Source organism: Alosa sapidissima, chromosome 15 (assembly GCF_018492685.1).
Source record: "Alosa sapidissima isolate fAloSap1 chromosome 15, fAloSap1.pri, whole genome shotgun sequence".
Classification (NCBI taxonomy): domain Eukaryota; kingdom Metazoa; phylum Chordata; class Actinopteri; order Clupeiformes; family Clupeidae; genus Alosa; species Alosa sapidissima.
In genome coordinates, this window is record NC_055971.1 from 17,126,312 (window position 1) to 17,198,400 (window position 72,089).

Here is a 72,089-nt window from a genome sequence, read left to right on the forward strand (position 1 = left end):
ATTTCCATTATCTTGATGCTCTCAGTCAACCACACTTGTGAAAAGAGGCAGAAGAAAATGATTTGCTCGCTTTTCTTCAAAGTTAGTGGTTTCTACTCACCACCCACTGAATAGGCCTTTAGGCAATGTAGCGGTGTTACATGTGAGCATGGAAAATTGTGAGATGTGCTTATATCACAGCAATTATACTTATTATCTTTACCAATCACAGTCTTATTTCCCTCAGGGGAAAAAAACACAGCCACACCTACTTTTTCCGTTTTGGAGCCACCATTTTACTGCTTTTGACATCTGTCTGAATGTCTCTTGTTTTTTTAGCCTCAAATCATTCTTCTTTGCAAAGGGCAAATGTGGTTTCATGCTGTCACAACTCCCTGATCAAATGCTCTGAATATTAACCAATTTGGCTACTGGCAATGCTGCTCACCCTACAAAATCTTCAAGACAGGTGTTTGCTTTCTTATTTCTCTCTGTCAGCCATCATCCATGTGAAAAGCAGTGAGGTTGGTTTGGAAAAGTCTGGACAGCTATTACAGCAAAGCACAGCTCGTTCAAAACAATTAGAGAAGTAATGGTTAATAGAATCTTAGAGGAGGATAAGTCTTGTCTAATGTGAAATGATAGGTGTTCGACTAATTTAGATCATTTTGTTGACAACCATGAAGCTTTACATTAAAGGCTGGAAGACTTTAAAGTTGAGCTCCTGTTTTGTTGTTATATTTACTGTTACTGATATTGGTTATAACCAGTGTTGGGAACGTTACTTTAAAAAAGTAATTAGTTATAGTTACTCACTACTTGTTCCAAAAAGTAACTGAGTTAAAATTACTCTATGATAAGAGTAACTCGTTATCAGGGAAAGCAACTATTTGCGTTACTGTTACAAAAAAAAAAGTTGCTATATGTCAAAGATTTTGGATTTTTTGAGCAGTTTTGAGCAGCCAGTTATAGAACAGACAGGTGTTTGTAGGCTACATAACTTTCAATATTTATTAGATAGATAGATAGTAGGGGTGTGAATCTCTCATGTAAAAGACGATACGATTCACATCTAGATACATGGGCACGATTCGATACAAGAAAAGATACATGTTCATAAAAAACGATTCAGTACGATTCGATGCGATTTGATGCAATTCAATGCAGTTCAAGAATGGAAAGCATTCTGAAAGATTTATCATTTGCTCAAGGTGGTGCACATTAATGTTATCAATTATCATGGTCATGGTTGTCAATTAGGCAAAACAAAATTGACTATCTTTATCAATTGAATATGATTATCTAAACTAAGGTTTGTATCATATACTATATTGAAATGAAAAAAATAATAGTCTACATTTCATTCAAACACAGCAGCCAAATACAATATAAAAATACATTTTTATAGACATTATAGATTGTATAGTTATATCTGATTGTTTTCAAGAAGCTGTAGCCTATTGTTAAGGTAAGACAATACCGAAATAAAATAAAACAGTGCTTAAGACACTGTTGGCATTTTCTCATAGCCTACAAGAATAAAATAGGCCTACAATGAACTCTCTGGGCTTATTTTGTTCCAACGGTAGACCTAATATGCAGAAACCAGAAACTCAGTGCCACAAGTCTGAGTGAATATGAACAAAATAATAATAATTTGTGCATCATTTTAGCAGGAGGGCGAAATTATTCTTTAACATTAAGGAAATCCCTTCACCAAACGTAAGGCTACTCAGGCTATTGTTTTCGCACTGGATTTTGAAAAACAAAAGAGTAAAAACGACCCAGTGCGAGTTGTCACGTGCTTAAGTTGCAGTAGATGTATGGGTAATGAGGTCCTTTGACAACTTTGGGCAATGAATGTAACCCAAAACAAGCTGCATTACCCACAAATCCGTGCCACGTGTAGTTTCAAAACCGGAAGTGGGAATGAACGCGCTGCTTGCAACGTACATGAGAGTCTGAGCGAGGAGAAAAGGTTGTGAACCGATTCGTAACAAGTAAATCGATATAACGACCGGTTTATTTCAGTTGTATTCCGATACGGGGCTTCACGTATCGATGTAGCTGTATCTTACACGTTAAAAACGGATACCGATACGTATCGGTTCATCTTTACACCCCTAATAGATAGATAGATAGATAGATAGATACTTTATTGATCCCCAAGGGGAAATTCAAGATATTGCACATCGACAGACCTATGGTTGACTTCAGCCTGTGTCATAGGTTTTTGTTGTGAGGCAGAAAGATCTAGCTTTTGCTGCTTGGAGGACTTTGCTCCGACTCCTTCTTTGCTAGTGGATGGCGAGCTATCATCTGGTGGAGGTATCGGTGTTTTTGGCCACTAGCTTTAGATGCGTGTGTGAGATGCTTCATTAAATATTAGAGTTAGAAAAGTAATTAGTTAGATTACCCCGTTAGTGAAAAAATAACGTTGTTATCTATTCCAAACACTGGTTATAACATAGTAATTACACGGCATGCTGAAGAGGTAAAAATCATTATGTGGTACAAAACATCACAGGCCATGTTTTTCATCTGATGAATGAATTTCATGATTAAAAGGTAGAATTACGGTGATTTTTCACATATATCCCTTTGTCGAGGTCACAAGTAGCTTGATGGTGTTTTCACAAGGGTTGGTCACTTGTGACTTCAAGGCAGCACTGCCTTGCCTAACCGCTGCCTTGAAGTCGACAGTGGGGGCCCAAAAGACCATATACACAGTTCTGTCAGTATGAAAAAATCTAAAAAAACAATCGGTTCTACTTAGCTCGAGTTGCTGCATGCCCCCAGAGAATGCAGCTGCCTGGCAGCTCTAGTCGTTATTCTCCTTTGAGTATGACAAACTATACCATTGGCGATAATTTGGCTCCAACCAACTATACCACAAATGATTAGAGCTATAGGTTCTGCATATTGGATATTTATTATCTTACAAGATAAGGAATTACCTCTGAATTAGTAACTCATTTAATGATTAATTTTCCTCAACAACTGTAACTGATTACTTGAGATTTTTTTTTTCTAATTAAATTTAATGACATAACTCCATGATATGTAACTAGTTACTTTCCAACCCTGTAGTACAATTACTACAATACTACTGATTGTTTTAACCAAAGTGGTATTTGGCCCTATTATTGTGGTTAAAACGTATGGTCACTAGTCAAAAGCTTATTTAAATTTAGTAGGATGTCCAATCCACATTGGGAATGTTTTCGCCGGGCGGATGGCACAAGAAGGTGTTCTTACTTTTGGGGTAGCCGTGGCCTACTGGTTAGTGCTTCGGACTTGTAATTGGAGGGTTGCCGGTTCGAACCCTGACCAGTAGGCACGGCTGAAGTGCCCTTAAGCAAGGCACCTAACGCCTCACTGCTCCCAGAGCGCCGCTGTTGTTGCAGGCAGCTCACTGCGCCGGGATTAGTGTGTGCTTCACCTCACTGTGTGTTCACTGTGTGCTGAGTGTGTTTCACTAATTCACGGATTGGGATAAATGCAGAGACCAAATTTCCCTCACGGGATCAAAAGAGTATACTTATATATACTTATACTGTAGGTTTCTTAATCAGTCATGGGTGTGTTTTGGGCATAGCATCATTTAAACCAATAAGAATGACATCTGCATTTGAAGGAATCTGCTTGCACGCGAGACCGTATGGAACAGTTATTCCACTAAACCATGCTTTACTAAAACCTAGCACACATTTGCACTCGTCTATTATTTGAACTCATTGGCAAAGTGAAACTAACTTCACCGTGGTGTCAGTCAACGACAAAACAGTTATACACAGTTAATTACCTTCACTATTGACTGACAATGGGTTACTATCAAAAACATAGCCTGGAAAAAGCAACACTTACCCCAATAATGTTCGAATGACTGAATAAAAAACATTTATCCTGCAGAGGAGTTGCTACTTACAGTACTTATCTTGTGAAAGTGCATCTTCATCTGTGCTTCATATTTGCCTCTCGCCTCTCACCTAATCACTTTTATCAGGACCAGACAGAACCTGAGCTACGAGTATAATACAATTTAACTGCCAGAACAGCATGAGTATAATTAAGCGGAGACAGCATGTTGGGCAAGGTCGCTGGCTAGGGTCCCGAAGAGCTCCACCAGATCGTACCAGACTGGCTGCGCTGACACCATTGGGCAAGATCTCTGACCACCCCAACAAAGCCAATGATGTTGGGAGCCCTGGCCAGGACCCTGCGACACTGAATTAGTATGATAGGGCTCGCTGGGATTTCCTGAAGTCGGAAAGTTCAGTGGGAGAATGAGGACAGTCAAGTTTGTGTCAAGTAATGACGTAATTACCTGGCTTGTAGCACTTATAGCGTTCCAGTTAGTCTTTGTGGGAAAGAACATGGACGCCACCCGGGCAGCAGGTGTCTCGGTAGTGCTGAGCGCTTGCCTAGAACACGAGAGCAAGCTTCCCAGATAGCAAGAGGCTGGCGGACCACTCCATTGGAGGCATAGCTGGTGGTCAGCTGGCGGGTTCCAGACAAGTTGCCCAATATCTTGCTACTATTGGTCTAAAATCTTTTTAATTTGTTCAGTTATACTCCATATATCATTGTATTAACTTTTCTTAATATTCATGACAAGTTCAATTTAAAGAGATGGTGGTCCAACGGCGGACCACAAGTGGTACGCCACCGGCGGCATACCACCAGCGGTCCACTATCTGCCAATCTGATTTTGCTATCTGGGTTGTGGCTCATCTAAACAAGCTACGGGATGATTTACGCTTGCATTCATATTCCAACTTCATCACACTTACAATTTAACAAGTGCTGTGTGTTTTTCTCGAGCCATGAGGGGGCAGTAACAGGCTAGTCATTGTTATTGTTGGCTACATTAGCCTCTTTAGCAAACCAGCTCGAAAACACAATTTACATTGTATTGCACGCACAGCAAGACCGGGCAATGCATAAATTGGTGACCGGATTAAAGCATCAACGTAATCCAGTGTATAAGAGCATTTAAAATCGACATTAAAGGGACACGAGACGAGCGTTTTTCTCTATGAAGCTCCCCCTAGCGTCTGTATGCGTCGATACATGTGCGAGCCCTTGCTCAGTCTGAAGCTCTTTTCCTTTTCTTTGCATCTTCCATCAAGGGTTTTTCGCTGCTTCTTCGTCGGCTCTGCCATTATACACAAGTTTGCAACAATCGCTAGCATTTCGTTAGCCTGCCTCTGTGCTGGGGATGCAGGATGTAAACTGATCCTGCTTCTCGCAATGTCTGAGACTTTCTGAGACTGAAGGTCGGCAGGTCGGATACACCGAACTTGCAAGCGAGATATTCTTCCTACAGGCAGTAGGGGTGGGCGAGAGAGTCCTCATTCGCCCTGTAATGAGTCATTTAACCATATACCAACTTATGAAGATGATTAATTAACACGGAAACGTTGCCTGGTGTCCCTTTAGATCGATGTAGTACACTTACAAAGAAAATACATCTCAACTTCATCAATTACGGGCGCAGCCATCTTTGTTTGTCAATTCGTTCGCCTCGGTGTACTCTCAGGAGCCCAGAAGTGGACAGTCGCAATTCTGACCAAAAGGGGGGTGTCTCTAGCCTGGCGAGCCAGACCCACATTAAAATGTAGGGTCTGGGCACTCACCGTTCGCAGTGCTCAGTCCAAGGGGCGGGATAATCAGTTGTCTTTCAAATTCCCTCTGCACGCAATAGGACAGCGGCAGCGCTATGAGTCCCATGCGTTTCCCACCAGCGGAGCTAGTTGGCTAGTTCAAACGTTTGCCAACATAATAAAAGCTTAACTCGTGTCACACTGTTCGCCAGCAGCAACATCCATCTTATTTGTTTTCAAGTAGCAGGGAATTCAAGCCAAACCGTTGCAACTCTGCCATCAATCATTATGTTAAGCCCACCTAACGACTCTATACATGATTTCAATGGCCTGATTAAGTTTCGATTTCTGGAGCTCACAAGCGAGAGTTGCTAGACTAGCCCTGGCAGCAAATGTAATTAGATGTCTAGATTTCTAGGCTAGGGTGTCTCGTGAAATAGCTGGGAGATTTACACTTTTGAACTTGGGCGGGGGATTTCCAATACAAATGGATAGACCCATTAGTTAGAATGCAGCTGGGTTATGTAGCAGGAAATAGCCTACAAGCTAAGCTAGAAACCCATCACTGCATAGGCTACAGTACGTTGACACACTGATTGTAGCAATACAAGTAGGCTAGTCGCCTACTATAACATTAGTCACCATTTAGCCATAATTAACCTTTATAGCCTAGGCAACTGCAGCAGTTTGTAGCCTAGTACCAACTATACATAGCCTTTAGCCACTGTCAAATCCATGCTATCCCAGCCCTCTGTTCCAGCTCCAGTCCCTGCAGCTACTCCAGTCCGGCTTCCTGCCCAACCAGCATACACTGTATGCAGATCCAATCCGTTCATCCTCCCCAGAATTTTAGTTTGCCTTCATTAGTTTCCCGCCTTGTTCAGTGCCCACCTGTTTCCAATCCTAATTAAGTTCCTATTTAAACCCTGGACTCTCAGTGTGTGTTGTCGATTATTATTTGTGGATTCAGCGTGAAGCTCTGTGAAAAGAAGTTACCTTTTGTCGTGTTTGCCCACTGTGGCCTTTTGTTTTGTTAAGTAAAGTAACGCCTTGAGCGTCTGCATCCTAATAACCTCGTTTCAAGTCCTTGTTTGTGATGGCCACCTGCAATGGGGGGAAGGCTAGTTAACATGTTTGTCGGCATAGCCTACTGGGTCTTTGTTCCTTTGAATGAACACATTTTTAAAAAAGAAATTAGCTGATCTAGCCGTAGTCTACTCTATTTACCTTCAATATGTCAATTTAATGTCAAGGTGAATGAACACATTAGCTGTTTTGTCTAAAAGTGCACATAATCATGAAGTTGCAGCTATATATTTGCCGCTACAATTGCAGTGTTGTGTTGACCGTTTGCACAAACGAGGAGCTGAGAACATGCATTCCATGATTCACCACTGAACTATGTTGTACCGGAAATGCGACTGAACAAACGAACGATTCAGAACGAATCATCTTGGCGAACTGAACGACGTGAACTGTGTCATGAGAACGAACGATAAAATCCACCTCTAGTATCTGGTTAATGGGAAGTGGAGGCATGCCAAAATATCTTCACGTTCATGAACTTCTGTTTGCAACGACATTTACCAATTTGCAAATGATGGCGAATAACTACTCATTGTGAGATGTATTTCGTAATATCTTAATCCTAGCTATTCTAATTATGTTTCCCATTGTAATCATGTAATATATGTAATGTTTTGCATGGATGTGCGCTGGTGCATTCCTGAATGAGAGAAGGGTGCGTTGTGCACCTGCCCATATCACTGTTATGATATCATCACTGATAACATATTTATAAACAACTCGCCATATGTATTTTAGGTAGTGTAGGATAGCGATTTTTAGACAAGACCCCTCCTTAGGTCGTTAATTGCCACACCCCTTGGCGCGTTGCTCAAAAAAAGACACGTGCAAGATAAGAATAAATGTTGCGCTGGGATAATAATCTCTGGCTTTCCGGCAGGCGCCGGTTTGCGAAAATAGGGCCCGTTGTATTGTTGGTTCAATCTGAGCCAGTCTCCTTATGAATGTGCCTCTGGATGCAAAGGGTCCACTCCACAGAGTATCACATGTTAGCCAAAATTGCTATCTCTTGTGCAGGGAGCATAACCATTGGCGGCATTAAAGTGTAATTCCAGCAAAAATTGACCCAAGGATGTTTTTTCTGCATTACAACACGTCAAATAAGCCGTGGAGACAGTCATTCTCGTTAATCAACCACTACAGAGATTGGCCTGGTATATGCTATAGCCCCAAATCACAAACAGTGGATTAGCTAAGGGCAGTGGCTAAACGCTTCCCAAATAGCATTTTTTTAAACCAGTAATATTGTTCAAAACAGCACCAAACCTCGTCAGTAGCTTGCACCAACAATGAAGCACCAACAACCTAGTTAGCGAACCCAGAGTTTATTACAGAAGACTATTAGGCCGGTTTTACACAATATTTCTCAGATTTCGGGCCTATTTGGGTTACTGAAATTTAAAAAAATAAAATTCAAACTTTTACTAATTGGTATGCAACAAGTTATCAGTCATTTTGATAGGAGTAACCTTGTGAGCTTGGTTGAGACCACAATATAAGGGAATTTATGTTTTTTTGTCATTTTTCAGGTAAATGTCATTACCATCACATTATCTAATATGTACATTTTAAAGATGAAATGGTCAATCAATGATCAATTATGGTTTCACATGAAGTCTATTTTATCTTGAATTTATTAGAATTGTTGAATTTTACTTACAACATGAATTATAGTCGTTTAAGTATCTTTTTTTTTTTTTTTTTCACTCGACCCTGGTTTGGAATTTCATTTATTTGAAATAAATGCCATATATCATATCTGTTTTCATCCAGTGGCAATTTAGACTGTCCAACATTGTCAAAAATATCTAATTAATGTAATTTATTGTAATTTATACATATTCTATTGGCAAAAATATGCATGGTGATGGTGATGACATTGCAGTTCTGGTAATGACATTTGTTGCGGTGATGACAAATCACTGATCGTAATCTATTGCAATTAAATGTTTATAATTTAGAAACCTTTTAGAAAGTTGAACTGACTTTGTGAAAAAAAAAAACGTATTTCTTTTAAAAATAGTACTTTAAATGTATCTGCAAAAATGTCATCACCAACACAGTCATTACCACTACATTTCAAGCTATAATGTGCTGGTAATGACTGTGTTGGTGATGACATTTATACCGAAAAACTACCCTAAGAAGTAAAAATGATCACCATGCAAGTGTAGCTATCTTTCTACATGTAATGTACATCATTTAAACTATTAAAGTCATTTTAAAATGTCAGGAATATTCAAAAATACAGAAATACAATGCGTATGGTAATGACACATAATAAGTGTACATGCCCAAAACGAGGGATAAAGAGTAGATTTTCTTATGTTTCTGGACATCAAGGCATCAATCTTTCTGCTTGACACCCATGTATTCCACTGTGATATTAGGTGACCATGGTTACCAAATATTTTTTTTGATGAAAAAACAGTAGCAAAGTGCCTTTATGTAGAGTGTGCTGGTAATGACGGCTAAACCATGGGACAGGTAAACATTAAGCAAAATAAAACAGGAAATGCATATATATGCATAATGTGTGCATGCAGTTCATTAGTTCAGGTAACATTTATTTCATATGCATGATTTTTTTAATTAATTTTTGATAAATAATGTTTGAGATATGGCACAATATGTGAAAACTCCGGTTGCGGACAACACCAAAACACTGATATTGTACCATAAAACACCAATAAAATGTGTCTAAATCATGAGTAGGAGCAACCATTAAAAAAGTCTAGGCTTGTTTTTCTTTATACTAATTAGTGATGGTAAACATTATTAGATTTAATGTGTTTTTAATAGAATTACACCCTGTGGACAGAAATAGGCCCCAATTCTGGGAAATACCCGACAACGCTCCCGGGTGAAACCAACAAAATATTTTATCAGATGTGCCTTTCGTTTAGACTGCGACAGCGTTTTGGGGGCTTAAAAACGCAAAAAAAATGAACCCACCCTCCAGAGTGGAAATCTTAAAGACGCTCCACCGTCGCGTTCCCGTCTAAAGGGTTGAAAACGCAAAAGTGTGCTCTGAGCTGCTCATGATGGCTATCCTTGCATACGCGGTGACGTCATATCCATGTGCAGTACAGCCAAACAACAACAAACGTCAGATTATTTCCATCAGTCGGACATTCAAGTTGCCTTAGCTGCTTATGATAGCTATTCAGGAGTCCTTTCAGTAGCATAATGAGTGTCTCTACATGAAAACCGAAGCATAGAGAACCTTGTAAGTGTACAGGCAGTTTATTAAAAAGAAACACATTACCCTTCACGTCTGGTTCACATTAGAGTGTGGCTACCCGACCCGAGCCCGACGGATCCCGACGGGTCCGGTCGGGTTCGGACAAATATTTAGAAATTGTAGTCGGGTTCGGGTTCGGACACATGGGGGCGATATGCATTGGAAGCTTTACATTTAAATTCCTCATTATGTTGGGTAACCAACAGGTCTGCTTTACATGATGCAAACGTTTGTTTTTTGAGAATAAAGTAAAATGTAAAAAAGACCTACTGTAATAGCTTTCTTCCTGTGTGCAAGATTTGTTTATCATGACAACGCATTTCAGGCATGCCGCCTGAAATGCACACGTTGTCACGTCTCACGACTACATAAACAAAGGTTATGCACATCGCACATATGCACATAAGCACAGTCTTGGGTGACGTTAAAAAAAAGTTGTTAGCCTATCAGGAGATTTTAAGATTATTTGCGTTGCATACTGTGGTAAAGACATAGGCTACCCGTAGGCTATAAGGTCGTCTCGTTCAACTGGATGAGGATTTCCTCGAGTTGCCCCAATTAACGTCGATGCTGCATATGGATCAGTGACAGAGGCACTGTAGTTTCAACGACTGTTGCAGTTCATTTTTAAGACTTTTCGTCAATGGTAAGACAAAAATTCTATTTAGGCTATGCTTGCTTGGGCCTCTTGTGTTAATGTGCGCTGTGTGTGACCTGCGTGCGTGCACGCTCATCTGATTCTGTAGACAATTTGTTGTGTGTTCCGTTTAATGGGCTAAAAAGACAGGCTATCCACAAACGTGAACATTTAATCACTAGCATGGGAATAACTGAGGCATCATCTGCGTCGGGCTCGGGTCGGGTTCGGACATAAAAATGAAAATGCCTGTCGGGTTCGGGTCGGGTTCGGACGCAACTCTGTCGGACGCGGGCCGGGTTCGGACAGAAATTTGCGGCCCGATCCGCACTCTAGTTCACATACAGGCAGGCGCCTTGGGAAAACAGAACTCTGGGATGTGAAGCACTACTACGGAGAGAAGTAGAAGGAAGTTTCAACGCGTGCGCTCTTGGTGTTGTTGTATGGCAGTGTTTCACAGTACCACCTAGCCACCTGGCATGCATACTATTTCACACACTTTTGCGTCACCGTGTGCATGCAGATTTCCACCCAAAGACGCTCGTCTAAACGCGAAATAAAAAGTGGGAACGCAACGCCACTTCTGCGGATTGTGTTCAGATCGTTGTCGTGTAAAGCTAGCCTTAAGAACACTTACCAACTGTCCCCCTACCAGCACCGCACTCACGCTATCCGGAGAAATTCTTTGGTCACCTCTATTAACGGTTTATGGCTCCATTGACTTCCATTCATTGAACACATGTAAACAATGGGGGAGCCATAATTAACCTGCCCTAGTGGCTACAAAAAGGGTAGATTGATGTCACCTGGCAGAGGGCCTTTTTGTGAATGATTGCTTTGCTGGCTGGCCTCTCGGGCCTGCCTTCCTCCCGAGCTTAATGTCAGGACAGGCGCAGCTGTTTTGTTTTGTTGTGTGTCCTGTTTTTGTGCTAGTGTCAATTTTATGTCTGTCCTTGTTTGTGTTTTTTTGTAACTGTGCAGTGTTGCCATGTTGGTGCAGCCCACTTATTGGTTGGACTAGGCCCAACATTTTGGTAGTGAGGTTAAATCACCATTTGTTGTGATGTAGTGTTTCCCTGTGTGTACCGGTTTAAATATCACTCCTCCAGTGTCTCAAGTCTGTCCCTGTTTCTCCAATAAATTATTGTATGTGACACTAACAGTCTTTCTCTGTCTTTCGAGTATAACAAACCTCAAGAAAACGCTTTGTTATGTCAAGATGAGAAGATAATTATCTAAATATCTTAAGAAAACAAACTTTGTTATCTTGAGAGAGCAAGATAATTATTTAATCATCTCAAGATAACAGGCTTCAACTCTAGGAATCTACAGCCTTCCATAACATACTGTCATCTATTGCGTACTGTTCTACTGTGCAGTGTCTAACTATCTGATAACAAATCTGTCTTTCTGCCAAACAATCTCAAAGGCTTTGCGTTCTGCTACTGCTAGTCATGACTCCTATTAGCAAGTCTCCTGCCAGGAGCAAATAAGAAGCTCCTGATCGTTGCTCCATAACTGTCTGGACAATATTATTCACTATAGTCACTATATTATTGGATTCAGCTGTTTATGATTAAAATGTCTACACAGCAAAGTGTCATTAACTTCTCTGGAGAGGTAGGCTATTGGCTGACCTCGGAGAGCCCATGCAGTGCACATCAAGAAAGAGGTAGCAGCTTGGTTGTAGATGCCTGTAAAAGTACCAGATGTATAGGTTGATTGTGTCTTGTCTCATCTACTGTACATCCTTATGGATTGAACCCAGGGTTAATGGGGAAGTCAAAAGGCTGTTAAGTGTTCATCAACAGCTGTAGCAGTTGTTGTCAACCCTCTTTATGCAATAGTATTAGTATACTCGTGTAGTATTAGTACCGGTAGTAGTAGATTCTAGCTAATGGGAGTAAGGTACAGTAGGTTGTTCCAAATGAAAGAAGAAAACAATTTTCTAAAAGCCATGGCCAATGCTATTGGCAATGGCAGGCTCTTTTATATGGAGCGTCAATCATCAACAGACCTTTTTTCAAACACAGAAGGGAGTCAGTGCTACAAAAGGCGTTAAGGCCTATACTGTGAAATTTCCTTTTGGGAAAACAAAAAGCATGCTTCATGTGCACTAAAATGTCTGTTGGGCTTTCCATTTTGTAGACAAATGCCTGAATGTGCTTTCCACTTTGCAGACGAAATAAACTGTGTTCTGTCAACATAACAGATATCCTTGGACAACATATTTCCTTTGTTGACATGGAAAACCAAATGAAAGAACTTTGGCCCAACCCAGAAAGCTGTCTGTCCACAGATGCAAAGTCTGCTTGAACTTTGATGTCATTGTTTTGTTAAAGATTGTTTTGTTTTAAATTATGTCCATAGACATCTAAGCAAAAGCTGCTTGAACCCTCTTAAGACTTTTGAACTGACACTGAAGCTGGTGAGTTTTAATAGCCTTTGCTGTTATGTAGTTTGCAATGTGCTGACAGAATGCATCAGACCAAAGATCTTTCACATTTATACCCTCAGGAATATAACCCATGGCATGAACTTAATTAATTCTTTGCTCAACACGGAGTTCTAGAAGAATCCTTCACTTTTGTGAGCAGAATGTGTGTGCATTCTGATATCTCAAGTGATGGACATGCATCTGTAGTATTTGCAGTGTTTTGTAGAGTTTGTCAGTGATGTATCTTCATTTGTAGTTTGATAAATTTATATTTTCCGCATCAAATAAAACTGGATTGCTGATTTGATTGCATTTTCACAGGCCATGTGTAAACCAGACTCTTAATCTGAATGAACATTTTCCTTGGCCAGGCTAAAACTGTAGTAAATTGTGTCTCTTGGAAAGCGCCCAGGCAAGAAGTGGTATTTCTGATTGTTAATTTCATTCCACCATTTGTAAATAAAGTCTAAAACAAGAATAATATTCAGCTATACAGATTGTATGACATGGTTGGGTGACTTGGAATTAACATGATCCAGACCGTGAATGAAAACATTTATGCTATCCTCACAGTTTATACAGTGGGGGAATCACTGGGGGAGTCCTTTGAAGCGTGTGTTATGACAAGTGATCCAAAAGCACCCTTGCCACAGAGCCTTCTGCTTTGAACACAGGCCCATCAGTGTGAATTGCATAACCCAAAGAAAAGAAAGAGTGTGAGCAGCTACTGACGGAGCTCAAACAAGGGACATCTCCAGGAAAATGTTTTATTGGGCACTTTGTGAACATTGGAACAAAACTGTTAACAAATGTTGTGTGGCTGTGTACATCAAGATAACAGCAACAACAACAACAACATAATGGAAACGTTGAAATGCAATCTTCACAGGGACCATTTGTATAGACACCTCAGCTGTAGAAAAGGATGCAGAAAGCCCAACTATTGGGGAAAATAAGATAATGGGGCAAAACTTGGCAAAAGTCAAGGATTTCCAACAAAACAAAATGTACCCAATAATTATCTTAAGCATTTTTTCCCAACGAAATAGCACCATAAACCATGCAGAGGTATATCCTAGCCGGACTTCTACTGATAGTCTTTGACAATAGTGATCCGTCTATTCTTTAACTTGGTGATCAGAACAGTCTTTCCCCATTTGCAAAACCTCAGTGGACCAGTTTACAATATTTACATACCACTTGGACAACTTGATGGAACCAAACCACTTTTGAACCACTTTCAGCATTCACATTAAATTGAACACAATTAATCCGATTTTTAGGTCAATTAAACAAGTTCGATCTGCAAGCCCTTTTGCCTGCGGGGATGCAGATATTCACTTCAGCTAGCTGAAGTCATTTTTTTTTCCCAGGATTTGCTTGGCCAGATTGTCCTTGCACTCCTTACACTGACGCCTGGGGCTCAGCCAGTCTGGTTCTTCTTCTGGTTCCACCTGAAGACAGAGAACATGCAATAAGTACAATCAGTGATTGTTTCAATATAGACTTTTAATATACTGTTCTATATATATATGTATTGATATGTATTATATAAATATATTGATACAACTTTACAGTGAAATGTAAATTAAATGGAAGTTGGTGAACTTGATTACAGTATAGCTTTTTTATATAGCTTGATTACAGTATTATCAGCATAGCTTGCTTATTTATCATATTTTGATTTACTTATATATATTACTTACTCTGAACTCTTCTGCTAGGAACACGCCTCACGCCTGATCCCGCTGCAATAAACATATGGACAAAGTAAAGTTACCAATGCATGAATCACAACAATCCAGAGAAACACACACAGAGATTCAGAGGCGAGTCGGACCTTGAATCATCTTGCTGAGTCTGTCTGATTCTGCTTCGGTCAGCTGGGAATTACCCTCAAGGTTTGAGATGCTGGAGAAGTCGAAACCTGCACACAAAAAGGAACAGGAAGAACGCAAATGAATGGATGAAATAATTACCTGTTTTGTGTCTAATGGTTACCTGCCATTTTAAATACAGTACATCATGTCACTTAGATATTTGTGGATGGAGCTAGTAGATAGGTGATTATGGCCATTATCACACAGAGATCACACATACCAACTAAAATCATTTTATGTTACTTACTTCCTGCATCTACATCAGAACCTGCCAAAGACAAATGCACTACATTAGTAAATGTTCCACTTTTGTGTGTTTATCATTTTGTTTGCATGAAACAGATATTTGCTGTTTCATGAACTGAATGGACCAATGAATATTTTGTATATGTTAGCTGTTATACTGATATGTATATTTAGCTGTAGTTTTGTCAAGTACCTGAGACAACAACCCTTGTCATGGTTGGTTCACCCTCAATAACACGTGTGACCTTTGTGATGGAGGGCTGTCCTTCAATGACTCTGGTAACTTTGGTGAATTTGGGCTCCCCTTCGATGACTCTTGTAACTTTGGTGAATGTGGGTTCACCCTCAATCACCCTGGTGATTTTGGTGACCTCAGGCTCTGAAGTCGTTTTTTTTTTTTTTTTTAAATGAGGAGAGCATTTCAGAATACATTACACTTCCATCACAAGACACAATATATTTTCTTTATTTTTTTTGTCTAATATCTTCATGTACATTACAATGCATTTAAGCAAAAATGGTATTCTGTGTAACATTACCTCTTTCGATAACACGAGTAATGGTCCTCTCTGCAGAAAAAAAAAGCATGGACCATTAACATCAAATTCCCTTCAGGTTTTGTTTTCCTGTTATGTAATGATAGTAATTATTCATAAACGTACTCATAAACGTCAGTGGAATCTCCTGGTATCTGTATCCAGGCACATACTGCATTGGAACAGAGAAAGATAGGGAAAGGGAGAGTAGTTTAATGACTTTCCGTACAAAATGATTACGTTGCCATTTCCGACCCCAGTTCATGCCTGGCCTTGTTTAATCATTAGGTTGCATCAGAGCCTCCAGCCCAGTGCTTGCTTCTCCTTCGTGTGAGATGGTTGTGTAGGCATGCCTAGATATCATACCCTGATCTCAATGTACTTAATGATCCTCCTCAGTAGCGTTAACAGGTCCTGGCTTCCAACTGGCGTCTCTTCAGAGGGAGAGCACAAAAGACAGTGTTAGAGACCTCTGTAGTCTGTCTGTACATAAGATTAACAGCATCTGGATTTGAAATCTTGCAATGTTTTTGAAGTTGGTGATAGAAGTTTTGAGTGAAATCATCTGGCAGAGTGCAACGGTGACAGACATGGTGGCAAAATACAACTGTCGGTACGAAAAAAAAAATGAGAACAATCGGTTCTACTTAGCTCGAGTTGCTGCAGCCAACAGCTAGAGCAACCAGGCAGCTACAGTGTAGGGCATGTTCATGAACCCCATGTTCATGCCCCCAGAGTATAACACTGTAGTTGACAAGCTATTGACTGCAGCAACTCTAGCTAGGTAGAACTGATTGTTTTCATTTTATTTTGTTCATACCGGCAATACTCGGTGACCTCGAGAAACAAAGATCTATGTGAAACATCACCGGAAATTCTCCTTTAAAGACAGGAATATTTGCAGAGAATGGATGAAAGGACATAAATACCTCCAGGGTACAGAAGGCTCTTAACAAAGTGAACGACTCCATTGGTGGCCATAATGTCAGACTCCGGAACCTTGACGGTGTTCACCTGCATACTGTTGTTCACCTGGATGAAAAGGTGTCAACACAAAGACAACATCAGAGGATCTGACATTTATACCTCTCGTGGGAGTATCAACAACAATTTGGCAGCCTGTAGTACCTACGCCACAGAAAATCTTAAACAGGAACCGAATGTGTTTGCTGATTTGACAAATTTTCCTTAATCCCATTTAAGACATTGCTTGGGTGATAAATGCACAGAAGGACAACCAGAGGAAATTGTTGTACTTCCTCCAGCCATTCACTTGTCTATCTCATCACCAGAGAAACAACAGATTCATTCTGTCCTCTTGTTCTGAAATTAATTAAACAGCTGGCCGCCTCGGCTGTGGAAATAACATAAGCCAGCTTTTACTGCAACCTGGTGTGCCCTGTCACGGTTCTGCACTGCTTGTCTGCACCAGATGAAAATTAAAAACAGCTGCGGCACACATCTTTACATGCTCTCTACAGTTCTCCTGTGAGAAGGAACAGATATGTACGTGGGAGGGGGAAGTCCTCGCCTCGAATGCATGGCGTAATTTTTGTTTTTAATCTCTTTTCCAGGATGGACTGTCAGACATCCCCTGCAGGCGAGCTGGAGCATTGTAAATGCAACACATGGCAGAGACCACAGTGTTGCACAAAGGAAATCCTCAGTGTTGGGTTCATGCAGGACATACAGCAGAAACACACAGACTTTTTAGTAAAAGGTAGAGTAAGATTAATACAATGGAATATTAGAATCATGTTGAAGAAAAAAGATTTTGATAATACTGTAAAGTCATAATATTACAAGATAGAAGTTGAAATATTATGAGAATGAAGTCATAACATTATGAGTTAAAAGTAAAAATGTTATGAGATAAAAGTTGAAATGTAACTAGAATAAAGTCATAAAATAAAGAGGAAAAGTCCAAATGTTACGAGATTAAAGTCTAAATATAACCAATGGTGATGAGGAGGCTACTACAAGAACGCGCCTGCTGTAGTACTTTCGATGTTGATGTCATGCTCGCTGGTGTCCTACTTCTTCTGGATCTAGGATCTTAATGATCAAGGGAATTGTTTCTTGTGAAGCTCCAAACCACCTTTGGATTGCACGGTGATGCAACCAGTGATAGCTCTGCAGTGAACCACTTCTTGCCAATTCCTCCTCCACAAAAGTGGCAATTTATTCCCAGTCCATGTGGTTCTTTCGTCTGAACAGCTTCTTGCAAAATCCTTTTAAAGTCCTTATGCTTACGATAACATGGTGCTGATGTGCCAAAAGATGAGGTATTTCAAATTTTATCGCATCATTTTATGACTTTTTTTTCTTGTAACATTACAACTTTTAGCTTGTAACATTTTAAATTGTATCTCATAACATTATTATGACCTTATCATCATAACATTTTGACTTTTATCTAATACTATTATTATTTTCGTAACATTTCATCTTTGTTCTTGTAATATAATGACTCTTTTCTCAAAACCTCTGAATTTCTTATCTTCAGCGTGGCCTTAATACTCAGTTGAAGTTTATACTGTCTGCAGGGCATTATATATTATTGCCGTTTGTATGAAGGAACTGTTTGACTTCAAACTGATATAGAAATAGTACCCTGTACTTTTTTCTCTGTACGTACAAGCATAACCTTCAGGTTATTTCCCTGCAGTGTCTTAAAGAGGTTGGTGACACCAGTCTCCAGTCCACCACCGATGAAGACGCCATTGCTGATGTGGTAGAGCAGGATTGTACGCAGGGCATTAGTGTCCCCTAACCAAGAGAGAGAATGACTTAAGTTATCTTCTTCAAAGGTCAATATCAGGTAATAAAGACCTGTTTTTAATAGTCCAACACTAACATGGTTATATTTCTGTAAACACGAATATAATGGAACAAAAGAATAATAGAGGTGTTGACATACTTGTCAGCATGTCAATGTCACGTTGGCTCAGGCCAGCAAAGGCTTCGTCAGTCGGGGCAAACAAGGTGAAGTCTCCCTCCTGCTTCAGCAAATCAGTCAAGCCTGCAACCTCCATCAGGTTCAGGAATATCCTGCCAACATAAACACCGTTCTCTTATTACCATGACAACATTTACTACAAATCAAGTTTTGTTCTCTTCGGTTACACTTTATTTTAGCAAACATATGTTAGTCATTAATACCTAACTAATATGTGTATGTATTAGAGCTCATTAAGGTATGTATTGAGCATCATTGCACATGTATTAGGTCTTTATTCAACAATTTCCTATTCTTACTCAATAGGTAATTTTTTCTTGGTAAATTCTGAATAAGCAACTCATTGGTCTAAATCTAAGGTTATGAATATGTACTATGGATCAAAATAGAAAATGTATAGTCTTCTATATTATGTTATTATTCTGTCACTATAAGTCACATAATCAGACGGCGAATTTATAAGCGAGTTTATAAACTTTTATTAAGAATAAATTACCTACTGATTAAGAATAAGAAATTGTTCAATAAAGACCTAATAAATGTGCAACGGTGCTTAATACAGACCTTCTTGAGCACTAATACATGTACATACACATATTAGTTATGTATTAATGGCTAACATGTATTCGCTAAAATAAAGTGTGACCCAAGAGGCTTATTTAAGACCTTTGTGGCCTTATTCCCGTACTTGAAGTTTCCGTTGTCGTAGAGGATCTTGTACATGGATGACTCTGCAGGCTTGAGGAAGGCAGCCATAAGGTGAAGGGCCCCGTTGCTTCCCTCCTTACTGCCTCTCACCAGACAGGAATTCTCAATGCAGACAGCCTGCCAGACACACACCATAAAGTACACAAGAAGATATATGTGCACGTCACATCCATCAATCACAACCTGTCCGCTCACACACCCCATCTATTAGCTGTTATTGAGTGTTTGAAATGAGCTTTGTGTTTTTTTAAGCAATAAGTGGGATGAAGTTGAAAGCTGGCCTAAGGGCTTTTTTTGCTCATTGTCCATTGTAACTTTGAAAGCTTACAGTTCTGTAGATGAACACCCTGAGGAACTTTCCGGAGATGGTCTCCAAAAGCTGGCCGTTGTACAGCTGGCTGAGCACAATCTTCTCCTTCAGAACGTGGTTCTCTAGGATGATCTTCAGCAGGCGCTGGTCCATGCCCATAATCTCGTCTGAGGGTTAAAAAGCAAACTTTGTCAGCCATTGATGCAAGCTGAACAGCTATTTGAGAGCAGACAGGCAGACAAAGGTCAGACATGTTGTTAACTCCTATGTTGACCTAGGCAGTATATACTGAGCTGTAGCTTGAAGCAACTTCTCCTCAGGCCATAAATCAGTGAATTATTTTTTCATGAATCACAACAGCATGACTTCTGGCTTGTTGGGTGGTCATTGTGCGATCTCTGGGGGATATCCCAGAAGGATTCATTTGCACCGTAAAGATTTGGCTTGTGGGGGTTGAACCAACACCGTAAAAGATCCCCACTGGGGACCTCTTTCACACTTCCAGGACCCGAGGACCTGTCCATGTGTCATCACTGGACAGGAAACACCTGATGCCTTTGACAAGCTCAACAGCGTTGTGCGTGGAATATTTGCACACCTGCTGTTGGAGGAAGCAGGAGGAGAGAACGCCTTGCTTGGGACAGGACTGATGAGTGACTCACCGGTAAAGGCTTTATTCATGGGAGCCAGCAGAGTGTACTCGGCCTGAGGTCTCATGGATGCGGCCAGACCCAACTCAAACAGCATGTCGCCAAATGTCGACTGGGAGGCGCCCACCAGCTCCACCACCTGTTTAGCTTAAAGGATTAAGGACATGTCCTATTAGTTTAACCCTTAAAGGAGTACCGTCACACCGGTGTGACGGGAATGTTGGGAAATTAACGTTCTAAAGAATATCTGGGTTCATTGAATTCAACATAGAATTTTAGAACCTTCAATTGTTGCGGAATTTAGAACGTTCAAAAACCTACACCTTTAAGGGTTAAGGACGTCCTATTAGTTTAAAAGCCCTTTAAGCATGTACATTTCTAAATTTTAAACAATGCCTACACAGCTATAAATTCAAATACATTTGCCATCTGCTTAACACAACATATTTTACAAAGCATTTTGAATTTGCCAAATCAATCTAAATTGAGTCAACACTAACCTGAGTCTGGCATGAGGACCTGATCAATAAGATGAACAACACCATTGCTGGTCACAATGTCCTTCTTCAGGACCATCTTGACGCCGTTCACGGTCACGCTGTCGCCGTCGCAGCCGATCTCGATGTTGGTGCCCTCAAGGGTCTCGTAGGAGGCCCCTGACATGATGGCCTCGGAGCATTGCAGTGTGTTCAGCAGGTGGAAGTTGAGCAGGGCTGCCGGGGGCAACCAAAGAGGGGAAACGATGATTACACCTGAAATGAATCCTTCTGGCTGACTTCACTTCCAGCTCATTGCACTTTGTGACATTCGTGGTGGAGAAGGAAGCTGTCATTTAATTCAGATTCAAGAGCAACACAGCGTGAATGTGATACTATAAAGGACCGCTGCATGTATATGTGTACATGACACGTACTTGTTTAGACCGTAGGAATTTCATGAAGATTACATGATGGATAGTCCATTAACAGGAACTCATGCTACTCCTAAACACATTTACAGATAACGGGGTGAGCTGCTGAGGACGATAACGTGTGCATGGAATTTTACAATGTTGCAACAGTGTGTTTATGAACCTAATAACCCTCATATCCCTCGGATCCCAACGGGCCCTTCCTGAGCAATCCTTGTGGCAGATTCGAGTCATTTCTCTTCAAATGAAGTGGTCTGATCTGGCAGTAAAAGGCAAATGTGGGCCTCATAAAATGGCTGAGGCTTGAATTTGTGCCAGTTCTCACTGGTTTGTAAATGAGGCAGCTGCTTCATGCCCTCGCTCCCTGCCAAGGTGTGTTGGGTGTAATTTAGGTGCGAGGATGCTCAATTTACAAGATCTGTTGATTTCTATCAAAAGCACCCTGAAGCGTGGCCTTTTTCTGCCCTTACAAAGACATGTCTCAAGCACTCCATTTGAGGAGAGATTTGCCTCAGTGTAACCTGAATCTTCATTATACTTGTGATACTGAGACTTTGTGAAATTATGGGCAAACGCTGTTAGTCCAAATGCAAATTCAGGAGATCTTCTGTGAAATAATCGCTGAAATCTAAGCCTCCTTTTCATTATCTCTACCCTGTGGTTGGTGGAATGTTTTCCAACTGTCTGAGAGCTTGAAACCCATCTTGAAGCTTACAGTGTCTTCTCTCATCTTTTTCAAATCAAAATCCTTAAAAGAATATACATTTACAAACTGTGTTTTTGGTTGACTCTGAATGTATTTATAAAATACCTTGGGTGGCAGACACACTGAAACCGGCGTTTTCCGGAGCCTTCATGTTTCTGAGCTCCTCAAAGCTCCTAGGACTTACTGTGTCGCCTGTCACCAATATAACCTCTGAATTCGGTTCCTATACTCGGTTCCTATTCTTGACTTATTGTCCCCATATGTGCGCTTTGGCTTTCTTATTTGTTGAAGGCATTCCACAGAGGCCCTGAGGCCCTATTTCCGCGGGCCACTGCGTTTACCTTGGAGAGCAGTCTGGTCTCCCATGATCCTCTCCAGAATGTCGCTGTTGATTTTGTCGAAGGCTTCGTTTGTCGGGGCGAACATGGTGTAGTGTCCGGGCTCGCCCAGTTTGTCCAGCAGACCAGAGGCAGAGGCGGCAGTCTAGGTGTCAGACAGAGATGTGAATGTCAGGCAGCATGGACACTATCAAACAGTAGAACCAGCCTAACCTACACTTATACAACTACAATACCACAATGGCTATTACTTGTTCTGCGAGAAATACGAGGATTTTTAATGTGTGCAGGAAATGGCAACTAGTAGTTGAATGTTAGTAAGTGTTATACACTACATCTGTGTTGTGTCATAAAGATCCACTGGAGCTCCCCAAGACTTCTGAGGATATCATCTCGGCAGAATGCATAGATGTGTATGGATGGGACAGGATATCAGCTAATAGTTTTTTTGAGCCATGGTTGTCAATTCGCTTCCCTCACCATCAGGGAGCTGAGGTCATCCTCTGTCTCGATCACGTCCTGGATGGTCCTTCCCACAGCTGTGATGACACGGTCAATGACGTGCACCACGCCGTTTGTGGCCACCTGGTTGCCATGGATGATCCTGGCGCAGTTCACTGTGACAATCTGATATCGAGAGCAGAGAAAATGGTTGCCTTTTTGCACCACAACATTTCAATACACTTAGTTTCAGACCATTTGGATATCAGTGGTGCAGCTCTGGCATAGCCCTTACCCCATTGGGGTAGTGGTTAATCTGCAGGTTGAGGTCGTTGTACATGGAGGGGACTATCATGCCGTTCTTCAGATCCTTAGTCAGCAGACGTTTGTTGATCATGTGATAGTGCAGGGCATTGTACAACTCGATGTTAACATTGCTAACCAGTGAATTTCTTATTTCCTGTGAGAGAGAAGACAGACAGAAAGATATCATCAAAATAATCTCCTTGTTATGGTTGAATATATAAATACAAATTTGACAAGAGACATGTTTTTACTGGCTCCAGAAGATCCCAAGCCTCGTTGCTGGGGGCGAAGAATGTGTAGGATCCAGTTCCCTCAATCTCTTCCCTTAGTTGGGAACGGTCCGAGTAGTCTTGGGTGGTAATAGCCTTCACCAATCCAAGAGTGCCGTACACGTTATCAATTGGCATCACTGAGGAGGAAACATATTTCTCATTGATTTGCATTACTTACAATCATTTGGAACATGTAACACATGATTCTCACTTTATATGTTTTGACATTTTACAGTTTACTGAGTGATACATAGATGTAACATACATAGTTGTACATGTATGTAAGAAACAGTTTTGTGTAAGTACTCACAATTACACATAATTAAACTTAACCATAAACCTAATCATAACCCTGTTTTAGCAGTACACGGAACATAAGGACATGTAACATAAATGAAGAGTGGTGTCCACAACTCACCGACAGCATAACATGCATACATTTAGTCAGAACTGATACTTAATAAGACGTCTTCAATAAGTCTAATTATTAGACATAGAATGCAGCATAAAATCACACCTGCAGGACATCCACGCATGCCATCCAGCTTCATGTAGCCCGGGCAGCACTCATACAGCACGGTCCTGCAGGAAACAAAACAAACACAGTCATCAGTCAGAACAGTTTATGTTCAATGTCAATATAATCCCATGTTTGATATGGTTATGGTGGCCACTGCTGCTCTTTGATGGCCACCTCAACTCAGCTGCGGCCAGTCATGCGGTCTCAAGCAAAAAAGACCTCAGACTATACAAGATTCAGACTACACCAGATTAGCCAGTTGCTTTAGTTTGTAGATGGTTGCCTCTGCCATCCCATGAATCAGCAAAGTGGACATTATTGACTCCCTTGCGGTTCTGACCAGATAATTTTCCCATATGGCTTTCATCATTTGTCTGCTTACATAAACAGCGCTTGTGGGCCAAAGGTTTTACACCCGAAAACCGCAAGATTTATGTTACCACTGCAAAATTATTACATAAAGCAAAACAGGGCTTCATCTTTAAAGCTCAATCATTACACCACAAGGCTTTATTTTTGGAGCCTTGAGTAAAACATAATAGTAGCCGTTTGAAGAGACTGATATGTTTTTTCCCAAAGCAGTTCTATAAATAGCTTATAAATGAATTCAACTATTAATTCAGAAATAGGAAAATCTTTAGGAAAACCAATGCTTTAAAACAAAAAATATATAATGAATTATTAGGGGAAATATGAATTAAACTGTAATTAGCATTACAAGTACTTTTGCCAAACAAAAGGCTAATAGCTAAATCATATTCAGGTTGACTCCTTTTTATGTCAGGATCCAGGCTGTTGGCAGGTATAACTGAAAACACCAGACATTAATTGTGATTTCCTCTGTGGCCATTAATCAACTTCACACAATAAACTGGTGATAAGTGCCTTTTCATAAGCATTGGAGTGTAAGCATTACCACATGGCCAACAGCCTGTAAAAACAGGTTTACAGGTTCTGAGCCACTGTTTCAACTCCGACAAGGCTGCCTATTGTTAATATGGTCAGAATATATACAAGTGAAAGGAGTTTAAAAAAAAAATTCTTTCAGCATTGTTCAACACCACAGGGAGAATTTTAAGGGTCTGGAAAAATCCACTGGTGTTGTGCCAGGATATTCTGTTTTAGCCTATGGCTGATCTTATGTGAATAATTCAGTGCAGACAGAATAAACCATTAATGATGCATTTGCATATGTCAGGTTTATTACTGTAAATAAGGGTTGAGTTTGCTTTTAGTGAAGTGGAGACTTAAAGATTTAGGACCATTGCTTCTCATAACACTAAGCAGATGATGTGATATTGTTCTGAACAGTTTCCTCTCTAAACATGGTAGCGACTGAGCAGGGGAACAGCAGCTACCACAAGTATGACTCATGTGTCTGGATGGAGAGATTGTATGTGTGTGTGTGTGTGTGTGTGTGTGTGTGTTGGGGAGGGGTGGGGTTGGGTAAGGGGGGTTGGCGGTGGTTGAGGGTCAGGGTAAGGGGTGTGTGGTTGGAAGGACGTGGGAGAGGGGGTGGTGGAGTCAGTGGGTTAGGAGTCCTGGGAAGCCTCCACAACAAACGTTTCCATATGCGGCCTTGCACAGAGCACATTTGGATACAAACGCGCCTGAAGATGCATTGGTCCAGACGGGCTGGAGCTGTAAGTTGCGACGGAGGAAGGAAACCGAGGAGCAGAGGCGGGGGTGACCCGAGGGTAGTGGGGGTGGGGGCTGGAGGTTGGATGAGGTACCAAATGGAAATCCGCTAAGGCTTCCAGCAAAAGCAGGGAGCAAAAACAACCGAGAGTTTAGTTGAAATGTTTAAAGCCATTACAGTTGGCACTCATTTTTTTTTTTTTTTTTGGGGGGGGGGGGGGGGGGGCATTCTGTGAAGGAGCACAGGTGAGCGGTTGATGACTCACTGTCAGTGTGTCTGCCTCGGCCTGGGGCTTCGAAGGGCAGGAGGGAGACACTGGGGGAGGTCAAGGTTTGGAAGGGGCTGCAGGGGTGAATGAGACAAGGTCACATAGGTTCAGCTGCGCTCCAGACAGTTTGGCAGGGCGATATATGACACACCTTAACACATACTCCCATGCATGGAAGAAAGGATGAAAGAAAATCCGGAGACAGAGAACAAACCCTTTTTCTTTTTCCCTGGGGAAATGCCGGAAAGCTGGAAAAGCAAATGTCAGCACTTCTTGCAGTAGGAGACCGTCTCAGACTTTCAAACAATACAATGCCACACTGAGTAATCCCTCCACACCTGCACCCACTAAAGAACTAAAATAACATTCAACCCAGGTTACACATGGCTGGGACTGTTTAAACGGTTGCCATAGATATTCATGAAAGCGTATGATTTAACAGGAGCCAAAGCCTTACTGGGGTAACAGATCAGCCCACTTGGCATGGCTACTTTACAACGGGGTGCTGAGCTCACAGAATTAACCAACCAAAAAAAGCAGCCATCCAGCGTCTGCCAATAGTGAAATAACGCCACAACAGCACGAAAAGGCCGGCATACTCTGTGGAGCAATACATGCACATAACATGGAACAGTGCTTTGGGCAACGATGCCATGCCGTTGGAAGGAAGCCAGGCTTGAGGACATCGAACACAGAGATAATTTGCGGGGCTGCTTGTGGCCAGAAGCGCTCTGTTTCACGTGACGACCTACACAAGGGTACACAGGCCGTCCCTTTTTGTGCTAACATCCTCCTTTCCGACCGCGGAAACTGGAAACGCAGCCATAGACATTACAGTGAAAACATACAGTCTAGCGTGAGTGGTTCACCATTGCGGCTGTTGCAGAAACCAACCCCTTCAGAGAAGACTCCAACTTTGTCCACCCCGGGGGTATTTCACACTCCTCGCGAACAATTTTGCTCACAAAAGGCCTCCTTTCTTCTGAGGGCCCACAGAGCATTCCCTCAGAGCCTGCGTCTACATGTCCCATGTTCATAGTCACCACAAATTCCCACCTCAACACTTTTCTTTAACCTTACCCTGTCTCCACCTACAAGCATGTTTCAACAGAACCCAAGGTAATTTTTTCACTAATATTCAATCAGTACTATAGAGGTCGTAAAACTTTACTATCCGTATCAATCTTTTTTATGAGTCTTTAAGGCAAATAAGTTTAGCTGCAGCGTGTGTCAATAACCTGTTTTGCTCAATGTACTGTGCATTAGCCGTGCCTTTGAGGATTCCACAGAAACACCTTTTCTTTTTTTTAAAGTGGAGAGTATGGACGTGCAAGTGATTTTTCCAAGCCCAGAGCAGTGCCATAAATCCACTGACAGCTTCATAGAGCCATTCTCCTCTCCAACAGAAGTGACACAGAGAGGCAGACAGAGCTATAATTCTTCTAGCTTCCCTCAGAGGTAGATGAAAATAGCATCTGCTCGATGCCGCCTTTTCCAACTCGCTGGGATCCGGGAGCATCATTTGCACCTGGAATTATCGGGGGGGGGGGGGGGCTGGGTATTGGGGAGGGTTGGATAAGGTGACCCCTATTCTTCCCATTTGACCTTTGACCTTCGATCTCAACTTGAGAGCCTTTTGCGGCAGCCCGGCCATCCCAGACCATCCCGACCGAAGGAGGCCGTAAAAGAGTCCCACTTACGCTTTCTTTCCACAGATGGCCCCTTGGTACCAATTACGGCAAGTGCTGAAGTACTTCTTCTTGGTCCCCATGACTTGCTGCAGAGCACAGACATTAGGGCTGGAAAGTAGAGAGGCAGGAGGGAGACAGAAGATGGAGTTACCATGACAGCACAGCAAGAGGTCATATACTGTCTTTTGTTCTGACAGATGTAATATCCTTTAATTTCCATGCAGGAAGATCCCTCTTTTTATTGGGCTCTTATGGGTCTCCATGACTAATTGGTTGAAAAATGTTATAAGGTTGCATTGTCATATTTAAAGTTACTATTCATTAGTTCTGCAACTGTACATTTACAGTATATCACTTGCAACTGTCATGCAGTTATATAATATATAACATACAATAAAATGTATAATATATATACTGTATATAAAAAAAAGCTTTTTGCATCAAACTGCAACCCTTCAGTAGGGATCTCTTATGCAATTTCTCAAAATAATGTATATGCATTTTTAAAACATGCATTATCCCATAGGTGTCAACTACATTTCCTCATGAACACAAAGCTTACAGAAAGGTTACACAGACAGTCAACCTCAACTATCAACTTTCTTTTTTCTTTAAAAATCTAAAGAGCTGAGGAAATAATTTAGTAATTATGAAAGCCTTACCCCTCCTTCTTTGCCCTGATGCGGCTGTGGGCCACAATTTTATCATAGGCTGAAGAGTCAGCATGATCAAAGTTGGACAGCACAAAAAGCACGAAGGCGGTTGCGAACAGGAGCTTCATCCTCTGCTTCCCCTGCTGACTGGACCCAAAGAGAATGAAATGGACTGCAGGGTGCAGAGAGCGTGCTTATATACTATGGGTCTCTCCAAAGAGGGAGATTGGCAACGTGTCTGTTAGATGCCTTAACCAGCCCCCTCTCCTCTCCTTTCCTCTCCTCCCCTTCCTCTCTTCCCCTCTCCCACTCCCCCTGGCCCTCAACACCAATGCGTTTCTGCACTATACTGAAACCGGGGAAAAAAGTGAGTCATTTGGATGTGGAGGTGGGAGAGGCAAGGAAGGAGTGAGTGAGTGAGTGTGTGCGTGTGTGTGTGTGTGTACGTGGGTGTGTGCATGCAAGTATGTTGGTGGTGGAGTGTGTATGTGTGCGTGTGTGTGTGTGTGTGGGGTGGGGTGGGGGTGGGGGGGGCTTAGCTTGCGAAGTAGTCTCATTTTCCCCAAATTACTCTGAGGTCATAATTAGTGTTCTACAAATGTTTGATGGAAACTACAGTAACCACTTTATTGACATCTCAATAGATTAAAAATCCAGTGGTGATCGATCACTGTGGGTGGTAGACCTGAGACAGCTTGACACATCTGCTTTGAAGTTTGTAGCAGAATTAATCATCTCATGGTTAACAATTCAGCCTTGAACTGAAGTGAATAGCATTTCAGTGAAAACATGCAAACAAAAAAGTAATTCCCCTAGAGTGAGCTGAAATTACAGGGGGTGGACCACAAATTATTTATGCAATACAAGATAGAGAGGCAGACAAACCCAAATCAGATGAGAGGGAGATGGATCCAAAATCCTCATCTGGGATCCTCCTTTTATCTCATAATTACAGTAACACACACACACACACACACACACACACACACACACACACAAACAAACACATAAATACACACAGACAGACAGATTGTGTACAAAAACAAACACACACACACACATATACACACACACACACACACACACACACACACAGACATATTGTGTACTCAAACAAACACACACACACCCGTGATCAGGACCACTGATGTGTTTAGTACTCCCTCCATCTAGTGGTGAAATAGAGGGAACACTGCAGCAGAGAGAGGACGAGATGTAGGTTGAGAGAGAGGACCTGGCAATCAGGAGTCAGGGGAATAATAGAGGGTGAGAAAAATAAAGTCATCCCGAAAATTCTTATCACTCTGGTCTCTCAAAAAGGTTAGCTATCTTATTTTGAACTGGGATTTGTGATATATGAGGTACAGCACCAAGGATACACCCATGAAATCATCACCCATGAATCATCATCATAATATCTATCTTAGCATAACCTTTACACAATTGATGTCATAACAGCAGCATAGCTGTCATCAAAGTATGGTTATAAGAAATTGCAATATGCGCTGCATCAAAAATGTGTGAGAAAAGTGATATTTAACATGAAATTGCATTGGTTTTTTTGTTTGTTACGGACTCATTTCACAGAATCGGAAGATTACAAAAAAGTGTAGCATGAAACAATTGTCTGAAGCATTCACACCCAATCTTTCCAGCTACTTATGTTTCTCACAGATTATCCCGCTGAATATGCTACAGTAAGTGTACTTGAGAAGCCACAATATTTCATTGGCATGGCTAAGCCTAAAAAAAAGCTAATCGTAAGGTATCTTAATAAAGTGGAAATGTATCCCACATTTAATCTAAGACACGCTGTCTGCATCAGTGGTAATTCCTCTCATGTGTTTCCAATATTGAAACTGGGCCTGTGCCATAGCAGATCTGGCACAAGCAGCCAGAGCTTATGAGAAGGAAGGACTGGATAGAGAGCATGTGATTTAACTGTACCGCACGCAGAGGCTGAGCAGGGGCCTCAGTGTCTGAAAAGGTGAAACCTCGTCTTTGGGCTTACAGGACATGATGGCCCATAATAGGTCAAAATATATTATGTGTAGATCTATTGGTGTTATAGATATATCACACCAGTGTTAAGTATCTTCAGATATATTCTGTGTGTTCATGATTGTTTTGTTATTGATTTAGTCGCTATAATGCCAGAGCAAAGTATTTTTTTATTATTATTTGTTTGCAAAATTGTGTATACAGTATGGTTATGATTCCGAGGTGGCTAGAAGAGAAAGCATCGACGTGTGAGTTTGTTTGATTACAATGTCTATGGATAATTTTCCTTGTGGGTAAACAAACTAGGCTGACTGTCACAGGCCTACAATGTAGCACAGCAGGGAACTAAGTGTTCCGTACGCACATCTGCAGGGCTTTGACTTCTTCATTTCTCCCTCACTCAACCGCTCTGTACTTGTTTTCTTTCCATCCACTGCTGTGTTGTATGTTTTATGGCCATTGGACAGGAGTTTTGGATTCTGACTGCCGTGATTGAGTACCATGGTGTGTTTTTGGGAAGGAGAAGGTTTGGTTGTAAATACCATTGCAGTATGGACTTGTAATGTGGACAAGATGTCCATTCCCACTGCAGCAGATCACCAACAAAAGTAACAAAAGTAAAAGTAGAAAAAGCGTTTAAACATCTCTTATGTGGCCAGACTGGTCTCACTCTTGCTGATGATGAAGATGAGGCACAGCAGTACTTTTCTTCAGTTCTACAGCTATAACGACAGCAGTTAGTTTGACAGCAGCAGCTAAACTGGTGAGAAAATTACAGCATGTCTTCACAGCTAGCATGCTTATCATATGCAGAGAGAACATCACATCTCAGGCATCTCAGTGGATTCAACTCACAGTGTCGGAGGGAGGGAGAGAAACATTTCCACACATCAGCATGCTCTAGTTTAGCTTTCATCACATCAACAGAAATAACCTTGTAGCTTATCTCACAGTGAGATTCACATCTCTAGTTCCTCACAGAATGTCTCATCTGGGAAAAAACATATTGTATGGAAATGAAACTTCACCGGAGTGAGTATCACTGTATTACAGTCATTTTCTGCTTCCCTATGACATTGGGGGCAGCCGTGGCCCACTGGTTAGCACTCTGGACTTGTAACCGGAGGGTTGCCGGTTCGAGCCCTGACCAGTGGGCCGCGGCTGAAGTGCCCTTGAGCAAGGCACCTAACCCTTCACTGCTCCCCGAGCGCCGCCGTTGAAGCACACTGCAGCTCACTGCAGCTCACTGCGCCGGGATTAGTGTGTGCTTCACCTCACTGTGTGTTCACTGTGTGCTGTTTGTGTTTCACTAATTCACCGATTGGGTTAAATGCAGAGACCAAATTTCCCTCACGGGATCAAAAAAGTATATATACTTATACATCCCTATGGAGTGTTTACCATTAACTGAAGTATGATAAGGACTGTATCAAACGGACCTTTCCTCTTCATGGACTAGTGGAGCCATGTAGATTCCGTTCACACTTATTTGATAGCAGCATGGAGTCTTCACAGTGCGCTGTGCGAGAGGCCGCTAAAATTAAGACTGCAGCAATTAAGACTGAACTTTTTCCAACTTTGCGTTGCCATGGAAACAAAGCCCGCAAATGACAGGTTTTCAGCCAGGCCATGCAGGTTGCTTCCGTTGCAGCACTTTTAAGGAAGGGGAGAGTAGGTATGCACATTTAAAAGTGAGTGCAGTGTGCAGTGCAAGTACAGTGTACCCTTGCAGGTATGTTTCAAGGAACATATATGCGACACTTGCATCTGTCATAACTCATGTGTGGGGCGATGAAAGCGGAACCGTCATCTAGTATTCTGCTGCTGACTTAAGACTCTTGCCTGTAGACTTGGTAATTAAACCTGGTTCTTATTGGCACATTTGCCATTTTTATCCAACACCAGTTATAGGGGTGTCGATAGCAACATTACACTACACCACAATATGACGTTAGAGTCCAATACTGTTTGGGCTCCCATCTGAGATTTTAGTTGGTTAATGGTTCAGGGAGTTTTCAGGGGATACTTTAAGACCATGTCTATTGTTAGTTGCTCTATATGGATGGATACAATTTGATTCAACTGAATGGAGAATATTTAGTTAAATGTATGTATCACAACTTTTGCGATGACATGCATGACCATGAATACCGTTAACACATGAACTTAAAATCAATATGTGTTTTATTTATAGACATGCATATGGTTGTATCTATTATTGATTCATTGACTTGATGAGTTGACCAATTTGCATCCACTTTAACTTACATTATAAAATGTTTAGAACAACTGAAACGGCTTATAGAGTTCCACATTTTAACAGTATTTTGAAACACTGTCTGAAATCAAAGCTATATAGTTATACATAGCTATACACAGACATATCTGGTTAATTTTCTTACTAATAAGCACACTACATTTCCAATTACAGAGGAGTATTATGAAGAAATTCTATGAAGAGCTTGAATTGACATTAATACCTGCAAAGAGGTTAATTAGAGAGCAATCTGTAGTTTTCTTACAGTAGCTACTGGAGCCAGTTGTTTAAATCTAATCCTTTTGCATAGACATTATCAGGAAATCATAGAAGTCCTATCATTCGATCATCAGAAATTCATGGCCTGACAATAAGGAAGAAATGACGCAAATAAACTTTAACAGGGTTACATGTGGGCAAGGTCATATTCCATGGCTGCCATGTCACAAAGCAGCTCCAAGAGAGTCCTAATTGAATTTGCCTCTGAGATCAAACTCTTTCTGCACCCATTTTGATTGAGTCTAATGGGGATCCTTATTTCAGGCATGCTGTTGTGCAAACGGGCAGAGCCCAGCGGGGGCAGCAAAGTACAGGGTTTGTGGAAAGTTCACAGTAGCTATTGCTCTGAATGGTTGACACCTTGAAGAGTACATTCTCTGATATTCTGACCACGTTCATTAGTTTTTGCATTGCTCCCTCAGACCATTGTTCCTGTGACAATACATTTCTTACGACGACTGGCATTTGGGCATCCTGGCCATCTTATCTTCATACTCACAAATGCAAGTTTACACCATTCCCTGAGACAATAAAAGCACAACCTTCCAGGTTTGCCTCATCAAAAGGTTGTGCCATTTCCAGTGGTGTATCCCATATCCACCTGTGCCCTTCAAATCACTTTCAATTTGTTCTTCCCCTCCAGCCAAGTTCCATTTAATCCACAGGGGGAGTTTTCTGATCCTTCCTGCAGCTTCCTCAAGAGCGGGTCAGTTTCTCTTTCTCCATCATAGCTCCTTTCATCCCATCATCATCCTCCTCTGCTTCCTGTGCCTCCTCCTCTCTGCTCATCCGTTTGTTCTTCTCTCTCTCCTCCTGGCTAGGCTGTCTCTCTTCTTCTCCCTCTGCGTCGTCCTCCTCTTCCTCCTCCACCTCCTTCTGTTCTTCCCCACATTTTTCATCTGTCTTCTCCCTGTCCAACTCGTCTGCCTCTTCAGACAGCGAGTAAATGCTACTTTGGCTAGGGCACTGGGTACGCTTCTTGCTTTGACTCTTCTGGAACAGTCCAAAGTTGGAGATGTCCTTGGGGAAGTCTTTTCTGGACGTGCGCTCTCGGGAGGAAGACGAGGAAGTTGGCCCACAGGCTGCCGAGCACAGGGCCTCGGAAGACGAGCACGCCTCGTTCCGCAGGGGATTAGCCGTGCCGTTAGCCAGGTTGCTAATGGGTTCTCCTGCATCCATGCCATGGTGGTGGTGGTGCTGCAGAATAGTGGTGACTTCGTACAGGTTGAGCTTGGCTGTCGGGGAACTGGGACCCAGCGTGGCAGGGGGCAAGGCGTAGGGAAGCAGGTGGTCAGGATGGCTGTAGCTGCAGGCGGCCTCTCGGGGGCTCAGGGCTGGCACGCAGCTCCGATTGCCCTTCATCATGCCCAGCACCTCATAGCGAAAGCTAGAGATGTCCTGCTTCAGCTCCTAAGAAGAACACAGTGAGTTGATCGGTAGAGGCTCCTTCCCTGAAGAAAGCTACACGCCTAATAGTTTAGTTAAAGGCTGAAGGTTTGCATAGTAATGTTTAAAGGCGATCAAAGAAAATTCAGGTGTTTCCCGTATTTTAATGGAAGATTATTATCTGCTGACAGGCCATAACCAAAATAGGCAGAAGTGTTCTTCACCAGAAGGTTCTTTGTAGTAGCTTCAATTGTTCATCTATGGAGACAAGACGGTTCTACACTGCATCACTTATACTAAATGTATTTTAAATACATTTTGTTAATGTCTGTGCAAGATAATGTATTAAGTAAGGAATAATGAATGACACAGTGCTCAAGTAGCAGAAGTTAATGCACATTCGAGGTGATATGCAGGTCAAAGATAAGGCCAGCATGTGAAGCTTGAAGTGCAGGAACTTTTGCTACCTGAAAAATGTTAAATTCATTATCCCGCTTATACCACTGTTGCCACATTTGTGTTATGTTAATTTGCTGATATAATGTCCAATTTTTGTATATAAAATTGACTGTAGAACTACTTCTTTCTGCCGCACAGAAACCTTTCTCAACCTACAGGGCAAACTGTCGTTACTAGTTATGAATGGAGAGTTGTTATGACCAAAGCCAAGTCATTAATTCCATATCTCTCATTACCAAGCTAGCATATCCCATGATTCTTCTGAGCCATAGTCACTTGCTAAAAGATATTTCAGACATAATGTTGCTATTCTCTGTACTTCCGCCAGATCGCTAATTTATAACTGTCACAACAGGACAATTCATTTCAACTCAACAAATTTGCCGACTTTGTGTCAAATGTAATACAATCCAAAACATTAACTACTTCATAGCTGCGTAAATATATAGTTTAGTTTATGAACATTCTAAAACACACACTTTAACGAAGCAGGTAAAAGCAGTGGTATAACTAGTCTTACTTTTTATATTAACATATTCTTAAATGAGTCACGTTAGACAGAAGGTGAGCTCACCTTAAAGTTTTCCTCCGTGAGGCCTTCTTCTGTCTTTGCGTCTCTGATCATGGCTGCCACATACCGCTTCACCAAGCTTCTTAAGACTTCCTGCGATGAGTACAGAGGTCATTGTGTTCACGTTACCATTTATGGTTTGTCAAGGCACATTCTTTTCCTTGCCAACTAAGTACTTAGAGGAAAAGATCTTGACATCATTACCTGATACTGGTGCTTTATTCGAACATTTTCTGCAGCTTTCCGCTGAAGAGAAATGCAACAAACTTAGAAGTTAAGTTCAGTAAATGTAATAAGACAGGCATGACTCTGCATTCTGTTTCTCCTTTTAAAGACCGAGAAAACAAAAAGCCCTGACAAATACTAAACATTGCTGTGGTATTCTGACTACAAAAGAATTTCATTAATTAGGATTCAGTTTAAGAAATAATGTGACCATGTCAAAGCAGTTCCCCATAATACATGTGGTGATTGTATTAACTGATTAGTTTTTGTTGTTACCTAACTGGTCCATGCAACCATGAAATCAAGGAGAAAATGGTTTGTTGTTCATAGCCTCACCCCCAAGGATCCAAATGTCTCTGTCAGTTTATCCCTCTTCTTGAAGATGTTCCGCCTGATCCACTGGATGAAGTACCAGCCAGATTTGGGGCTGGGGATGATGTTAAAGGGGGGAGGCAACGTGCCCCCCTCTTCAAAATAGCTCATCCACAGCTTGGTTCGAGCAAATTTCCACTCAATGTCGGCATGATCCTACAGCAAAAGGCACGGCAGGCTTAAGAATCAGACATAACCACATCCTGCAGGTGAACTGAGCTAAGAAGAGATTAAAGAAAGCACTGCTTGAGCAAGAACTTCCATTTTGACGCTGACAGGGATCTAGATTTATTGTTAACTTAAGCCTGTGATATTCATCCACCTCACCCTCAATGCAGAAATACAATTAGATTGATTATAATGAATTCTAATGAAATCTCTTGCTAGCCTTGAACAAAGTAAAATGACATCCATAGCCTCTAAATGATTCAGATGAAGTGCATATGTGCATACACATACAGTAATACACATTATACAGGGTATAATGATCAAGTGGTTTAACTCACGGCAATGTGCTGGTAGGAGTTGTTCATCATCGCAATGAGCATGTTGAGTAACACCACCAACGAGATGATATTGTATGTGCCAAACATGGTGGCCCCCACGAACTCCGTGAACACATGGTCTGGTTGGACGTTGGTGACATACAAGCTGATCAAACCAAATATGGACCAGAACAGAGACTGGAGAGTCTCGAAGAGCCTAGGAGAGATGACCAATAAACCGTCAAGATCAATCCCCCCTCATCTGCTTGTTTGGAGGTCCTCAAGTTCAAGATGTTGCCCACATGCAGCCATTGACAGCTTCACTGTATATCATATGATCTGTCTCTGAACAGCTTACATCAATATGTTAACACTACTGCAGTGGTTGTTGCTATTCGCAGTGAATTCTTGTGTGTATGTACCAGCTGTCAGACAGTGAGGCCAAAGATGAATTTCCACGTGAGTGGACAAAAAAGATTATTCACTGCGCTTCATATTTCTTCCTATATCATCCCCGCAACCTTGTAATAAATAATTTCTTGTGATGCATGGATGCCCGTATGTTTTATATATATATAAAAACAAGGCTTGAGTATGGCTTCCTTTCTTATTCTGTGTCAGCTGTTCTTATTTTCCACTTTACTCAACACATCCAAACACGTAACATGTTTTGCAATGTCTGCTGAAGGTCAGCACACATCTCCAAAAATCTGGAAAACATAAATCACTCCCAGTCCCCATGTGACCCGCAGATGAGCCTGCAGACTCACGTGGAGAAGGCGTTGTTTTGCCGCTCGCAGCGGATGCCCTTGCAGCCCTCGTATCCGTCCTTGAACTCGTAGTAGAAGTAGAGCTGATTGAGGCCATTGGCGAAGGCCAGCAGGACGAGGCAGTAGATGAAGAGGAACTTGAGGATGTCCAGCAGCATGCGGCCGAGCGAGATCTGCAGCGGGCCTAGGTGCGAGTTGGCCGTGAAGAGCGAGATGAGACGCAGCGAGCTGAAGATGTTGGCGATGGCGAACAGGGCCTCGGCCACCAGGGTGGGGTGCCACATCTCCCATTTGCCTCGCTCCTTAATGCCACTGTACTGTGGGAGGGATTGCAGGGTAAAGAGAGGAAGGAAGGAAGGATGGAGGGACGGCATCAACAAAAGTTGACCTTTTGAGCCCTAGGTTGTTTTCAGGGTAATTTTACTACCTTTATCTTGGTCATTGTAAGGGCCAGCTTTACAGCTTTTTTATCTTTATATCAAGGAGAAATAATTTGCATCTCATGAATGTTTTCATGTGTTTGCATTCCTGTCACCAGGACGCAGGCCAGTAGAAATATCTATTCATGTTTGTGTAGATGGGATTGTCTGGAATCTGGCAATATAAGAATCATGATGGTGGGATACTCTATGGCTTAGCAATTTACAAACATATATGTACTGACATGACATTTTATTCATTATGAATTGTTTTATTCACTGAAGTCTTGTCACTGAACCATTGGATGAAGACTGTGCCTTATACTCATCTGCCTCTGTGACCTGTAAGCTGTGCTTGCATATGTGCAGATGTCATGTAGTCAAAATCAAAGTTGATCTGTGCATGCCATGACCAACTTTTGATTCTTTGACATGGAAAGGAAGTTCAATATTTAGAATGAGTGCTTGGGAATTTCTTATTGTACAGAGGAATGCTTTATTCAACGTATTTGGTAAGGTCTGTTGTTTAATCTGATATGGTTTGCCATGTGTCGAGTGAAGAGTTTGTGAGATATTCTACCAAGAGTAATGGGTGTACAGAGCTGTGTGCAGAATGTACATATGATTCAATTTCATGTAAATTCATCGTTAATTTTCTCACAAACCGCTTATCACAGCACAGTAATATTATTGGAAAGCCTAGGTTCTGCTCTTACACATGATATGTGTGTGCTATCTTTATGACCATTACTCCGCGAGCAATTCAACAGAGAAGGAGGGGTGTGAATTTGGACGCAATTGGCATCCATCGGCCACTAAGGGTTAAAGAAAGAAAGATAGAAAGACAGACAAGTATTAACAAGTATTAACAAGGACTATATGACGAGACAATTTTGCAACAAATTATATATAAAATAACAAAATAAATTTCATACAGTATTGCTTATTTGATTCCCCTCAAAAGTACACTTGAATCTTGATAATTAGCTGATGAACTGCTGATAACCCATGGAGGCGACATACTTCATGATTTCTTTCAGATGCTTAAATATAAAACAGCCTTTTCATCTTCAGAAAATATTCATTTGAAGTTTTTCACTTGCAAATTCCTTGCACTGCACACCAGTAGGTGTGTATGTTCCAGCACACTGCAATGAACTCGTAACATCCTCCTTACCCTCACATAGGCCACAATCTTCAGAGATATGGTTGCCAAGTAGAGGGAGTTCATAACAAAGTCCATGAGGTTCCACCAGTCGTGAATGTAGTCATGAAAGCCCCCATCCCACATCTGCTTTATCTCTGTCCATATGAAACCTACAGGACGACAAGACAGAGTGATGAGAAACATACCATCAGCCATGTACTTCTATGCGTGATCAAAGGCTAGATGTTTAGTGACTGGTGGCATTGGGATGTTAGGAGAAGGAAGGAGGGAGTAGAGGGCACAGTAATGAACCACATGCACAGAGGACTCTTAAGCCAGATCATTTATTTCGGCTGGAGCCAGGTGTGTTGTAGCCGCCTCTATTGTTAACGTAATTAGTGTCTACACGGACATGGATGCGCGTGTCAAAATTTGTATTATTGGGCAAACAAGATATTCAGTGTCGGAGTGAACATGTAAGGAGCAGAATATAAAAGAATTACAACAGCTGACGCTCCACCGGAAATAAATGAGCTGGTTTAAGACCTTTCCGTGTATATGGTCCATTCTCATTGAGAAGCTTCATTTAAAAAGAATTATGTATTTACCGGTACTTGACTACATACAAGTGACAGGAAGCCGTTGGTGGTAATGGACTTTACCACCCTGTATGCATATCTAACATGTCAACATAATAAACCAAAAAACCTGTCTGGTCAAGGTAGAACACTAAAACACTCACTTTCACTTCATGAAAGATGACAATTTCTCCTAAGAAACACTTTTCTGAGAGAGTGATTTGGACTAAACAATTAATAAACAATTCCTCTTCTCATTCTTAGTGAGGGTGAAGACAGGGTGAAGACACACAAAGTTATATAGGACAATCTCCTTAATATAAGTAGTTTACTAAAAGAACATTGTCTCCCATTTAAATACTTACCCACAACCCACGGCAGGATCATCCACTCCACCGTCGTGGGCACCGGGCCCTGTCGGTTGGGGTCAGTGTAGGAGACGATACGCTGGGAGGCAAGGAGCAGGAGGAAGAGGAAGGTGAGGTAGGATGCCGTGTGGCAAATGAACTTGATGAAGGGCTTGCGGATGAAGAGGCCGTAGCGGCTCTTGGGCGCCACCAGGTAGCAGATGGAGAAGAGCGGGAAGAGCAGGCCGATGAATATGCTGGTCAGGAACTTGCCCGCCCAGTGGCGCCGCCGCCAGCCGGGGAACTCGTCGTACCAGCGCGAGGCCAACAGCTGCTGGCAGTTAGGCTGGGCCACAAACTAAGGAGGGAGAGAGATTAGAGTGAGAGATGATATATTGCAATGCACTGCTTTATTGTTCTTTATTCTTTGGCAAGATGCTTATTTCTTAGGCAATCATGCTGGTAAAGCTTTTAACTATGAACTTTCGATTAAATTTAATAATAATTTAATAAGGGAGAGAGAGAGAGAGAGGGTGGAGTAGCAGATGAACAGAGTGAATGGAAGTGGAAGAGGAATGAGAAAGAGGAAATGGGAAATAGAGGGGGAATGGACATTTAATAGAAATTCAGTCAATGGTCTTGTGAGGAAAATGAGGAGAGCAATCAGGGCTGGGAAGATACAGGGAAAGGAGAACTACAGTAGGAAAGGTTAGACAAAATTAGTTTATATATGAGTTGTGTATATAAATATGTATATATATATATAAATGCAGACAAAAAAACACTCACCCCTCCTTTAAAATAGTGACCAATAAAACAGTCCAGCCCAGGAGCACTCTCATTACGAGTCATGTGGAAGGGGACAAACAGAGGCTGATTGTATGCCTTTTACGCCACGGGCCTCAAGTGCTTATTTAAGGCCAAGCATCTGATTGTTTGATTACAGGCATTCAGTGAAACAGACTCAGAGTCACATCGGCCACATCGGCCATCGCCAGGGCAGGGAAAAGCAGGCAAGCCAGCCAGTCAATAGGCAGAGCAGTCCGACTTAAGCTGTTAGTTATGGGCATCAGCCGCCCACACTGGCCCCCCAGTTGTGTCTCATCTGCTGTGGACTTCTGAGCACAAATGTGGGGACAGTGGGGAGATATGGGTGCGCCACACCATTAGTGGCAAATAAGTCAAAGTGACAAAGTGGCGGTTGAGGGAGTAGGGAATCGTATTACTTGCCTTGCACGTGCACGTGCAAGTCTTTGGGGAGCTGGAAATGTCCTCCTGTCGGCCCATCTGTTTCCTGAAATAGCCATTTTGGCAAGAAATTCAACCGATGCCTAAAAGGCCACTACTGGGAAACCTGTGAGTGTTTCTCTGATAAGGGTGCAATGAAGAGAGAAAGGGAAAGAAAAATACCCTTTGCAAGGAAGAGAGAATATGATGGTTCTCAATAAATGCATGCCCCCCCACTCTCTCTCTCTCTCTCTCTCTGTATTTAATACCCTTTGCAAGGAAGAGAGAATATGATGGTTCTCAATAAATGCATGCCCCCCCCCCACTCTCTCTCTCTCTCTCTGTATTTAATACCCTTTGCAAGGAAGAGAGAATATGATGGTTCTCAATAAATGCATGCCCCCCCCCACTCTCTCTCTCTCTCTCTCTGTATTTAATACCCTTTGCAAGGAAGAGAGAATATGATGGTTCTCAATAAATGCATGCCCCCCCCCACTCTCTCTCTCTCTCTCTCTGTATTTAATACCCTTTACAAGGAAGAGAGAATATGATGGTTCTCAATAAATGCATGCCCCCCCCCACTCTCTCTCTCTCTCTCTGTATTTAATACCCTTTACAAGGAAGAGAGAATATGATGGTTCTCAATAAATGCATGCCCCCCCCCCACTCTCTCTCTCTCTCTCTGTATTTAATACCCTTTACAAGGAAGAGAGAATATGATGGTTCTCAATAAATGCATGCCCCCCACTCTCTCTCTCTCTCTCTCTGTATTTAATACCCTTTGCAAGGAAGAGAGAATATGATGGTTCTCAATAAATGCATGCCCCCCCCCCCACTCTCTCTCTCTCTCTCTCTCTGTATTTTTCACTTTGTCTCCCTGTGGGATTCGCCTGACACAGGGAGGAAATCAATCTCCACCCTTTGCAAAACCAAATTATGCACAAATGCATCCTCATTTCCGCAGGGGCAACGGTCGGCGGGCAATGATGTCAGTGCCAAGGCAACTTTAAGTGTTCCTCATCAGGCAGAGATAACAGCCATCTCATGTGGACGGCTGTTTTTTCGCCACTAACACTGGGAATTTGGCCAGGAAGTCATGGCACAAACAATTAGCCGGTGACTTTCGAGAAGTGTGACTTTAATCTGAGAAATAAAGGTGATTAACGACTTCATGCTGCACCATGAAGGGACCTCTTCTACATGGGGGTAGTGGTGAGGTGGTGGTTGTGGTTTCTGCGAGGGCTGACTTTTCTGTTCAGCTACTTGAGATCATCACAGCTTTACATAATAGTCATCATGTCTCCATTCACAAGACATCTGACTGCAACACACCAATGTCTTAAGGAAAGCTTTAACGTTAAACTACAAGTCTTCTCAAAAACCTTGTAAAACTGTAATTATGTAGCTAAATACATGATATTGCAAGATATTTACACACAGACACTCAAGAAGTCTTTTACATGCTTTCATTAAGTTCTACAAAGACAATAATGGAAAATTGGTCTTTCAAAATGTGACCAAATAAAACAATTTAATACAGAACAGCTATTGATGGAGGTAAGACATTTACACATGTGGGCTCCTTATTTTACACACTGAAAACACCAGCCCACACACTGTAACTGCTTTGAACAGGAGCACTCTCCCCCTCACTATTTACAATCTTCAAGAACCCCCTCATCAAAAGTGTCCAGACTCCATATATGCATCATAAAATCAGCCTTTATGCCGACGACATTCTTCTCTTTCTTCAAGACCCCAGAACATCAGTAAAAGAAACTATCAAACTAATTGACACATTCTCTAAAATTTCTGAATACTCAATCAATTGGAATAAATCTGCAATTCTCCCATTACATCCCAACAGCTGGGATGTGACGGCCAACTCTTCACCTATTCCACTCTGCACTAACTATATCACTTACTCCCTTACTTAAAAGTCTCCCCCAGGCTGTCAGACTTATTTAGCCTAAATTATTCCCCTCTACTCACTTCAATAGATGATGACCTTCAACGCTGGAAGAACCTCCCATTATCCATCATGGGCAGAATCTCAGTAATCAAAATGACAATACTGCCCAAAATAAACGATTTACTCTCTATAATTCCCACCCAGCCCACCCCACTCTGGTTTAAGTCTCTCGATTCATTAATCACTAAATTCTACTGGAAAGATAAGACCCCAAGGATCAAACTCACCACTCTCCAAAAACCAAAAGCATTGGGAGGACTAGAGGCCCCACACTTCCAGCACTATGCCGTGGCCAATCAGCTCCACATCATTTACAAATGGCTACACCCCACCCCCTCAGACAACACCTGGTTAGACTTAGAACAAACAATCTGTAAAGAAATTAAAATCTCAGATCTCCCTTTCTGCAGCCAGTAAATCAAAAAAACATCCATCCTTCAAAGCCCCAACAATTTCATCTACTCTGACAGCCTGGTGGAGATTCTACCACACAACTGATTTACCTATAGCACCATCAATTCGCACCCCGATTTGGAATAACCCAGATTTCACCGTCAATAAAAAAACACTTTCACACATGGATGGGAAAGGGTATCACTCACCTTCAACACATTCTTCAAGACAATAATCTAGCCTCATTTTCCTGTTTGGTCCAGAAGCACGGCATCGAGAGTAAACACTTCTTACAATACCTGCAAATTAAATCATCTATCCTAGGAAAAATGAACATCCAGACAGCTAACCTTGACATTCCCCCACCAATCTCAGAGCTGCTTAATATTCCCTCTCCCAAAAAAATACTCTCCCAAATTTACAAAATTATATCTCGTTCAGAAAAAACAATTGGCCTGCCATATCACAAATGGGAATCAGACTTATCAATTACTCCCGGTGCCGACTTCTGGTCCAAAATGTGCAAAAACATCTACCTAATGACAAAGAATAGTAATCTACAACTAATACAATACAAGGTTCTTCACAGATTTCACTTCACTGCACATAAATTGGCTAAAATGGGGTTTGGTTCGGATCTATGCTCTCACTGCACACAAGAGACCAGACACATACATCCATGCGGTTTGGCATTGCACTCCAATCAACCACTTCTGGGTGAGTGTCACAAAATCTCTCTCTTCCATCTTTGGCTGTCACATCCCAGCATCCCCTTCCTTATGCATACTTGGTGATACATCCACAGTCAATTTAAGCAACTCTTGCAATAAAACACTGCTGGCAGCGCTGACTATGACCAAGAAAACAATCCTCATGAACTGGAAATCTAGGAACAATGTTCACATCACTCATTGGAAAAACTTGTTAACAGACTATATATCATAAGAAAACCTATCAATTACAAACGTAATCAATACTCAGGATACAACCTCTCCTTGGTACCCCTTTATCACCTACCTACAGTCCTGACCCTCTTTGCCTGAGATCCATCTCCACACCAACACACTTCATCAACAGATACACATATCCTCGAACACTGGGCAGGGGATGGTAGCTGGAACTATTATTGTTATTATTATTATTATTATTATTATTATCATTATTATTATTATTACTATTATTATTATTATTATTATTATTAATAGCAAATAAATAGCATCCCCTTCTTCCCCTTCCCCTTTTATTTACATCTCTGATAACTTTTCTAGGTGACATTCATAAAACATAAACAAAACCACAAAACAGGCTAGGGTAAAGGTGGAGTGCAGGTAGATACCTCATCAGGTGTCTATCTGCATGCCTCACTTATTTTAATGCACACATTACAGAGGAGGCATACATCTTACACAGGGTAAGTGTGGTGTGCATGGGGAAATCCTGACAGATATTCACCATACATGCCCACTTCTTTTAATGCTACACATTCTTTTAATGCTTTTTGGCCCTGGTCCACTCCTTTGACCTCGAACTGGTTCAAAGCCCACCGACTCACAAAGCTGGCAAAGAGCTTGACTTGATTTTCACTCGGAACTGCAGCACAGACACCCTCATGGTGACACCTCTCCATCTTTCTGACCACTTCTTCATCCAGTTCAACGTCAGCCTGACAGAACAGCCTCCGGCTCCTCAGCCGATGGTCACGTTCCGCCGCAACATCCGGAACCTGTCTCCAACGCACTTCTCCTCTGTGGTTGCCTCCGGTCTACCTCCACTCAACACCTTCTCCTCTCTGGAGGTCAATGAAGCCACTGACTCGCTCTGCTCCACACTGACCTCGTGTCTAGACGAGCTGTGCCCTCTTACCACAAGGCCAGCTCAATCCAAACATTCTCATCCATGGCTAAATGATACCCTCCGATCGCAGCGCACCAAACTCAGAGCCGCGGAGAGGAAATGGCACAAATCCAAACTAGCTGACGACCTCAAAAACTACCAGACACTCCTGACCTCCTTCTCAGCCAGCATCACTGCTGCTAAGACTGCTTTCTACAATGACAAAATCAACAGCGCTACAGACACTCGAAAACTTTTCTCAACCTTCAAATCGCTACTCAACCCTCAGCTGCCTCCTCCTCCATCCAGCCTTACTGCAGATACCCTCGCCTCATTTTTTACAAACAAAGTGGCGGCAATCAGCAGTCAATTCTCTACATGCCCACTCAACGCATCTGACTCAGATACCGCACTCCTACAACCTCTAGGGACTGCTGGAACATCTTTTTCAGCATTCACGCCTCTCTCCGAGAGTGAAGTGTCCAGACTCCTGACATGCAGCCGTCCTACCACATGCTCGCTGGACCCTATACCTACGAGCCTACTTCAGTCCATCAGCCCGACCATCGCTCCAGCTATCACACATGTGATCAATGCCTCGCGAACCTCCGGCACATTTCCAACAGCGTTCAAAATGGCCCGGGTAACACCGTTACTTAAGAAAGCTTCTCTCAACCCTGCTCAAGTCGAGAACTACCGCCCTGTCTCACTACTGCCTTTCCTATCCAAAGGCATTGAACGAGCAGTCTCCAAACAGGTCTCTGACTTCCTTTCACAGAACAACCTTCTGGATCCAAATCAGTCTGGGTTCAAAAGCGGCCACTCTACCGAAACGGCTCTGCTGTCTGTAACAGAAGCCTTAAAAGAAGCCAGGGCGACCGCTCGGTCATCAGTACTCATTCTGCTTGACTTATCGGCTGCCTTTGACACGGTTAATCACCGTATCCTTCTCTCTATACTCGCTGACATGGGAATCTCCGGAGCTGCTCTCTCCTGGTTTGAATCCTACCTCACAGGACGCTCGTTTAACGTATCATGGCTTGGTCAGCTATCTGCACCTCACCATCTCACCACAGGGGTCCCCCAGGGCTCAGTGCTGGGCCCCCTCCTCTTTGCTATCTACACCACCTCCTTGGGACAGATTATCCGTTTGCACGGCTTCTCATACCACTGCTATGCAGACGACACACAGCTCTATCTGTCCTTTCCACCTGACGACCCCCTGGTTTCAGCACGGATCTCGGATTGCCTTTCAGACATAGCTACATGGATGAAGGCACACCACCTCCAGCTGAACCTCTCAAAGACTGAACTGCTGGTCATCCCAGCTAAACCTACCATACAGTACACCACGACATCAACATCAAATTTGACTCCCTGTCTGTTTCACCGACCAGGACTGCAAGAAATCTAGGAGTTGTTCTCGACAACCAACTAAACTTCTCAGATCATGTTGCCTCAGTCGCCCGGTCATGCCGTTTCGCACTCTACAACATACGGAAAATCAGGACTTACTTGACTCATCTCACGACTCGACTACTGCAATGCCCTCCTGACAGGTCTCCCAGCCTGCGCAGTGAAACCACTTCAGATGATCCAGAACGCGGCGGCGCGCCTGGTCTACAACCAACCCAAAAGGGCACATGTTACCCCGCTGCTCATCCAGCTACACTGGCTACCTATGGCGGCCCGCATCAAATTCAAGTCTCTAATGCTTGCCTACAAAGTAGTCTCCGGTTCTGCTCCCACCTACTTGAATGCCCTCATACAGACTTACACTACCTCCAGACCGCTGCGCTCCTCTGACGAACGACGTCTAGCTCTACCACCGGTACGCTCAAGCCAATCCAAACTTTTCTCATCTGTTGTTCCTCGTTGGTGGAACACACTGCCAGTTCCTACAAGGGCAGGGACATCCTTTTCCACGTTCAAAAAACTCCTGAAGACCCAGCTCTTTAGAGAACATCTACTCTCATAGCAACACTTACAACAAGTCTTACTGATCCTAGCACTCACAAGCCGTTTTAAACTGACAAGTAACTGTTAAAATACAGCACTCACCGACGCACTTATTCTTACTGTACTCTAATGTGTTTTTTTAAACTGTCCTAAAATTGTGAGAATTGTTCTAAAACTTACTGTTTACCATGTTGTTAGTCGCTTTGGTTAAAAAAGCGTCAGCCAAATGTAATGTAATGTAATGTAATGTACACACTAGATAGAGCTCAACCTAGCCATTCACATACATATTTAGGTCAAGAGTGGCGTGTTGGATGGAGGTCTGGGGGCGAGGTGTGGTTGGTCGTGGTAGTGGGGGACGTGTGCATATGATGGGGGCCTGGGGGGATGGGTGGCACGCAGGTCCTCCTCTCTGTCAGCTCATCGCCATAACTGCCGGGGCTGGGTGGAACTGTGGCCATTAATGGGTGCCCAGGTTGTCAATCAGTCAGGCAATCAGTTATTCTTATTATTATACTCATCTTATACTCAGAATAATTACAACTCCTCTCCTCTGAAACCCTCCCTCTCTGTGTTCCAGCTTCTCTCCTCCTGGCCCAACAGCAAGCCAACCTTACACATATGCACACACACACACACACACACACACACACACACACATCCTCACACACTCACTACCCCTTACCCCCCCACCCCCATCCCAACACCACCTCATTCACACTATCAGAGCTACCATCCGCACCCCCCCCCAGCCCCCCTTCTTGTCATTCCGGTCATCAATTTCATCCCTGATAATCATATCTGTAATCATCCTGGACGCAAATCATCCTTAGCCTTTCTGTTATTAATGTTATGTGTGTTAATAAGCCATTTCAATGTAATGTCTTGTTAAGTTACAGTACGTGTTTGTGTAATGTACATCTGTTTGTCCGATGTAGTATTCTTGTGCATGTCGTTGTAGTGTTGCATTTTCTGTAATATCAATGGTGTTTGCAATAAAAAAAAATTAAAAAAGCAGCAACCTCTAATTTCGTAGCAGATCTGAACAGTTGGAGATGCTTATCTTCTGTGTCGATGATCTCATTAATAGAGAGAGAGAGATGGAATGGGCGATGACAGGCTTTCAACCAGAGCCAGGCGAATCTGATCTCATCCGCACACCTCCAAACCCCTTATCCTCCCCTACGCCATCTTCACTTTAATTGAGGTCATAATCTTCCTGGCTCATCGGTGTTCTAAGAGCTGAGGAAAAGAGGTCTGTTTGCTCTCTAGATGAATGGCGTTTTTTGGGTTAGGCTGCGACCTTTGGTGACCGTGAGTAGAAATAATTGGAAGTATTTGATCTTGTTCTCTCTATAATAATAATAATAATAAAATAAAATAAAAAAGTGTGTGACTGATCACTAAGCTGGGCACTGTATGTGTGTATGTGTGTGTGTGTGTGTGTGTGTGTGTGTGTGTGTGTGTGTGTGTGTGTTGTATGGATCTACATGCATGTGTGGGCTGAGGAGACTTCTTTTTCATAGCCATTAAGCATGGGACTTCAAATATGAGATGTAGGAAGATGCAAAGATGAGTCACTGCTTTGATATTACAGACGATAACTACTTGTTCAAGATGATGAGGGTGTATATAATTTAAAGAAAATACAATCATAAATAAAGCATCTAGTGTAAACCGAACTGAGGTGCTTCAAATCATTATTGTGAGGATTGGACAACACCATGTCATCATTACAATTTTCACAAACCCTAATCTTTATAAAAAAATATGTGTTGTGGTGACAGTGCATGAAGTCAGTGGGCTGCCTAAATTAGTATGGACACTCGCCATGTGGCTGTCACTCTCCATATATCAGGGCATCAGTGGAATCATTTCAATATGACACTCGCAATTCCAATTAATTAAAATGAATTGAACATCCAAATATAGGTCTGACCCATCATTAACAGAAAACTGTCACACACCATTAGGATTACGCAAAGTGACGAGTTCAGGCAGATGATGAATGTATAATTCTCTAAATTCACTGATCAAGCAGACAAAAGCAATTGAATGCCTAACCAAACCAGATAATGCCACAAGTGGACATAGATTTAACGTATGGTATCACATAATATTAATCTGTTGGGATGTCTGAACTAAAACATTTACAACACAATATCCTATGTTGATTTTAAATTAGATCACTATAAACTCATGTCTCACACCAAGCCACTGAAATCTCTTGGTTTCAAACACACACAAGCTCTGTATGATATTGTTTACTATGTGAACCAATTAGTAAAATACACAGTGTGCTCTGCTGAGGCATGTAATGACTTTTTTTGTCAGTGAAGGTAATGATAGCACAGCTCTGCCTGGCTCATCCACACTCGGCTAGCCTTTGAATTAAATCTGTGTTAGTCAACGGTGACACGGCTGGCTGCTCCTGGCGGCTCACCATCTCTGTGGATCTGATCAGAGGACATGTAAGCGATACAGATGTAAAATGAGACACTTGGATAATAATGCATCGCCGAGGAGCTCGGCAAGGAAGAAGGGCTTAATTTACGCCTGTAACGCGATAGAAGCAGATAGACGTGGTGCAGGCGCGGGGGACCAGCTTAAGTCGACCCAGTGGGCGTTAAGGCACTCGAAAGAAACGAGTGTCTAAATATGGCTGACACCACAGGGGAGGCTAGGTGACATCCGTGGCATGACAGCACCCTAAGCAAGAGGTGAAGTTCAGCAAAATGCAGCCATGAATGTCTTTGGTTGAATAACACCGTAAGCTCGATTCTACCTTCCTTCCACTTCATTGTCTAAATACACTTGGATCAGGGTGCAAAAGTGCCATAAAATAGAAGATCTGGACCTAGGGTGACCACCGCCATGACACTGAAAATGAGGACACTTGTGCCCAAAAGTTAGGACAAAGGTCCAAAAGTGAGGACACATACGGAATCAGAGTAACAAATGGGAAATATCCAACCGAATAACATTAGAAAATAACCCACGTTTCAAATACGAGAAAATATACATGTAGTTCCCAGCTACCCTATCTGGACCACAGAAATCTAATATTGGCAAAATGTCTTGATATTAACAGATTGGTACATCTATTCAAACCACAGTATACAACAAAATGAGTACATCCCCGTGCAATATCACTTTATCACTGTACTTTAGGGTCTATTTTGTGAGGCTCTACTTTCAAACGGGAAACAGTTTACCTTTATTGATAACGGCTGTATTTCAGGGCATTACGGGCCCTCTTACGAACCTTTGCTCTATGGTCCTATATTTGGTACCTCAAAAGAATCATACTTCCACTGAATTAAAAAATCTTGTACTTATGAACTGTGCCACATAAATAAACATGTCTTGCCCAACACCTTGCACTCTTGCGAGCCCATATTATCCCACTCCCACCTTTGTGTTTAACTGCTGGGGCGATGCATTTACTGGTAGGCTGGTTCACACCAAAAACATGCTGGATCCCATCTGAGTCAAACAAATTCATCTGAGTTTCATCTGACAAAAGACTGTGCCAAAACCTTTTTCTGGCCTCCTCAACAGTTTTAATCTTCCAATTCTGTGTTGAATTCACCATGTGTGGCATGAACCTGGCCAGGACTACCACGGTAAAAGCACAGTAAAGCTGGAAGTGTAATGAATGGGGGCTGCCTGAGTGCAAAAAGCTGTTGGGGTGATGACAGTTATAGATGGCACTGTGAATACGGTATCTGTGAGTATAACCAAATCCAGGCTGACAGGATGAGTCCTGGTTTCCAGAAGCTTGGCAGAAGAGAAATATTCCATCCTGATAACGATCCAAAGCACGTTGCCAACACCACACAAGAATTTCTACAGAAGTCAAATATGTCACGTGACTTGAATCAAATAGAACATTTCTGGGCTATCTTAGAAACATATAGTGACATAGTGTCAGATAGCAGATCAGCTCCAGAAATGTGGGCAACGTTGGTATTTCATGTGCTGAGAAGGATTGAGTCTCTTATCAAAAATAAATATTCAAAGTATTGAAAAATAATAGAATCTCAGTAATGAAAGAGATGCTGTGAAATGTGACAGTTTAAAAATGTTTAGACATGTAAAACATGTAATATTTATGTGATATTACACAGGGGTGTACTCACTTCTGTTGTATCCTACAAGATGAGTAGGATGTAGCCGTTGTGTAACGGGTAACACTTTGCTTGACAGTATCGACATAAGAGTGACATGACAACATGGACACATGACACTGCCATGACACATGAAACCTAACCCTAACCCTAATTGTAACCTCTAACCCTAATCCTAATCCCAACCCTAACCCTATCCATAACTCTAAACCTAACCCTAACCCTAATCCTAACCCTAACTTGTTATGACAAAAACCGAATCTCACGTAATAACAGAAGCGTTATGTCATAAACATTTATGACTTGTTCATAACACGTTCATGACAGTGTCATGTCACTCTTATGCACTCTTATGCCGACACTGTCAAGTAAAGTGTAACCTTATAACGTTATAACTGGGTTGTTAGGACTGTAAGGTAGTGTAACTATACCACTATACACACCTCTTTCTGACGGTACTTGATGGCCAGCTTGAGACGCGCCAGTTCATTGTGGTTGTCATCCTGTAGCATGTTGATGTCATCGCGGAAGTTGAGGATGAGCTCCAACTCACGGGAGCTACGTGTCTGGTCCAGCAGGTCCTTGGCGAACTTCTTGCACTGGCGCGACAGCTCCTCATACTCTGCCTTGAACTCATTCTCCACCTTGCTGAGCTCCTGCAGCTCCCAGCTGAGCTGGAAGGCGGTGAGGAAAGGGTCCTCGCTGGACAGAGCGACAAGGGAGGGCGACGCCAGGGCCTTGTAGATGTTGAGGCGCGAGCGCGAGTGCCGCAGGCTGTCCACGTCTGAACTGGACACACACTCCACGCAGTTGCAGCGCACCTCGTGTGGCTGCGGCACAGAGACACCCTTCTGGACGATCATCTTGATGATCTCGTAGTTGTTGGTGTGCGCCGCCAGGATGATGGGGGTTATGTCCGGGGTGAAGTCGGAGAACTGCTTGTCCAGCAGCACCGGAGGGACCTCGGAATTAACACAACAGAGAGGAATGTAAGCCTCCTTACACAAACATCAAAGGCATACATATGAGTGGTAGCTGGGTTGTCAACTTCAAACACATACACTAAGCCCCCCCCAAAAAGAACATAGCCATCTTTCTCAAAAGTTGACATGAGCTCATCCATCTGGGTGAAGGTCTGGGGGCCTGTAAAAGTTCTGAGACCCTCCAGATGTTTGTGCGTGATCAAACACTGGCCATAACAAAGGGATCGACTCTGTTTACCTTGAATCTAGTCCAGGTGCCTGGTGCATTACAAAGCATGGTGGCAAGGCTTTGGTTATTATCACACTGCACATGGTAACGATCTTCAACAGCACTGATTGCTTTTCAACCGAATAAGTGTTGTGATGCTTTTTACTGCAGCCTTTCATTTCTTGATCCACTTTAGAGTTTGCTATTTACACTATAACTGGTCAAACCTTATCTCTGCTGTTGCCATGGGTGTACTGTTTTGAGCAAATAATGTAGCTAATAATGTCTTCAATTTGAATAATTAACATACTTGAATGGTTCTCTATGCTTGAAATGTAGGTATATGACCACGGAGATGAAGCATTTATCAGGTGTGTGTCTTGTGTATTCGTGAGTTCTGGGAATAACCAAATATAGAACTCTTGCTGTAAGAAGTTGGATTGGTATAAACACTGACAAAACTGAGTAAAGTGGTGTAAATATTCAACAATATTGAAGTGACATTGAAGTACCACTGAGGTCCAAAATACAACACTGGAGATAACAGACACATGAGAATTCCAAGTTCTGCTTGGATTTCCTTTTATGATAACACAGTGAACACCACAGCAGACATTCAGTCAGTGTGTTGCAACACAGTTGCTACATGAGCCAGGAAGTTATGATTAAATGCATTATTCAGGAGAGGCAGGCAGTAGAGCACAGGTTTAGGAAGCTGTGTGCATATGAGATTATGCAATGAGGAGAGAGAGACAGGGGAAGAGGAGGAGAGGAGGAGACAGAGAGAGAGTAACACTAGCTTTCTATTCAGTTCTCCTAACTGCATTTTGCAATAAAAAGGTGAAATGAAAAGAACAAGCTGCTGCCTGTGTGCTTTCTGCAACTGCAAAGCTTTCTATGCTTGTTATGACAATGGATAGATAGGTTGAATGATGTGCAGATGATATCAAAGACAAATGCTTTTGGGAGAGCTTAAAACTTCCTAAAGCTTGAAGCTTAAAAATAACAGGGTGAAAACTAAAACCATTTAGTATAAACACACACACACACACACACACACACACACACACACACACACACACACACACACTACAACGGTCATCCTTCAGGTTTAAATCCGAAAAAATGAAATTAACACGGTCCATTGACAAATGATTTTAGAGCAGTCACGTAGCGTTCAAAAATCTTTTACTTTTTTAGAGCGGGAGATGAATAAAATGGGCATTAAATAAAGCAGTAAAGCTAATAACCAGATATACACCAATTTTGAGTGGAAATATATTTGTATTAATATATTTTGGTCAGTAAATTTTAATCTGCTACAACAAAATTCCCTGATATTCCATGACTTTGCACAAAAAATGATAAAATTCCCTGACTTTCCATGTCTGGAATAGACTTTTCAAAATTCCATGATATTCCAGAAATTCCATGACCCGTGGGAACCCTGTTCTTATGGATTGTTGGATAAGCTGTGTTGCTTCCTTTTCCACATAGTTTTCCTATCTTAAACTACATCCTGAATCTACACCAGCACAGTTCCTTTGGCTTAAGTGAGAGAAAATATCCCTATATATACTCCATTACAAAAACCCTGTAAACTCCTTTTCATATATGTCATTTTCCATATTATACGGAACATTAATTAAAGTAATTAAAGAAGAGCAACGTTATAGGCAGTTTTCTCTGACTTGTTTATTTGAAGTTCCCTATTGGCGGTCTGCCATGCTTAGCCAGAGCACCTCTACAGTCTCGGGGCAGAACACATTATTGTATAATTCACTCCGATGCACTGAGGTGGCAAACAAAACTACACATGGCAGGATTCCAAAGTACACAGACACAGACTGCAGCTCAACTTAAAGGAGAATTCCAGCGATTTCTCACATAGATCTCTGTTTCTCGAGGTCAACGAGCACTATCGGTACTATGGGGGCATGTTCATTAGCCAGCTCTAGCTGTTGGCTGAAGCAACTCGAGCTAGGTAGAACCGATTTTTTTTTCTCGTACCGACATTACTCGGTGACCTCGAGAAACAAAGATCTATGTGAAAAATCGCCGGAATTCTCCTTTAACTCAGCAGTCAATAACGGTGATTCAGAAGCCAATGTAAGTATACATGCATTCAGAAGCTTGTGATGTAAGTATATGTACACTAACATCACAAGTATAGATATGTATGTTCACATACCATTCTGATATTTTGTCCTTTCCTTTTTCTTTATTTCTGTATAAAGAACTAACTATATTTAAACTATATTTAAACTTTCTTCAGTTCTTTTTACATGGCCTTGGCATTATTCACCGACTTCTTCTAACACAAGGTTCCACCAACTCAGCAACCAGCCACAGAAGACACTATCATGAGACTGATTGACAGAATAGACTACTGTACTGTGATTGAAAGTGCCAATACCATGTTAGCTGTCAAACTGTGGCACGACCAGATGACCTGCGAAAAAATGTGTGCGACATCCTGTGGACCGACTCAGTGTCAGAGACAATCTGTGCAGCGACATATTTACAGCAGGTGGAAGAAAAGTGGCAGAGACCCCCCCCCCCCCCACCCCTCCACACACACACACACACACACACACACACACACACACACACACACACACACACACACACACAGGAATACCCCTGTTGTGAAAACCTTTTGTGCATGTTCACCCATGTTTCCGCTGCTGCATTGCAGAGGATATCAAAGTGAGTGACCTGCCTCACTGCTCTGTTAGATTTGTCTGTGATCTACAGGTGTGTGCGCTCAACTGATCATTTGCATTTCAAACAGGCAGTATAAACAGGATGTAAATACACAGGCCACTTGAGGCCCAGGGAGTGAGAACAGCCCTCACAAACTATCCCTTGTGCAAATACTAATTTACTAATGATCCAGAGTGCGTCTTAGTTGTTCAGAATCACCCCTGCAGTGTCAGAGAATCCATCACAAACCACCTACAGTTTAGACCAAGATTCTCAATGACACATTGTGGTGGTTTAGTAACGGGAAATGACCACAAGCCAGGGTTCCTGTTTACGATAGACTGATAAACAGGGTTCAAATTGAGGAAGTGGTTGTCCAAGGGGACTTATGAGTAATTCCCAGCATTGCCTGTGGCATTTGAAAAAAGGTGGCCTGTATGGTTCACAGAGCACAGACTAAATCTAGAGCAGGTACAGAAATAAATAAAATTCATTTGAGGTATAGACTTTTTGAGGAGAAAGGATATCTTTGGAGAGCTAGGTTTGAACTGGGGAGAGGCATCAAATGTTTGACAGTGTCAGAGACTAATTTCCTGGTTTCACACACACAGCCCTTCAATCTCAATTCTTTCTTTCAAACAGACATATCTCACATGCTTGCTGTTCTTGACTTTTTCCCGTAACTACAGAGACACCCATTTGCTCTGATCTCTGCTCTGAGTGTGTAAAAAATGAAGGAGACACTGTGTAACTTTCTTGTCAACATCAACTCTGCTACCAAAGAAACTCATGGAGGAAAAGCTTCAAATAAACAGAGATGCTCCCCCAGGTATATACCCAGTTCGCCAACATCCAGCACCATACCTGTTTCTCTCCGCTGGGCTTCTTGTGGTTAAGCAGCAGCTCCACAGCCCCCACCACCTCCTTGCGTATGGCGTGAAGCAGGGCATCACCAACGTAGACGTTGTAGCTGAGCAGGAGCTCGATGATCTCGAGGTTCTCATTCTCAATGGCTATGAGGAGAGCGGTGCGTCCCAGTGGATCGATGCAGTTGATGTTGATCTTGAAGTAGATCTCAGCCTCCTCAAGTGCTAGCTTGACGCTGGCATAGTCGCCCTTCTCCACCGCGCTCAGGTACGCCTTCTCCTGGGTCGAAAGCTCTGACTCAGCCCGGACTATCCTCAGTGGGATGCGGTCCCGGTATGAAGAGTTGTCCGTGCGACGGTAGTAGAGCTGAGACATGGTTGCTAGGCCATCTCACACAACTGGGGGTACAGAGAGAGAGAGAGTCTCTATCTGACTCTGTAGAATCTGTACATTGGTACTAACTAACACAGACAAACGAGCAGGCTTTAAGATCATGAAGAAGACACTCATCACTGGTAGAGAGTGGAGCCCCCCCCCCCACTCTTTAATACACCACTAATGGTATTACAATGGAATAAAACATCAACCTGTGAGAGAAACAGCGCCACTAAAACCACAGCAAAAAACATTGAGGTGCCTATAGGGAAAAGTTGGAAAGGATTGAAGTGATGCAATTTAAACCAAATTTAACCAAAATATAATTTAAGCATACAATAATGTGTAATTTACGGTGGTTATAGATGGTTACACATATGAATAACATCATTATTATGTTTGACTGAGAGCAGCTATTCATGATAAATAAGAGGCATAAACCATTCACAATGCTAATAGGTCTTTAAATGGATGAGAGAACAAACAGTGTAAATATGACACATTCATGTAGGCTAATGAGCTACTGAGATACAAATGTAGGCTACAAACTAACTGGATTAGTAGAGTCGGTGAGAAGGCGTACACTTTTAACAGCAATATCGAAAAATTACCATTTAAACTATAGAGATTAATTTCAGATTAGGTTCGCCTTTATTTGTCTGTTTCAAGGCACATTTGACAGAACATGTTTATGTCCCGGATATTCACCAACGTGCTGCTGCTCATGCATCAAACTTACCTGTTAGTTTCTTCCAGTCTTCTTGGCGAAGCATAAAATAATTCTACAATCCGACAGTCATTCCATATGAGACAAAACAACAGGTAGCGACCGAAGGACAGCTATAAAAGGTAACCAGAATTGGTAAGACTTATTGTCGCTCCTCTAGACACTACCAGCACTCACACAACACAATTTCACCATGTCACGAGCAATGGCATTAAATTGTTTTCGCGCTCTTTCCATTAAGTGTTGTACGAAGTAACCATTTCTTCCCATAGACTATGTTATATTGCTCAATAACTTTCACTGTGGTCAAGAGTAGTTCTCTCCTTTCTAGTATTTCCAAATTTGGTAACCTTGGTTAGAATGTAGCCTATGGCTTGTCCGTCACACTCCCTTTGCTTTTTGGAGATTAGCCTACATATCTAACGATCGCTCTCCCATGGAAACCAACAACACGCACTAAAATGAAGAAATCTAAGTTGCAGACCGATTTCTCCGCATCTATAAAAGGTAGGCTACCTCTCCGCCGACATCGCTGACAGTTGCGCCTGTTGCAGTCAGACCATATAATTTCTTCTGCCCGTCACGAAACCATGCTCAGGCGCATTATGGAGGTTGGGGAGGATTGAAAACAAGTTAAGAGAACTAATTCAGTTTGGACGGCATCGAACCTAGGTGGATGTAACGTAACAGTTATTTTTGACAAGTTCAATCACAGTTAGGCCAATGTGTTTTATTTACCTCAATTTTGTGCCTCCAACTTTCCCACCATAAATCGCTGTAATAAACTGGAAGTTTTTCTGCGCCCTGCGCCTTTTTTTTTAAATGCAACACATTCATGCAACTTGGGTGCAACAATGGTGCATCTTTCTTCCTGAGCCTTACCCTAAGCCAAGCTTTGTTCATTAGGCAAAGAGCTGTCAGAGAAACCTTGTGACACATTCTGTTCTGTCCTCTCTCTCTCTCTCTCTCTTACACTCTCTGTGACACACACAATCACAAACACACATTATGCACACACAAAATATCCCTCTACTTCTTGTTGCCTAGGCGACCATTCCCACATGAAATGCACCAACCTGCTCCTCCTCTGGATGAACAATATCGGGGGCTCTGTCTGAGCAGGTGCCATGCAATCAAGACCACAGGTGGCCGAAATCACACAACTTCACAGGGGCTATGAAAAGAAGTCTTTCAGGGTTCCCCCTTCAATTGCTGTGTATTTCTCCAAACTCCACACCATATTTTTTTTTCACCTGAAGAAATAGTCTCTTAAAAACCTGCCTGCCCTTTGAAATGTGTTGTTAATGCACAAAGAACCCTTCTGGCACTGTTATTTGTTGTATGTTATTCATGATTTTTATGGTATTTTTTATGGTTTCATCAGGTCCCTTTCCACAGGTGTATAAAATCAAGCACCAAGCACTGCAAAATTAATGCAGACTGCATGGTGCTTGATTAATACATCTGTGAAAAGGGACCTGATGAAACCCATGAATATACACCAATCCGCCGCGAACTCTATGGGCGCCGCCATCTTGCCTGTCGCCATTACTGCGTGCCTGCGGAGTGTGACGGTGTGACACTTGCCTGTGCCTTCTAATGACTTTTCAATGAAAACATCCTGTTAGAGAATATCTAATAGGAGATCATGCTCATGAAAAAAATGTCAGGTGAAAGGGAACATTGGGTAGATGATGTCAGGCACTGGCAAAACTTACAGATGAAGGTAATTTATTGACAACATAATGTATTAAGATGTGTATTAATTAATGACAACAATTAAACCGAACGCTGTCATTACTAGCTTTGTTGCTAATATGTTCACAAGCTTTAGAAGTTGCAAATAACTATTAGCCACGACCACTGTAGCAGTAAAATACATATTCTTACATGTATTCAGGATTATTTTATTAATAGTATGTATTTCATCCACTTTTAACGCACATCTTGGTCCTCCACTCGACCAGGAACTATCCGTAAGGCTGTAAACATGGGCAGTCAATGTGCAACAAAGGTTTGTGAATTTCACAAACGGTTTAATTCTAGGTCTGTATATTCGTAGTGTTGTTAAAACAGCCGACCACAAAACACGCTTTTCCCGGCATCACTGAACAGCATACGTACTAAATAAAAACTAAGAAAAAGAAGAAGATTTCACATCTACAGCTAACGTCTGCTACAGCCGCCTATACGGGACCAACACGTTACTTGGCTACTTTCTTAGCAGCAAGGCAACGCAGTAATGGCGGCGCTGCTTTACTTCCGTGTTTCGCCGGATTTGTGTATAGCCTACCTTGAGATGACAGAGGGATTTTAGAAGTGAAGTGATTTAGCAGATTCCTTGGCAAGTCAAATGAGATGGTTAAACATACTCTAGGGCCTTAATTCATTAGCATATTTACATCAGACATTCCTGTTGCTACTGGTGTGACTTTGAGTGCCGACTGGCAATGTGAAGTGGATATAAGAAATCACTGTGTGTCAGGATAAGGAGGACATCTTTTCATAGATGAGCACAGCGGGGATCCCAGAAAGCTGTTGAGCAGGTATGGCGTGGACGCGGCCCAGACCTGGCTTAGCCGTGCCAGGCTCCGCCACCTCCTGGGGTCTCATAGAGAGACCCCTGCTGTGGTGAAAGAAGCACGATGCTGAGTGGAATAATTGGGACGGCAGAGCCCACATCTAAAGGCTTAACTTAGTGCCTGAGAATCCGATTCCGTCAAGTGACCCAGGCACTTTTGGAAAGCAGCAGATGTAAATGTCAGGGGAAGCGAAGACGTAGCACTGTAACGTAGACGTAGCACGTAGCACTGTACTTGGGCTGGTGACAATAATAAAGTGACTAAAGCTATTACCACAACCTCATTGCGAACCTCTGTAGCTCTTCAATTCCAAATTAGCATAATAATGTACAGTGCTCCCAGACATACAGTGTATGTGTGAATGACTTCATGGCATTAAATGTGATAAATCTATTATCTATAAATCTATTCTTCATGTAATGTTCTTATACGGGTCAAAAGGTAAGGAAAATATGAAAAGTTCACACTCTTCTGTTCTTCTCAGCATGTTACTTCATGTCAGTCTCATGGCTTCTAATGACACAGTTAGCCCAGGAAAGATGTCATATTTTTCAAACACCTCAGACTAAATAATTTTGTCGAGCTGTATTTTTTTTTATTCGTAAACATACAGTGCTGTTGTTCATGTTCTCTCACAGCAATCAAAGGTAGTTGAAATTGTGCTCTAATATACAAGACACAGAAGACTGAATAAGCTACTTGTGTTTACGTTTGCCCTTAGTTTCTATCCCAAGAGGCAATAACTGAACGGCGATGGCAGCTGCCTTCTTAATAAACCCACAGCCTTTTTTCAGTCCTTCAGATGCAGTTTTAGTTCAGAGAGACGGAGCCACCCACCCCCTGTAATTATAGGAAGCGTGTACTGGTGGGTGCCAGTGAGTCATCTGGTCATTATTTGGCCAAGAATCTGTTTGTTAGTGAATCAGTGCAAGTAAACATGCATTACCACATCTATGTGCAGCATATGTTGACATGATGGTCCATCAGGCAGTTGTGGAAGAGTCCCCTTACTTTGTTTGTTTACTCACTGATTCATCACAGTTGTTTAATATCTTACTCACGCAAGTCACTACATATTCAGTCGTTCATGTCTTTATTAGTTAACATGAGCAAAGTATTGCTTTTTCATATTCATTCATATACACTTATACATTATACATGTACATACATTTATACATTGGAATTGGAAATGTCTGTCTATGTATAGTCTAATGTACAGTCTATTCTCAGTCCTCAGAACTCAGTCTACTCTCAGCCTATAGTCATCTCATTTGAGTTTCTATAATCATCCATTTACCCCCTTGCTGAGCTGCACTTGTCTCTAACAGAGACAGACAAATCTCAGTGACATATAATCAATGCGCCAGGAATCATTTCCTCATTTGCAGGGGTGGGGTGGCTTTGTCCTGCCACTCAACACTGGATTGACAGGGTGTGGACACCCACATCCAAGATCAAACGGAGACAGCGAGATGTGAACTCTCAACAGGAAGGGAAATTACCTGAGATGTCTCAAGCTGTGGTTTTATCCCTGAAAGCCTGTTGGCCTTGAAGAAAAGCTCAGACTGATCATAATTCAATCGGGACTCAAAGCTGCAGCTTCATGCCAGCACCAATCAGATGGACATACAAATGAATGGTTAGTCACAGAAATTCATGTCTAACAGGCAATGATTGAAGATTAGATTGTAGAGTTCACCATGTTCACCAAGCTTAAAATTATGTGTCTTTATTCACAGTATGAGCCACACTTTTTTGAGCACTGTCACTGCAGAATTATTTCTATTTCTGCACAAAGTTTTGATTGAAAGAAAGCACTTAGCCCGAATCAGCATCCACCCTCTTTAAAAGCTATTATGCACCAACTGTGTCACACAAAGAAAATAAAATATCCATTTTTCCAAAAGAACACATAAAGAACCCTTGGGATTTAAAAGTTTGTCATATGGAGTAGTTAATAATGCCTAATGCATCCACTGGATGCTTAATTTGTCTGCATTTAAAAGGCTATTAGATGGATTCCAAGCATCATCATTTACTTACTCCAAATGAATGACTGAGAGAGTTATTAAAGAATGGAAACAAGAGTAGCTGTCCATCATTACTTGAGAATACAACACCACAAGTCAAATCTAGACACTCATGACAATACACAGTACTGCTTTAACCAGTGTTGCAATCTCTCTCTATGATATTCCAACTACTTATGGGCTATTACTGAGAACTTGACTGTCTTTTTTCAGCCATGTGATCTTGCTGTGGCATTAGTGGAAGCTAAAACCTGTCATGCTTCTATCAACACAACTAAACCGGACAGGACTGAAAAGGACTTTTAAACTGGTAGGCTAACTAGAGTAGCTATTGATGTGAAAGAAAGAATGTGTGTGTGTGTGGTTTGGGGGGGAGGGGGTCTGCTGAGCATTAATCCACTACAAAACAGCCATTTTAAAGTGATGGTAAACTAAATCTATCTAAGCATAAGTTAATTTGAATGGGTGGAAATTCAGATGTAGGTCTACTGTAAAAGTGACCACATTTTCCAATACCGTTGTTCTATAGCTTTGATACAGGTATCAAAAGAGGCAGCATGCTGATTAGATCTCCACTGAGGGCCGCCCTCTTGACTACCTTGTTAAAATCTGTCACGTAGTGCACATGCTAACATACAGAGCCCGGGACATTGATACATTGATACGATCACAGGCAACACAGCACTGTTTTCATCTATTTTGCTTGTCATGTCATATTAGCAAATGTAAAATTCACTCATGCATTAAGGCCATGAGATGTTCATATTTTCTAAGCAATGCATTGAAGAGACATTTGTCAACATCAACAACTTTGGAATTTACTGTGTTAAGTACTGGCCTTTATTTGCTTTGTTATATGCATCATCAACTCTAATACAATTTAGTCTATGACTACTGGTTTGAGTATGTTCTCTTTTACAATAAAGATAAGACATATACTTTCCACCTGTTGCCAATTCCAAAACTGCCATTGTACATTTTTACACAACTTATCTAACGTATTCCCATGAGCAAATGCTGATGGATACTGTCATAGTTGTTCCATTATGTGGCACAAGAAAATAAGGTTTTGTAGCATCCCTTAAGGTCATTGTATTTGTTCCTTTAAATGTCCTGAAATTCCCCTAACAATTCTATAACTGCCCCTAAATGAATCACTTGGATGATGCAGTTACACAGTTACAAAACAAACTCAATCAAACTGAATGTGTGAGAGTCTGACCAACTACTCGTGATGCCTTCTCAGTGTTTTTTTCTGCTTGTTAAGTGGCACCGGTTTTGCGTCATCCATGTACTATTTTGTAATGCTTGAGACGATCTCAAAAACACATTAGCCATGGCGGTTATGTGCCCATTATCTTAAATGTCAAAGCCCTTGCATGGGACTCTCCAGTATCTTGAAGAGTTGGAATTCTGAAATTCATTTTGAGAGAGTCTACTACTTGGGCTAACACTGCCTACACCAGGAACCCATCTACCTGCCACTTGGCTTAATTACATGTTTTTCAAAAATTGTAAAACAAAACCGCCATGCATACTCGTCCACCAACCAGCCAACCCGAACAGCAAAAACTTTTATTTAGATGGAACTTCAGAGAGATTATGCTGTCACTGGGATGTTTTGGTAACAGAGCAAAGGCTAATCACGATAATTGGGCTTCATTAAGTCTCAATCAAACAAGATGTGCCACATAATACATAATACATGTATAACACACACACACACACACACACACATGCAGGCAGACACTACATCAGAGGTGGAAAAAGTACGAAAATATTGTACTCAAGTAAAAGTACCAATACCTTGATGAAATATTACTCAAGTACAAGTTAAAATACCGATCTGAAAATGTACTCAAGTAAAAGTAAAAAGTAGTTCATTTAAAATGTACTTTAAGTAAAAGTTACTTAGTTACTTTTTTTTGGGGGGGGGGGGGGGGGGGGGTACCAGAACAACCAGTTTTACCAAAGACTTTCTAATGAGGAGATACAGCACTCAAAAAATCCTCTATAGTAATGCATGGGGTTAGTTTGTAACGGCAAGTTGTCTACACATCATATGTCTACACATATCACAACCCTTCCGTGGCAAAACGACGACATGTGAATACATTGAGCCAATCATGTGGTGTGTTGTAAAATACATTGAGCCAATCATGTGGTGTACTGTGAAGACATCGTGCCAATCATCTGTTGTGATCTCGCTGCTGGAGCAAGATTGGTGTCGTGAAGCCTTACGCACACGCATTTCTGCTGAAATAGATGCACGATAAGTGCCCAAAAAGTGTTGCAATATGGCCGCCGAGTGGAGGTACTTGCCTGAAAAGGACGTTGAGAAATGGAGATCTATGTGAAAAATCACCGGAGTTCTCCTTTAAGTTTGAGCAGTAGTTGATTTTCAAAGTTAGTTGCACTCATCCTTGGGTCGCTTTGCAGTGAACAGTAATCCAGCACAACTGAAAAGCCCCTCACAGGCAGCTGAGGCAGGCAGGCCAATATTGAGTTGCAGAGAGTTTTTTTTTTATATTTGGAAACGAGCAGAAGGTTCAGCAGATTAAAGGGCGTCGTACTGGGGGGGAAAGTGGGAAGTATAGGGCCCCAATGGAGGAGAGGGCCCGTGAAAAGCGGAATACAGGGGGCACAACATTTTCACCAGGCATTAGTAATAACTCAGGTAATCCACACATAAAAAATCCAAACAACTCCATAAGTAGAGTCATGTAATGAAGTGGAATAACACAGGGGAAAAGTATTGAACACGCTAAGAAAAAGCACTAAGGCAAGGAAAGGGAAGGAACGAGCTGGAATCTGTATAGAGAGTAGTTATCCTTTCTATCTGTGCAAATTAATATAAGCTTGGTTAGTAGCCTAAATATTGATGGGCTATAAAAAGGTTTTTCATTACCAAGGTGTCACACAAGAAACATTTCATGATGGATAAAAGCAAAAAGCTCTCCCAAGACCTTTGCAACCTTATTGTTGCAAAACATATCAATGAAACTGGTTACAGATGCATTTCAAAACATCAGAATCTTCCAGTAAGCAGCATGGGAGCCATTATCTGCAAGTGGAAGAAACATCACTGCATCATCAACCAGCCATGCACAGGATCTCCTCGTAATATTTCTGACCAGGGAGTCAGAAGGATAGTCAATTCCAAGAGCCAAGGACCACTCGGAGAAAGCTCCAGAAAGACTTGAAGGCAGCCAATTCAATTAAATAGTTCTGGAAGTAACTAAAGATCAGGATTCACAAGAGGGACCCCTGGAATCTGTTTAGAACAATGGGCCAAAATCAGACCTGATACTGCGACCAATAAGTTTTGTCATACAGGAAATGTCTTGAAGCTGTCTTTACAAACAAAGGCTTTTCCACAAAGTATTGAAGAAATTTCAGTAGGCACGTTCAATACTTTTTCCCTGTGTCATTCCACTTTAATACACAAAACTCTTATGTTTGGATTTTTTATATGTGTGTTAATATAATGTGTGGTGAAAATTTCGAATAGACTCACTGGAAGCTTAGGCTAATTACTGAAAAAAAAAAGCGTTCAATACTTATTTCCACCATATATTTATTTTACCTGAATATTTTAACTTCCAAATTAAATGTCAAAATGAATGTCAGACGAAATTTAAAGTTTGACTGACTGGATTTTGTATACAAATCATAGTGAAAACTGTGTAAGGTCACTCTCACTCTCCCTGGCTAAAGAGCTAATGGTTTAGTCCGCCTGCACAATTCATAAGGTAGTCTAGGCCTATCTTTTGTTTATTAAGTTGAGCATCGCTAGTAATGGACCGCTAATTGTTTCGCTGCTGGTGCAATGTCTTTCTCCAAGAAAGCCAAGTCAGGTTACTAAAAACAAAGGCCAAAACAGGAAAAAGAGAGACATCAAAATGAGGGGAAACAACTGCTAATAAACTTCTTTCCAAAGAAAGGTGAGCACAAACGTCAAAACACGAAATCCCATGGTGTTTGCTTAAATATCTCCGCAATCATTAGTGCTAAAACGAACTGAGACAACCGATTGGAATAGCGGAAAATACACTTTCATAGGTTAGGCTAATCTGATGCATTTCGTGATCCAGTCTCCATCACTTTCAGAAAGACTCCATAGGGCCAGCTTGATTCATGTCCTGTTGTAGCCTGGCTAGCCCCACCGGCTAGACCTGTTGTAGGCTACATGCTGATCATTATCACTAGGCTAGGTTTAGGGCGCGATTTTTTTCTCTCCCTTTCCGTTTTCGTTAGTCTTAACTTTTTTTTTTACTCAAGTAACAGATGGGATTTTTGATGTAGCGAAGTACAATACTTCACTCAAAATGTAATCAAGTACAATTTAAAATACCGATTTTATAAACTACTTAAAAAATACAAAATACACAGAAAAACTACTCAATACAGTAACGTGAGTAAATGTATTTCGTTACTTTCCACCTCTGCACTACATGCACACAAACAAAAATACTCACATGCTTATACACTTACAGTACATGCAGGTACACACGGACACATACAGTATACACACTCACACACTATACATTGTAAAAATTTAGATTCACAGCACAGCGATGCACAATATGACCATCACAAGTAGCAGAAGTGTACTTGTGCAATGCGGATACAGATATTAAGGGATTACTAAAGTATACTTTGTCTGATTTAATGCATAGATTCACATGCACACATCCACAATTGTTGATCGCAGGGGTCCAATTAGGTATTGAGTGGTATCAGTTGCATGCAGAGACTCTGGCAGTTATTCAGCTTGTCAAATTGTATGCACAACATTTCACAATGATAGCAGTTCTTGAGATATAGAAATGTGAAAATTGCAGCACCACCAATGGACTGAATTTCACTTAAAGAAACACGCCAACATTTTGGGAAAATAGCTTATTCACCATATCCCCCAGAGTTAGATAAAATGATACATACCCTTCTCATCTCTGTGCGTGCAGTAACAGTCTGAAGCACCCACTGTTAGCATAGCTTAGCATAGCTCATTGGGCAGTTCAAACTAGCCTCCGAAAAGTTACAGAAGAACTCAAACTTTGTTCAGTGCTTTTCCTGAGTGAGAACATAGTTTGCATATGCTTAGAAAATTGACTATTTGTAGCCTATGCTGTAACTATACAAGTCACAACATGTAAATGAGAAAATGTTGGTGTTCTTATGTCACTTTTGGGTGCTATAGGCTATTTGGAACTGCCCACCTCAATAAACTATGCTAAGCTATGCTAACAGTGGGTGCTTGAGGCTGAGTTACTACATACACAGAGATGAAAAGGGTATGTATCAGGGTTGTGCAAAATTCGAATTGCAATTCTGCTTCCTGTTTACTGCCTCAATTGAAATGCAAAGTGAAATTCAAGAATTGAATTGGAATTTAAGAGCCAGTTTCATTTCAATTCTGGAATTTTGCACAAGCCTGATATGTTTCATCTTACCAAACTCTGGGGGAGACAGTGAATAAGCTAATTTCCCAAAAATGTTGGTGTGTTCCTTAGTGTGTGTCCAGAGGTTGTCCTAGTGCTCCTACATGTAATTGTGTCCCGTTTGCACCACCTCATCACAACATATTGCAGATTGAAGTGCAGCATTTTCACATTTACATCTTTCCTTAGGTGGTCCTACACCACAAATGAGTCATAACAGGCTGGGTTGATGCAGCTCTTTGAGCCCAAAATACCACAAACATGTTGTAAACTTGGGTGCAACAGTTGTTGAGTTCAGGCGCGCCTGCAGGTGTACGTCCGTACGCACTGTGTGTACCATCAGGCTCAACAACGAGAGAAAATTTCCCTGTGTGTGTGTAATGTGTTCACACCAAACTGGCCCACCATACCTTCCCAACTATGCACAGTATCCCATTAGCTGCCATCAGGCTATTTACAATTTTCTATTACGTAACTTAGTGAACACTTATCAAAATTAACGCGCAAACACATTTTGTTTGAGCAGGAGACACAATACGCATGCAGGCACGTAGGCTACTTGTTTTCTTTTACTCGGCTATCTATCTATACATGGTTAACAGCACACAATGTTGAGCTAATTCACTAATTCAATACTAATGATGGATCACAAGTTTAAACAACAGAAAGTATGGAGGCAGCAAAGGTTATTCCAGATGGGCAAGAACAAGGTAGGCAATTGGTGTGCTTGTCAGAACGTTAGACTGCATTACAGCTGTTTAAAGCCAGACGTCAAGAACAAAACAAGGTAACTTTAGCCTGTATAGGGCTGTATCAAGTTCAAAATGAATAGTAATGAATAGTAGATGTAACGGATGCCAGCTAGCTTAGCTGTGCTTGTGGAACGTTGGTAAACCTCACTCCCCGACACCTCAAGAGTGCTGCTGGCATGCGAGCCAGTAGCCTGGGCTATTGGCTCAATTGTTAGCGCGCTCGCCTCCCGATCCGAGGTGCTGCTGTTTCGCGGGTTCGAGTCCGGGCGTGTGCAGGGCTGAATCGCGCAGGTTCAACACAACGCAGGTTACATTGGTGCCGTGATCGGGAGTGAGGTTTAGGGGGTGAGTGTAACGGATGCCAGCTAGCTTAGCTGTGCTTGTGGAACGTTGGTAAACCTCACTCCCCGACACCTCAAGAGTGCTGCTGGCATGCGAGCCAGTAGCCTGGGCTATTGGGTCGGGTGTGCGTACCATACTTGGGTCGGGTGTGCGTACCATAGCATTAATTCCTGCAGGCGCCCCTGGTTGAGTTATTTGACAAAAACTGCTTTTGGTCTAATTGGCTTTCAGGGGGGCCAATGCAGAGGACGAGTGGCCCATGGCGACCAGAAGCTTTTATTCCTTATCAGCCTATTGGGGCTACATGGCCACCAAGTTTCATGTGTTCCTGTGTTCTAATGTCCTGGAAATCGGCAACCAAAAATGGTCCCAGCAGTGGTCATAATGAACTTTTATAAAGTCTTACCACAGCATATGGTTAACATAAGGTTCTCAGTATGTGCTAATCAGTCTTTGGTAGGAACTGCGATAGGTAACTAGTAGGCTAGTGTCTGATCACTCTGTTGATAGTGTATGTTATTATTTGAGGACCTAGTCAGTGCTTTTCCCTATGTGAAATCACATAGGCAAATGTGCATTTCTGTCCCCATCGTTTAGCATTCAGTGCATGGTTTAATAAATTATTAGCAATTACAATAACATGGGTCGTTTGATAACACCACATCATTGGAAGGATGATGATGCATTTTTAAGGCTGCCGTCTGTATGCGAACGGTGTTATAGGCCTACTGAAATGGGTGCTCCAGCGTGACAGTCAGGGCGAGCTGTTGCCATGCCAATGTGCAAGAGGTGGATTAATTGGTGCTGCTCAGCACGTGTGATTTGCATATTCATTCATAGACAGAGTTAGCCGCTTCATCAGCACAGATGGAACACTGAACAGGGGGGGACCTGACAGGCGGCCGGGTCACACTCCGCTGGTTAAAGCCCTGGAGACACGGTGTCTGAGGCGTTCTATGAGTACACATGGTGCAAGCTGTGGCAAATGTGAAAAATGGCACAGTATGTATGGCTTCTGTGTTGTCACTTTAAAGTTTAGAAATGTTATGACCTGAGTGTTATGGTTGTTGGCAGGGGAGAAATCCGAGTTTGATCTTCATCAGGAAAAATTATGGAATACTCCTTTTTGGCTCTGACTAATTTCACCGATAAAGAGGTAAAATAAATACAAGGGAACCAGGGATTTTTTATCAGAGATTAAGGCTTAGATTTCCCCCCAGATGTCTGTATACAATCTGCTGATAAGTCTATTGTTCCAACAGTCACTTCACTTCTGGGAGGGCTGTTTCCTGAGTTTTGACTTCTGTGAACTTTATTCAACTTCATGGCATGTTGGGTAAAACTTATGTTAAACTAAGCTCAGTTATATATATATTTACTTAAAGGATCCATTGTTCCTTTATCCTATATATAAAACAACATAAAGGTAGGGAGTGTCAGAAAGCGGTTCAATGTCTGAGTCACTCTTTATTGACTAGCACTAGGAGTCTCAACTCTGTCAGTCCACACAGAGGATTGAAAGAACAAGTCCAGAATGTGCGGCAGCCGAACAAACAGCAGAATAGCATTGCTCCTTTGCTGCTGTTGAAGCAGCTCACCATTGTTGCGCTGTGTAAAAAAATTCAGTTTCCATTTTCAGCTCTTCTGGGCACTAGCTCTGTCAGCAAACCAAACAGTTGTGCTGTGCTTGTATGCCCTACGCTTTCATGTTGAATGCCAGAGATTGGTAGATAATAAGAGTCCATGGAGAACTCCAGTCAGTGGAGGGAGAGGATGAATATGTCTCATGGATATCTGTGTGTTTGTTATATGTTTATGATGAGACAGAAGAGAGACTATCCAGACAACTTAGGATGACTCAGAATCTCTGGGGATGTTTGCCCCCGTAGGTAGGAATTCAGTGAGGTCTCTAGTCAGGATACTTGCAAGCATTCTGATATACCAGTTCTAAAAAAAGACACCTTCAACAAATAGAAGGTTCAAGTAAATGGCTTAACTCCCACTGTGTGCTCTATTTCAGTACAAATGCCATCTACCCTGTAGCTTTAATGCCCTTTGGAATGGCTGCTGAAGAAAATGTCCAGTGCTGGACTACTCAGCTAGTGCATCAGGATCATATATAGACCATATAGCCATGTCTCCAGAATTTAATGTTTTTAGATTCTATTAATTCAAACTCCAATGTAGAGGTAGAATTTTAGCTTTAGTGTTTCTCTTACTTTATTCAGCACAGAAAACACGGGAATGGGCCTGATTCAGGGGCGGAGCTTGAGGGGGTGCGGGAGGTGCGGCACGCCCCCGGCCCGGGACCCGCAGGAGCCCGGTGCGAGGGCGCCCCTCCCCCACCTCCGGGTAAGGTGGGACGGGCCTCTCCCACGGCACAAGGCCGGAGGAGCTAAGATCATGCAAACGGGTTCTTTTCAATCATTTTCATCAGAGTGGGACGTATTAGGCTTATAGGCTGCCCCAGTCAGGACGAGTTATGACTCACGGTTGCTGAAAAGTTTTAAAATTTACTTTGATGATTTAGTAGGTGTAAAATATTGAATAAAATGTTCTGCTGTATGACTGGCTTTATTTTAACTCTCATATTGAACTTTACGACGTGCAAATTTACAAAATTGGATCAACGATATTGTCTCCTACAGGCGACAATGAGAGAACACTTACACTTACATGATTTTGGTTTCGATTTTCTAATTGGAGTAAGTCTTTGTGACAACACGTCATGTTACATTTGATAATGTTTGATCGTTGTTTTGGTATGAAGCACCTTTTACGTAGCCTAATGAATGCGCTCTAGAAAGTGAAAGTAGGCTAACCTAGGCCATATGCGCTCTGTGTCTAAGTCTGTGCACGTCCGCAATTGATTACGTTCCTCAAATGGAGAACACATCAATCCCATGGTATTTTTTGCCCTAAAATGCATGAAACATGCAAGTTCAAAATCCCGCCGGTACATTGCATCTCCGTTTCATATTTGCCTAGGCTATAGCCTACAATAAATGAATTGAACAAACTCGACAACAGCCATACTGATTCGGTCATTGAGACTACAGAATACAGACTACAGAATACAGTACAACAAACTTTCTGTCTTTCTGAAGTTTATTTTTGTATTCCGGGGTACAGTAGCCTAATTGCCTAATGTCTTGACAATAGTTTTTCTTTCTTACTCTGAACTTTCCTGCCAGGTTTATGACGTAAACCGCTACATCTCGGCTCTGGCATTGCCTAAACTCACCGTGTGGGAAATCAGATTATCTGTCAATATTGGGCTTTGAAAGTAAGGGATATTTGCTCAGTAATAGTAGGCCTAGGCTACATTTTGTAACATTTAGAGAAACCGAGGGGAAGTTAAATTAGAAATCGTTGGAAATTGAAAACACATACAAAAAAAGATTCGGGGCTTTTAAAAAGAGATTCGGGGCCCCTGAAGCCACCCCTCGCTCCGCCAATGCAACCACCCAGCAGTAACTTCTGCATTCAGTGAGATTTGCACCGCCCTAATTTTATTTTTGACTCTTCCCGTCACTGTTGCAACCTCTGAGCGCTCATTCTCCAAGTTAAAGACCATTAAAAACCTCTTGAGGAGCACAGTGGGACAGGAGAGACTGAGTGGACTTGCCATGTTGTCCATAGAGAATGAGAGAGCAAAGAAAATGGACATAGGCCTACACAGAGCATCGTGGACGAGTTCGCGGAGCGCAAGGCTCGTCGTATGCCCTTCAAATAGTGCTGCGTATTATTGTTGTTTTATTATTAGGGGTCATGTAGCCTAATGTTTTTGGTATTCTCTTGGTTACACTTCATGTACGTTCGATGGACTTCAAAATTACATAGTTGCTCTCCGTGGCGCTGACGCGTGTAAGACCCGCTGTTGCGGGCATGTGTAGCCTATGTTGTAAAATTATGTTATGAGTTTAATAAAGGGCCCGGTCATGTGCCCCGCCCCCGGCCCAGCTCTGACTTGTTCCGCCACTGGCCTGGCAGTTGCCACTGTGACCATTTTAAGTAGATGTACCGCAGAGCGGTACAAAATATGACCGCCGCCCAGTCCAGCACATTTTTTCCACAAAAAGAAATCACGCTGAATTAGTGGTTCAACTAGTAGCTGACTTAAAGCCTTGTGACAGTGGGTAATGTTTTTATGAAAGCTTTGTGTTTGATCATTAATTGCAGGGGAAAACTCTTTTTCTATTTTTGACACAGGGATTTTCCTGTGGGAGCACTGCCTCCTA

The 72,089-nt window shown here is 42.0% G+C and overlaps 2 protein-coding genes across 4 annotated transcripts; both read right to left on the minus strand.

Annotated features, from left to right (window-relative positions):
• Positions 1 to 13,717: 13,717 nt before the first annotated feature.
• postnb (periostin, osteoblast specific factor b) lies at positions 13,718 to 28,250 on the minus strand. The gene is made up of 22 exons (XM_042064303.1): positions 28,032 to 28,250; positions 27,379 to 27,477; positions 23,769 to 23,833; positions 23,231 to 23,388; positions 22,969 to 23,133; positions 22,713 to 22,859; positions 22,236 to 22,377; positions 20,779 to 20,991; positions 20,291 to 20,425; positions 19,647 to 19,795; positions 19,299 to 19,435; positions 18,572 to 18,702; positions 18,290 to 18,420; positions 16,581 to 16,683; positions 16,018 to 16,085; positions 15,778 to 15,823; positions 15,655 to 15,684; positions 15,309 to 15,494; positions 15,117 to 15,137; positions 14,830 to 14,916; positions 14,696 to 14,737; positions 13,718 to 14,443 (listed from the first exon to the last, which is right to left on the minus strand). Exons 1-22 carry the CDS (start codon positions 28,148 to 28,150, stop codon positions 14,394 to 14,396), a joined length of 2,424 nt encoding a protein of 807 aa, XP_041920237.1. The 5' UTR covers positions 28,151 to 28,250; the 3' UTR covers positions 13,718 to 14,393.
• Positions 28,251 to 32,189: 3,939 nt separating this feature from the next.
• Positions 32,190 to 57,716, minus strand: LOC121684360 (short transient receptor potential channel 4-like). Of its 3 annotated transcripts, none has more exons than XM_042064355.1 (12): positions 57,437 to 57,716; positions 55,594 to 55,994; positions 51,276 to 51,794; positions 39,337 to 39,676; positions 38,424 to 38,563; positions 37,963 to 38,061; positions 36,828 to 37,144; positions 36,079 to 36,274; positions 35,537 to 35,728; positions 35,180 to 35,221; positions 34,979 to 35,068; positions 32,190 to 33,969 (listed from the first exon to the last, which is right to left on the minus strand). In XM_042064355.1, exons 2-12 carry the CDS (start codon positions 55,969 to 55,971, stop codon positions 33,256 to 33,258), a joined length of 3,027 nt encoding a protein of 1,008 aa, XP_041920289.1. In that variant the 5' UTR covers positions 55,972 to 55,994; positions 57,437 to 57,716; the 3' UTR covers positions 32,190 to 33,255. The 3 variants fall into 3 exon arrangements, with proteins under 3 accessions (XP_041920289.1, XP_041920288.1, XP_041920290.1); XM_042064354.1 differs by lacking the exon at positions 57,437 to 57,716 and adding an exon at positions 56,711 to 57,311; XM_042064356.1 differs by lacking the exons at positions 37,963 to 38,061; positions 57,437 to 57,716 and adding an exon at positions 56,711 to 57,311.
• Positions 57,717 to 72,089: the final 14,373 nt, after the last annotated feature.

What these genes read in the sequence shown, in the direction of transcription:
- postnb (XM_042064303.1), bottom strand. Translation starts at nt 28,150, where the DNA reads ATGAAGCTCCTGTTCGCAACCGCCTTCGTGCTTTTTGTGCTGTCCAAC. An exon ending in TACTCGTGTTATCGAAAGAG is followed by an intron (nt 15,495 to 15,654) that starts GTAATGTTACAC and finishes AAACGACTTCAG; the next exon opens with AGCCTGAGGTCACCAAAATC. An exon ending in TTCTGATGTAGATGCAGGAA is followed by an intron (nt 14,917 to 15,116) that starts GTAAGTAACATA and finishes TTTTGTGTGCAG; the next exon opens with GTTTCGACTTCTCCAGCATC.
- LOC121684360 (XM_042064355.1), bottom strand. Translation starts at nt 55,971, where the DNA reads ATGTCTCAGCTCTACTACCGTCGCACGGACAACTCTTCATACCGGGAC. An exon ending in AGCCCAGCGGAGAGAAACAG is followed by an intron (nt 51,795 to 55,593) that starts GTATGGTGCTGG and finishes GTTAATTCCGAG; the next exon opens with GTCCCTCCGGTGCTGCTGGA. An exon ending in AGACATTTGGATCCTTGGGG is followed by an intron (nt 35,222 to 35,536) that starts GTGAGGCTATGA and finishes ATTTCTCTTCAG; the next exon opens with CGGAAAGCTGCAGAAAATGT.